Consider the following 70,075-nt stretch of genomic DNA (forward strand, 5'->3'; position numbering starts at 1 on the left):
TGGCTTTAGAGCCATGGTTGGTGAAGCCCTTGGTGAGCATGGAGCAGGGGAACATCAGTGCCCAGAGTGTGACTGACAGGTGGGCTCCTCCTGAGAACTCATCCCGGATTCAGTTTAGTGTCATGAGAAGGAATAAGGGGCACGTTGATGGCCCTGATTGAATTTACAGAGTTAGGGCTCCAGGGAGAAGAGTCACCCTCGACCCCTGATCGTTCCTTTGGGATCCAAATCTAGGGAGCACAAGGCAACTGGCGGTCGCCCAGGGCTCACTGGGTCACAGAGCTAGTCTATAAAATGCAGGCTTTGAAATTCCTCTCTGATCCTAACTAACCACTCTCCTCTGAGGGGCTACAGGTTCCCTTTTCAAGGGCTCAGGCTCGCTTTGCAAGACCTTATCACAGAAGCTGTGTCTGCCTTAAACTGCCTGTTGATGGAAACAAGACCAGGCCCCCTGCCATGGGATCTGCAAGATCATGATGGAGGGGGCACGGTCAGGCCAAATCAGAAGGCTTTGGAGGTATTTTTGCGCCTTTCTCCATGCCCAAATACTTTCGCTTAGAGCAGATTCAGTCTTTGCCCAAGGACTCTCCCGAGGCCGCCTCACTTCCTTTCAGCAACTGGCTCCCAGCACCTTAGCAAAGCCCATGCCTTCTTGCAGGAACTGCAGGGCAGGAGATGGGTGTCCCAGGATGAGAGCAGGGGAGCGTCTCCCACCAAGTTCATGTTCAGCAGACTGCCACTCACCGGGTAAGCAGACCGCACAGCACAGCTTATTGTCCAGTGCTTTCATGCTGGCGATGTCAAAGTTATTATTATTGTCACACTCCGTACCTAGAAATGCGAATGTCCTCTGGCCTGTAATGGAGTTAAGGCAGTTAGAGAGGACCAGGCTGTGTTTTCCTCTGCTTTGCTGTCCTTAAAATAAAAATCTTAAGGATGGAGACAAAAAACATCAAATCATATGTTAAAAAGAAGACAATAATTAAGTGGGTAGAGTGGACAATAAAGGAAACTGTGTGGGTACGTTTGTGTTCTCGCTCTGTTCTGCTCTGTTTCCTTAACTGGCCCCTTTCCAGCCTTCGTTCCTGGGAAATCAGACCCTGGGGAGGTCTGTGGGATTCGGACACGCAGACCCGGGCCCACAGCAGAGCTAAGCCAGGCTGGAAGAGCTAGGAGAGCCTCGGGGGAAGTGACCCCGGACTCCGGCCTGTGTCTGTCGGTGCACGTGGGGTGTGTTTATGACCACAAGGCTCTGCGAAATGACTAATACATAAAATGACAATTAAAGCTCTTTGGTCCCGTAATTTTGCACCTCAAATCAAAGAATCGCATTGTTCTCAAAATTATGATTTATTTTCTTTGAGACTTAATTTGCTATTCTGAGGATGTTTTAAGGGGCTGACCAGAAACCTACAGTCGTGTAAGATGGGAAGGGGACAGTTTTAGATGTTATTTTTTCAAGCTCCCCACTCGGTATTTTTTCCTTGGTGAAAGGGAGAGGAAGAAACATACATCTACTGCGTATGGCATGTCAGGTGGAAACCACATATGGAATGTCAGGCGGAAACCACGTACTGCCCTGTGCCTTTTAGAAGCAAATATTCTACTGGGGACGACAATCACAATGGAGACCTCGGAGCCTTGTGCCCTGAAGACATCAGCCGAGGGGAGGTAGTGCCCAACCCCGGCTTGGTTGGTGTCTGCGTGCGGCAGAGGCACAGCCTGGGCGACCACCCCTCCTCCGGCACTACTTTGCCAGAAGAGAGTGGTCATGTGCGCATGCGCACCCCTGCACACCACACCGCCCCCCAAGCGACTGCCATGGCCAAAGCAGAGGTGACTAGTGTGACATTTGCATCCAGGCTGGGATCCAGGTTTGCTCTAGAGGTTGCCCTTCTGTGGAGGCACCTCAGAGGAGCAGATGGAAGAGACACCGGTTCCTGGGACGCCTGGTCCTACACTCCCAGGTGGGATTTCCAGGTCACCTCCGCACCCCCACTTCCTTGCTCTATATGTAGGTCGTGCCTTCACTTCTCGGCTTACTAGAAACAAACTTCTTCCGATTGAAGATATGATTGACCTTATTTAAAAAACAGAAATAGAGTCACAGGTGTAGAAAACAAACTTATGGTTATGGCGTGGGGCAAGGGAGGGGAGGGATAAATTGGGAGATTGGGATTGACATATACACACTACTATATATAAAATAGATAACTAATAAGGACCTGCTGTAGAGCACAGGGGACTCTACTCAGTACCCTGTAATGGCCTATATGGGAAAAGAATCTAAAAAAAGAGTGGATATATGTATATGTATAATTGATTCACGTGGCGGTACAGCAGAAACTAACACAACATTGTAAACCAACTCTTGGAATTAAAAAAAAATATCTACTTGAGGCCTGAACGATGGTAAAGAGACTCGTTCCAATAGCCTACAAACACTAGTGCACGCTGAGCTGCTAACGTCTCTTCACCTCACCTTTGCTGTGCCGCCAGGGCTGTGATCCTTCTGCTACTGTAACACCAGGTGTTTTCTTCACTAAAGCAGGAAAACCTACTGCCTAACAGTCGGTTCCCCCAAGGGGAGGAAGCTGTTCTCCTGCTGCAGATGAACTTTGGGGCTGCTAGAGCAGTTCTGTGAGACTCAGCTGAGAAGCTGAAGCAGGAAGGAAGGTGATGGCAGTTGCCCAAGAAGCTTCAGGATCTACTCAACGTAGATGGAGAACTCCATGTATCTTCTGCAGCCTAGGCTCAGAGGCCCAGAAAGAGCCAGGAAGGCTGCTGAGGTCCTTAGATACCCAGCTTGGTTTGATATTCCATCAAGAAGACGACCTTTCCCCAAAGCCACACCCTTGAGCAGTGCCACCAAGTCACACCAGTGCCCCTTTCTCTACCCTTCAGAGAATACCCGGGAAAGAAATATAATAAAAGGGAGCAAAAGACCAGATCTTTTACCATCTTCTTGTGTGGGTGATCCGTCCTCTTCTTCTAGAACATCATTTCCCTCGGACAGAAGGAAGGCACTGTGAATCCATAAAGCAGTGAAATGAGTCTACTGATTGTCAGAAGACAGAACTAAACACCCTCATGGTATCCAGACATTTCCTGTCCGTGTGAGATGGCTGGGAGGCCCAGCAGAGGCAGATTTAGCTTGGCGAGGTAGGATCGGCCCATAGGGACCAGGTCTGAGGCACGTTCCAGAGGGACCAGGTCTGAGGCACCTAACAGAGGGACCGTGGGACTGTCAGGAATAGCCTTGGTAATAGTTCAGCTCACACTGTTTCTCTCAGGTGGAAATAAAAGTTGTCAAATGAAAAAGCAAACCGTGAGATCATAAAACTTTCAGGAACCCTTTAGGATCCCCAGTCCCATCCAGATACTCCTTTGAGAACATCTGGCTCAAGAGAAAGTTGTAGAGTCCCCACTGGGAGCTGGGCATTCCATATACTTCAGGCACACCTCCGTCAGAGCACTTCTCACGCTGAGTTATAACTCTGATTCCTCCATCAGATGGAGCTGCGGAATGGGTGGGATGGGTGGATTGGGGGTGTGGGCAGGCAAAAGCCATGTCACTCGGTCTTTGTGTCCCCCAGTGCCAGGAAGATGTGAGATGCCTGTGCCAGGTAAATACTAAGTGAATTGGAGGACAAACACCTCTCAAGGGTCTCGCCTGGAAGACTTCCCTCTGGAACTCACCCCACGCCTATTACGCTGAGACCAGCACCCTCTGCTAACCGGACAGTCCCTCTGCTCTGCACCCTGCCTCGAACAGATCCAAGAGCACCACCTTGGAAGGCTTCTTCCAGAACAGCCCCCATCCTATTTGCATCCTCTGCCAGCGCCGGCAGTCCCTCTGACTGTGGAGGGGCACCAGCGTCCACCTTGCTCTTACCTCTGCATCCTGCTCTTCAGCGGTGGCGACGAGGCCCGCAAAGTTGCAGTCTGGAGACGCCGCTGGCGTCACCTGCCAAGGAGCAACAAAAGTCAAGGTGCAGATGCCACCGGCTCTCCTACCCAGGTCGCCTGGCAGCAAACCCAAACCAAGTCCTCAGGACAGAAGTGGTGCCACATGGAAGATCACATCTGAGGGAGTCTGATTCAACAACCCGGTATCGTATTTTCCAGGGCTCCCCTCCCGAGCACTGGGGGGCTTTGCCGATCTCCCTGGCAGGCCCTGGACTGAGCTCCTTGGGACTCAAGTACACAGCAGAGCAGAGCGGGGAGGGCGATCCCATGCTCCTCTCTTACGTCTCCTTCTTCTGAGGGGGTCCTGCTGGCGGCCCGGGGGCATGGGACAGCCTCCCCGTCCTCTTCCGTGCCAGGGGCGATGTAGGAGCCGGACATGGAGGAGACGGTGTCGGTGCTGATCTGGGAGGACACCATGGACATGACCTTCCTTCTTCAAGTCTGGGTCCCCAGTATGTTGAGGGAGGCAGAGGCGGGGAGAAGACTGTTTCCTGCCCTCAGCTCAGCTCTTCAGGAGGCCTGGCGCATTTGCTTCAGGCCAGCATGGAATCCCATCGCGGGGGCCTTCCCGTCACTGGAGCTGGGGGTGGCCTGTCCCGTGGGCAGATGGCGAGGGTCCCCAAAGACTGAGTTCCTGAACATTGCCCCTCATCCCTTTCCTGGCTGGCGATACATGGGGGAGGGAGGATAGGGAAGAGGTGGAAAGTGAGGAGACAGAAAGCTGGCTTCGTGCTTTGGGAAGGGACTGTACCACACCTGAGGGTGAAGTGGCTGAAGGGCTTCTCACCTCAAAAGTGGAGATCAAAGGAAATGCGAAACCTGCGCAGAGAGCTTGAGTCATGGGCTCAAAGCCACACAGGGCAAAAGAGAAAGGACAGCTCAGTGCAACATGGGGTCCTGGATTGGGAGGCTGGAATGGAGAGGGGCATTACTGGGGTGATCTGCAAGAGGTGAAGGGGGTCTGCGGTTACATGGGATTACCAGGTCAGTGTTCATTTCCTGATTGTGATGGTGGTACTGGGATTATGGAGGCGTGTCCTTGTTCTAAGGAAACACACACTAAAGAATCTAGTGCTAATGGGGCAGCCTGTCTGCAACTTAGTGTTAAGGGCGCAAAGTATATATTGACTGGGATTTCATTGAATCTCTAAATAAATACGGAGTCACTGAACGTTTTTTGAAAAAGCCACCAAGCCAAGGGCCGGGGCAGGGATGAATAGGAGGGACAGGATCCACTCACGCTTCCCGCCCCCTCCACCGCCAACCCAGAAATGCTGCCTGCTGAAAGGGTGTGTGAATCCCTGTGTTCTGGCCGCTTCGGAGCCCCCTCTTAGCTTTGGCTGCTCGTTGGCAGCATCCATGGACCCTTAAAAGTGCCAGTGTTTGGGTCCCAGCCCCAGAGACGCTAGTCCCAAGCATAGGGATTTTCAGGAGCTCCTGGGGATTCTTCCTGGCAGCCAGAAGCTTCTTCAGCCTTTCCTTACCTGGCAGGCAGTTCTGCCAGCCCCTGACCTTGCCCCTCTTCCCCCAGCATGGGCCCCGGCAGAGGGTGAGGTGGGGGGACAGTGACCGGCCCCACCTGTCAATCCAGGGTGTACCCCTTTTGGCGGGGGCTGGAGGCAGAGCCTGGGGACCAGTGGAGGGGCTGGAGCCCCCATGTTCCCCCAGTGCTGGGGAGCGTGGGCAGGAAGGCCGGAGGGTGGTGGGGAGAGGGAGGGAGTCGTTGCTTAGGGGTTGAAGGGAGTCTCAGAGGGAGGTTGGGGCAGCCTCCTCAGCAAGTGGTGGGAAAGGGATGGGCTGCCTCCTGAGCTCTGTAAGGCCCCAACCCGGCTGGCCCTGCAGTGTGTGCACCCTTCTGAAATATTTGGAATAATTAGCAAGGGAAAGCAGGAAGTTGGTGGGGGAATGCCAGGTTGTCCTGGAGCCAGCCTCGAGCGCAAGGAAAGAAAGGGGCTTCAGGAGAAAGGGGCCCATGGAGGCTGGGCAGGATTGTGTGGGACAGTGCCCATTTGTGTGTGTGTGTGTGTGTGTGTGTGTGTGTGTCTGTGCGCACGTGCACGTGAGTGCTGGGGGAAGGGGCTGTGCACCACAAGGGTGTGCTGGCGGGGCCAGGTGCGGGCTCGGGGGAGAGATGGGTTCCAGGCAAAGCTGGGGTGAGGGTGTTGAAAGGTGCCTGCTGAGTGTCACATATTTGCTGTGCCTCAGTTTCCCCATCAGAACTCTAGTACGTTGATTCCTCACAGGCTGGAGCTGTAGGGTCTAGGCACCCCCTCTTCCGTCTGCCCTGATGGCCTCCCTCAGCCCCAACCTGCATTGGAGGGAAGGCCCTGGGCGGGGTGAATGAACCCCAGGGTGGCAAGTGGGGCCCCAGGGGCTGGGGCCCTCTGACGTCACACCCTGTCCCTTCAGGAAGGGACCAAGGGAGGGAGGAGCTGGAGACAGGCCCAGGCGAGGACCGCAGGTGAGTCTGGGCAGGCCCTCAACTTGGGCGAGGTGGGGAACGTGAGCCGAGCCCTGGGCAAGAACGGCCTTTGTGAGTGAGTCCCCAGGGCCAGGGAGGGGGCTGTGCCTCCTTTGCCGCCTGCTCCTCGGGGCTGTGGGTACAGTCTCCCCATTGCACATATAGAGGTGCCGAGGCCCTGGCTGCAGGGGACCCCCGAGGGCCGCCTCTCAGCCCCTTTCTCTCTGGGGACCCAGAGATCATGAGGAGTGCATCAGGGGACACTCTGCAGGCCATTGGTGCCCCCCATCTTCCCCCAGCCATTCCCCCTTGGGCCGTGGCCTCCCCAAAACTGGCCCATGCTTTTCCCCAGAGAAAGTTGCAAGCAGGTCCATTTTGAGACTTTTTAAAACTTTATTTTTAAAAATGATTTTATTGTAAATAACTTTCTATGAAAAAGGTTAAAATGCCCGATGGGTTAGGAGAGTGGATGTGGGATGCAGCCCAGGGCGTTTATGGTGGAGCAAGACACTCCCCTGCAGGAGTGCAAGCAAGGGCCGGGGCCATCCCCCCATTCCTGGTCCCAGTGGTTCTAGCAAGCACTGCGTCCCTCCCAGTTAAGCCTCAGCTATAGCTACACTCACTACATTAGTCTGTCTGTCCCCTTTCCCTCTGCAGCTTGGCTGCCCCAGCCCCTAACCCCCAGATCCCCATCTCCCCGCTGCTCTCAGCCTCAAGTTGGGCTCAAAGATTAGGGACACATGCCCTCTGCCCCACCTCTAGGGATGAAGCCAGAAGATCCCAGAGGCCTTAGAAAATCTCCTGGCTCCACCCAGCACCCCGGCCTCCTTTCTGTCTCCTCTCTCTTCCCCCCTCCGCCTTGCTCCTCCTCACAGACTGCCGGGAGAGGCCTCTTGGGTGTTAATTTGCAGTCACCTAATCAGCATTTGTTGTACCTGGGAACTTGCTCTGGATAGAGACCTGGGGAGGAGAGCAGGAGAGAGAGAAGCTTCGAAGCTAAGGTGTTCTGGGGCGGGCCCTGTACTGATGTTTCCAGCTTGGCCAGGGCCCCTCCAAGCTGCAGCTCTCATAGTGCAGGGACCTTAGCGTGTCTCTGGGGCAGGGAAGAAGTGGGTCAATGAAACACTGTGTGTATGGGGGGCTGGGGAGCGGAGGCAGCAATTTTGGTCCTGGGCCCCAATTCTCAGCCTGCTGGACTAGAATCTGAGGATGGCCTGGGCTGGGGGCCGTGTTGCCTTGTGGGTTGACCTGGCCCAGCCCCTGCCTGGGTGGTAGGATGTCCATGGGCCTGCACTGGCGGGGAGGGGGGCAGTCTGGGCCCAGACTTCGGTGCTGTCTGGAGGTGAGGCAGGGCCTGGCTTCTTACAAGAAGGCGGCCAGGCTGGCCCAGTCATACAGGTCAGAGGCCAGTGTGGCATCCCCGGCCTCAAAGAGGGGCTCGGTGGGCAGGGAGCTACGGGTGCTCTCGTCCCAGGGGTGCTCCAGGAAGGATGGGGCCAGGAAGGTCTCATCAAAGTCCAGGCTTTCGGTAGCCTGCTCCACTGGAGGCCCCAAGGTAACAGGGCAGTCGATGTGGTGGCCATGGATGGTGAGGTCCACGTCCCCATGTGAGGCAGGGCTCAGCGGCGGGATCAGCTCCGAGGTCTCCAGCGTGCCCAGCTCCCCGTCCAGCGTGCCAGCGTTCAAGATGGCCTCCCAGTCAAAGTTGCCCTTGAGGGGTTCCAGCTCAGCCTGCTCCTCCTGGGTCAGCAGCAGGGGGCTGGAGGGCCGCGGGACCTTGGCCTCCTGCTTGGGCAGCGGCTGTTGACGCTTACGCCCCAGCCTGCCCTCGCCTGCACCCCAGCCCGCCTCCCCAGTGGCCTCCTCGAACTCCCGCAGCAGCTGCTGGGCCTCGGCGCTCACGGTCAGTGGCCCGGCCCATGGGGCGGCGCTGGGCTCTGGCGTGGCCTGGCGGGCAAAGGCCGGGTGGATATGGACTGGGGGCAGCCGCCGCTTCTTCAAGGCCCCACTCAGCAGCCGCTCGGCGTACTGGGGGTCGATGCGCCAGAAGCCCCCCTTGCCTGGCTCGTCCTTCTCCCGAGGCACCTTGATGAAGCCCTTCTTCAGGGACAGGTTGTGGCGGATGGAGTTCTGGACACAGGGAGATAGGAGAGAAGGAAGACAGCTGGGAGAGTGGGTGGGGTCAGTGATGGGGGGCTCCTAGCGCCACTGCCAGTCCCACCACCACCTTCTCTCCGTTTGGGGCAGGGGAGACAGAAGAGCTGCTCTGAGCGGGAGGCTCTGGGACACCCGCCACGGGGCACCAGGAGCTGGGAGTGCTATCGGGGGCTTTTGTTCCCATTTGCCAGGACATCTGCCTGCTCAGTCACCCGAGCCCTGAGCCACAGGGTGGCTCTCAGTGCCAGCCTGTCCTGCCCTCCCTCCCTTACCCCGCTGCTTGCGGCCTCTGGTCAAAGGCCTTGGCTCCCCCAGGTCCTGGACGGCCATCTCCCTCTGCCTGGGCCTGGCTGGCCTTCTCTGTTTGTGAAATGAGTGAGTGGGTGTGAGGGTGTGTGTGTGTGGTGGGGGATGAAGTGTGGGAGGATCTGATGACTTTCCTTGTTTGTAGAGCCGCCTGCTGGCCTGGGCCCTCACCCACCATGTCCCCCTCCTCCCACCCCAGGCTCTGAGGCCTCAGTTGATTATTACCCAGCCAAGAGCATAGCGCTCATTCCTGGGGGCTCTCAGGCTTGGGGTAGGGTGGGGGGTGGTGGAGGGTCTCTGCTTTCTCACCAAGGTTACAAATGGTACCTGCCCCAGGGTCAGGGCCCAAGCAAACGTGGAATAGCTGTGATCACAGGAACTCTGATCCTGTGACCTGTGCCACAGGGAAGGATCTGTGCATCCTCAGGGTCTCTGTCCCCAAGGAGCCCCTGATCCTGATGGTCGAAGAGGCTGAGGGCAGTGTGTGCCCAGCCTGAATCACCATCCTGCCTTGTTCACGCCTGGGTGCACAGTCCAAACCACGCTGGGGCACAGGGGTCTGGGGCCTGGTGGGTGGGGCCGGCATGTGAGTAGTGCCCCCTGGCAAGACTGGGAGGTTTACATGGTGGTCTGGGCCCCTTGGCTGCTCTGTGCCAGGTTCCGGAGATTTGAACATGAAGCCAGTGTGGGAGGAAAGGAGGAAAGAGCCCCTGTGGAAAGCACGTGGCTGAGATAATTGTCCCCCCAGGGAGGTTGATGAGAAGAGGGGGAGGAGTGTAGGCAGGAATCTAGGGAGGGCTTGGGGTGGGGGCTGGCACAGCAGCTTTCGGAAGGCCCCGTAGCCCTTCCACTGGGACACAGATGGCCTTCACACTCTGCAGCACACCCCTCTCCCCTCCCAGAGCCCCTCCAGCCAACTGAAAGCAGGCGGGATGCAGAGCCTGGCATCAACGATGCTCTGCCTCCAGTCAGACCCTGACAAACTGACCTTGAGGAGGGTAGTGTGTAGGAATTCCAGGACTTGGGACACAAATGTGTCCCTCAGTCCATCAACCTACCCTGGGGGGCTGTGTCCATGCATAGTTCAGCCCTGGTCTTTGGGCTGAGCCTGCCGGATGAGGGACAAGTTCTTTCCACTTGAACCACTATGTCGGCACCCCTGCAGCCCTCTGAACATCCTCCCTCCTCCGTCTCTGAAGTCAAAGGGGCAGCAGTCCAAGCACTGGGCTCCCTTGAGGTCCTTCCTGGACGGCCTTCCTCTCTCGGGGCCCTGGCCGTACCGCGCCTACTTGGCCTGCGGATCTGGGATGTGAGTCCAGTCCACGCGGGCATGGGCAGGGAGGGAGGGAGTGCCTCCCTACCTGCCAGGTGGGATCAGAGTGGCGGAAGTAACAGAAGTTGTCCGTGATCCACTTGTAGATGGCCGACAGGGTGATCTTGGTGGCCTTGCTGGCCTGCATGGCCATGCAGATGAGCGTGGCATACGAGTAGGGCGGCTTCACGTGCGGGTTGGTGGCATAGTCCACGTCGTCGGGAGGCGAGGCCTGCAGCCCCGAGGGGGCGCTCCACGGCGTGCACAAGGACGTGGGCTTGCCGGGTGTGTGCGGCTGCCCCAGGCAGGCGGGGTCCGCCGCCAGGGGAGACCCCGGCTCGGCCGAGCCTGACAGCTCGTGGTACCCGTGAGGGTCGGTGTACCCCGAAGGCAGGGCGGGGACCTTGGCTTTGAGAATGGAGAATTCCTGCAGCCACTGCAGGCTGGTCAGGCTGTCATTCAGGGCGTTGGACTCCTCCAGGCCGCCTTCCGGTCCGGCCTCCTCCGCTGCCCCTGCTCCCGAGACGCGTAGCCAGCTCTCCGCCATATCTGCGGGCACTCTCCGAGGGGGCTGTCAACATCCACGAGCCGAGCCGAGGGTGGCCGCCGAGCTCTCCGGCCCGCTGACTCCCGCGGCTTCAGTTACGCAGCCTCCCGGAAGCGGGCTTCCATCCCGCGATCCGGGGGTAGCCTCCTCCAAACGGAATGTGGTGCCTGCGGGGACCAGAGCGGGAACTGAGCCCTCTTGCCCCACCCCCGAGCGGAGAGTGTGGGCGAGGGGGGAGGCTCTTACTAAAATCCTTCCTGCAGCTGGGGAGGATCTTTTACTGCCGAGGTCTGGGAAACAGAAGGTGTGCCCGGGGGTCCGACCCACACGGGGTTCGCCTCGCTCTTTTCCTCTTGGATCTTTTAGAGGAGACTTAATTAGCCAAACGAGGGAATAGTGTAGGGGCATGCGAGGCCACCCCTTTCTCCCTCAAAGCGGGGAATTAACCCCCCTCTCTCCGTCCACAACCAATGGAAATGGGGCGAGAGAGTCCAGGAGGGCAGTACGACGGGTCGGGGGGCGGGGGAGGTCGTCTGATCTTTGAAAAGGGATATTAGGATGGGGATCAAGGGGAAGGAAGGAAACAATACAGAGAGTTATAAGGGGGCGGGAAGTGAGTGTCCCCCAAACGCCTCTGATGTCAGTCCCCGGGCCCACCACTTCCGTCGGGGACCGATGGGAGAGCGGGCTGCTACTGACGCCCTCCCTTCCCACGGCCTGCAGCCCTCCCCGTCCCTTACCTGGCTCGGAGCGCATCCCGGGCCAAAGGAAGGTTCTCAAAGAAATTCCTCCCACCGCCCACCCTCACCGCGGCTCTCTGCTCCCAGCTCGAGGGCCCAGCCAGCAATCCTCGTCGCCACTCACGCCCGCCGGCGCCTCTCTGAAAGCCAGCGGCCAGGGACCGGCACTCAGTAGCCGCTCACAAGGCGTCTCCTGCTGCCGTGGCGACGCCCCGCCCATATAAACAGCTTCCGCTTCTGCCATTGGCCAGGGCATCTCCAAAGAGACCGCGGGCTCTTAACCGCTCTCTCACGCGGTAACTCTCTTCCAGCTCCCTCCTGCCGCCCTCTCCCGCGCGCGACCCAGTCCCCTACCCGCCATCGCGTCCCGGCTCCGCGCATTCCCGCCCGAGAGCCCCGCGCAGGGCTCGGAGAGGCGCGCGGCTCGGCGCTCCCGCAGAGGCCCCGGGGCCCTCGGCGAGCAGTTCGCCGCGGGAACCGTACTCCGCCCCACCCCCTTCCCATCTGGGCTGCTCAGAGGTGGCGACGGCTCCTGGGACGCAGCCCGTGGCGCAGGGGCCAGGGCTGGGTGCATGCTTGGGGCTTTCCTTTCCTCTCCTCTGGGCTGCGAGTGGCACTTCCTCACGTTTCTGCGGCCTGTCCCTGTCTCCCGACCGAGTGTCGTCTTGGTGCCCGCAAGCAGGTCTGACTCTCCGATGCCACCTGCCGCTCAGGTCCGCAGAAACCGCAGCCCCGGTCGCAGACACCCCAAGGCGGCTAGGGTAATCCAGTGTTTCCCGGTAAGCGCTCCCTCCCCGCCCCGTCCTCAGCAAGATTCCCAGAAGCTGACATTCCAGAGGCTTCTTCGCAAGTGCTCTCCCTCCTTTCCAGATAGCCGAGGAGACAGAGCCGGTGGGTGAAACCCAGGAAAGCCGTGGACTTGCCAAATTCTGTGACTGGGGTCATTTGCCCCATTAATTTCACCAGCCTTTAAGTGACGCACTAACGGTGGACTGTGGTCCTTCCTCCTCCCCTCCCCCAGCCTCCCTCTAGTCACCAGCTTTCCTGCTCTTCAATTATTGAGGAGCAGCAGTTGGAAGTTCTCTGGTTGAAGGGTGTGGGTGGAGGTGAGGGCTCCTTATCAGGCCTCTGCGCAGGAGCTGTGCCCAGGGGATGGTACACCAGCTCCCACCCAGAAACATGTCTTTCCCTCTACCCCTTGCCCTCTCTCACTCCTCCATGTCCAGCTTGTCTTGAGTCAAAGTTTTTTTTTCTTCCCAAGTATTTATTGTTTTAATTTTTATTTTATTTTTATTTTTTTATTAGTTTCTGCTTTATAACAAAGTGAATCAGTCATACATATACATCTGTTCCCACATCCCTTCCCTCATGCATCTCCCTCCCTCCCACCCTCCCCATCCCACCCCTCCAGGCGGTCACAAAGCACCAAGCTGATCTCCCTGTGCTCTGCGGCTGCTTCCCACTATCTATCTACCTTACGTTCCGTAGTATATATATGTCCATGCCTCTCTTTCGCTTTGTCATAGCTTACCCTTCCCCCTCCCCATATCCTCAAGTCCATTCTCAAGTAGGTCTGTGACTTTATTCCTGTTTTACCCCTAGGTTCTTCATGACATTTTTTTTAAATTCCATATATATGTGTTAGCATACGGTATTTGTCTTTCTCTTTCTGACTTACTTCACTCTGTATGACAGACTCTAGGTCTATCCACCTCATTACAAATAGCTCAGTTTCGTTTCTTTTTATGGCTGAGTAATATTCCATTGTATATATGTGCCACATCTTCTTTATCCATTCATCCGATGATGGACACTTAGGTTGTTTCCATCTCCAGGCTATTGTGAATAGAGCTACAATGACCATTTTGGTACATGCCTCTTTTTGAAGTATGGTTTTCTCAGGGTATATGCCTAGTAGTGGGATTGCTGGGTCATATGGTAGTTCTATGTTTAGTCTTTTAAGGAACCTCCATACTGTTCTCCATAGTGGCTGTACCAATTCACATTCCCACCAGCAGTGCAAGAGTGTTCCGTTTTCTCCACACCCTCTCCAGCATTTATTGTTTCTAGATTTCTTGATGATGGCCATTCTGACTGGTGTGAGATGATATCTCATTGTAGTTTTGATTTGCATTTCTCTAATGATTATTGATGTTGAGCATTCTTTCATGTGTTTGTTGGCAGTCTGTATATCTTCTTTGGAGAAATGCCTATTTAAGGCTTCTGCCCATTTTTGGATTGGGTTGTTTGTTTTTTTGGCTATTGAGCTGCATGAGCTGTTTTTAAATTTTGGAGATTAATCCTTTGTCAGTTGCTTCATTTGCAAATATTTTCTCCCATTCTGACGGTTGTCTTTTGGTCTTGTTTATGGTGTCCTTTGCTGTGCAAAAGCTTTGAAGTTTCATTAGGTCCAATTTGTTTATCTTTGTTTTTATTTCCATTTCTCTAGGAGGTGGGTCCAAAAGGATCTTGCTGGGATTTATGTCCTAGAGTGTTCTGCCTATGTTTTCCTCTAAGACTTTGATAGTTTCTGGCCTTACATTTAGGTCTTTAATCCATTTTGAGCTTATTTTTGTGTATGGTGTTAGGGAATGATCTAATCTCATACTTTTACAGGTCCCTGTCCAGTTTTCCCAGCACCACTTATTGAAGAAGCTGTCCTTTCTCCACGGTACATTCCTGCCTCCTTGATCAAAGATAAGTTGACCATATGTGCGTGGGTTTATCTCTGGGCTTTCTATCCTGTTCCATTGATCTATCTTTCTGTTTTTGTGCCCGTAAAACACTGTCTTGATTACTGTAGCTTTCTAGTGTAGTCTGAAGTCAGGGAGCCTGATTCCTCCAGCTCCGTTTTTCATTCTCAAGATTGCTTTGGCTATTCGGAGTCTTTTGTTTTTCCAAACAAAGTTTGAAATGTTTTGTTCCTGTTCTGTGAAAAATGCCAGTGGTAGTTTGATAGGGATTGCATTGAACCTGTAGATTGCTTTGGGTAGTAGAGTCATTTTCACAATATCGAGTCTTCCAATCCAGGAGCATGGTATATCTCTCCATCTATTTGTATCATCTTTCATTTCTTTCATCAGTGTCTTATAATTTTCTGCATACAGGTCTTTTGTCTCCTTAGGTAGGTTTATTCCTAGGTATTTTATTCTTTTTGTTGCAATGGTAAATGGGAGTGTTTTCTTGATTTCACTTTCAGATTCTTCATCATTAGTGTACAGGAATGCCAGAGATTTCTGTGCATTAATTTTGTATCCTGCTACTTTACCAAATTCAATGATTAGCTCTAGTAGTTTTCTGGTAGCATCTTTAGGATTCTCTATGTATAGTATCATGTCATCTGCAAACAGTGACAGCTTTACTTCTTCTTTCCCAATTTGGATTCCTTTTCTTCTCTGATTGCTGTTGGTAAAACTTCCAAAACTAAGTTGATTAAGTGTGGTGAGAGTGGGCCACCTTGTCTTGTTCCTGACCTTAGTGGAAATGGTCTCAGCTTTTCACCATTGAGGACAATGTTGGCTGTGGGTTTGTCATATATGGCCTTTATTATCTTGCGGAAAGTTCCCTGTATGCCTACTTTCCGCAGGGTTTTTATCATAAATGTGTGTTGAATTTTGTCGAAAGCTTTCTCTGCATCTGTTGAGATGATCATATGGTTTTTCTCCTTCAATTTGTTAATATGGTGTATCACATTGATTGATTTGCGTATATTGAAGAATCCTTGCATTCCTGGAATAAACCCCACTTGATCATGGTGTTTGATCCTTTTAATGTGCTGTTGGATTCTGTTTGCTAGTATTTTGTTGAGGATTTTTACATCTATGTTCATCAGTGACATTGGCCTGTAGTTTTCTTTCTTTGTGACATCCTTGCCTGGTTTTGGTATCAAGGTGATGGTGGCCTCGTAGAATGAGTTTGGGAGTGCTCTTCCCTCTGCTATATTTTGGAAGAATTTGAGAAGGATAGGTGTTAGCTCTTCTCTAAATGTCTGATAGAATTCGCCTGTGAAGCCATCTGGTCCTGGGCTTCTTCTGTTTGTTGGAAGATTTTTAATCACAGTTTCCATTTCAGTGCTTGTGATTGGTCTATTCATATTTTCTATTCCTTCCTGATTCAGTCTTGGCAGGTTGTGCATTTCTAAGAATTTGTCCATTTCTTCCAGGTTGTCCATTTTATTGGCATAGAGTTTCTTGTAGTAATCTCTCATGATCTTCTATATTTCTGCAGTGTGAGTTGTTATTGAGTCAAAGTATTAAAAGCGTGCTGGAGAAAGTCGGACAGAAACTTTCACAAATAAGCCAACTGCGCAATTAATAGCTCTCCTTCCCTTGTGAACAGTTTTATTCATTTTTAAGAATCATGCAGCAGTCCATAAATATTGCATCCTTGACGTCCCCACTGTAGTGTGCCCATGAGTGTACTCCAGGGAGTGAGGGGTACACAGCTGGCACAACAGTACACACATACTTACACACAGTAGGTGTGCAGATCCTAAAGCAAAGTGAGCAAGCAGCATGCCAAGGTCAGGTGAACAGGACACAAACTCTCCCCAGGTGAGATGGCTTAACGTGTGTGGATCCGTGCCCAGGAGATGCCCCAGCGTGGGCATGACCTCTGGTGGGATGGGACTGGGGAGGAGAAGGAAAAAGGGCTCTGTGAGAAGGCTGGGATCACCACACCACCCGGAAGTGAGCTCATAGGTGAGCTCCGACCTGAGTGTGGCAGGAAGGAGCCCCAGGCCTCTGGTTAGTCTGTGTCCTTGTGTGAGAAACCAGGCCCCGTCATATTCTCTGTGGGTCAACTGCTAACAACATGACCATCTCCAGGTGATGACTGGGGCGGCTGTCCTGTTCCCCGACCAGGCTCTGTGCCCTGTTCCCTGATCCCAGCCCTTTTGGATGGGATATTTCTGCTCGCCAAAGAGCTAAATGAGGGCAAAGAGGTGAGGGGATGGGGGAGAGAGCAGGAACTGTCTGAGAAACAGGAGTGAAGGGCCACTTCCAACCGGGTATGTCTTGGTTATGGAACCAAGGCCTTGAGGAATCTCTCTGAGCCTCTTCCTGGGAGAAGACAGACGCTCCAGAAAGGGTGAAGACAATGACTTCCTCTTAGGGTTCCTGGCCACTGTGGCAACTGTTTACCTGCATCTCCTTCATCTCAGGTAACACCACACTCTGAATACTACCTGCCGGGAGAGGAGGTGGATCTGTATACCACCACCCCAGGCTAAGGGAGCACCCCCTTCCCTAGTGCTTCTGGGACTCAGACTTCAAGGAGATCAGGAAGTGTGGTTGTTGCTGGAATCATCAATATGAAAGGGGCTGTAAGAATGTTTCAGGGAAAGGAAGGACATTAAATGGAGCCTGAAACAGTAGAGCCCACTGCAGGATTTCAGAGCGGGTGGACACGGGAACTCAAGGCAGAAGCTGAGATTCAGGCTTGGCTCATGTAGTGTCTGTCAGGACCACAGGCCTCCCCCTGCCCACACCCAGGTCAGGATGTGAACCACAACCACCAGGCAGGGAGGGTCACCAGGCACCTGGTGGCGCAAAGCAGCCACACAGGAGGTGCAAAACATGCCCTGGCACTGGGCTCTCTTTGAGGCCTTGGGAAGGACCCTGAAAAGCTCTTCTAGGGCAACAATTCCAACTACTAATTCAGGCCATCATGGTGGGCATAGCCTAGGGCTCTGTCATATCTCAGCCTCACAAAATGTTGGATCCCACTTTGCTTCTCAATCTCATGCTCCACTAAATAACCACCTCTTCCAAAAGCCAGCAGACAATGCATCTATCAGAGAGCTATGAGGAATCCATTGATAACACTAGTGTTGAGGGACGAACAGCCAACAGCTTACAGTCTTGCTGTTTCAGGCTGTTATTTCTATGCCCTACACCAGAGTGTGGTGGGGTGCACATGTGATTTGAACAATATCTCTAAATCTCTGATGAGCCTATGGAAGGCAGTACCTCCGGCTCCCCCCATCAGGCTCAGCTGATCTGGAGGACAGGGGAGGAAAACCGGTGGGGTGGGGAGCCTCCCAGACCACCACTGACCCCAGCTCAGCCCTTCCCCCAACCTCCTTTGGGGTTCCTGGGCACCAAATGAGAACCACCGGTCCACCCCTCTCTCAGCTTCTTTCTTCAACTCTTTCAGAAAAGCGGGGTGGAGACAGGGGCAGCAGGGATAAGAATGCCACCTGACAGGGCGCTAGTGATGAAACGTGATAATATACGACAGTCCCTAACAAGTGCCTAGTACATAGAGGGGGTCAAAAATGCCTTTGGGGCTTCCCTGGTGGCGCAGTGGTTTAGAGTCCGCCTGCCGATGCAGGGGACACGGGTTCGTGCCCCTATCCCGGAAGATCCCACATGCCGCGGAGCGGCTGGGCCCGCGAGCCATGGCCGCGGAGCCTGTGTGTCCGGAGCCTGTGCTCCGCAACGGGAGAGGCCACAGCAGTGAGAGGCCCGCGTACAGCAAAAAAAAAAAAAAAAAAAAAAAAAAAAAATAAATGCCTTTGCAGTGTCACCTTAGGATGGAGCCCCAGGCCTTCCTGAGTGCACCTGATCATAAAGAAGTCCCCGGTAGGTCATCATTTAACTGAGGGGTTCTCAGATTCAAGGCCTCCTTCCTAAGCAGACACACGAGGCATAGCCTCTGCTACCAGAAGCAAGAACTGTTTTCCCAACCAACCTTCTGGTGGTTGCCACTGCTTCTTGTCCTTGAGAGAGGAGCTCCTAATGCATTTTGAGGGAAACCCCACTTACAGTGCAATATGGCTTTCCCTTCTCACAGGAGTCATCCCCCAACGCCACCCCAAACTGCAGGTCTCAGATTGGTTATGATGTCCCAGAGACTAGAAAATGCCAGATGGGTGTTTGTAATGAAGTCACCCAAACTCTTGAGTCTTCTTGGTCTACCTCCTAAGGAGAAAATAAAGAAAAGATGCACAAGAAATAACCAGTCTGTAGGCCACAGCTCCACCTGAAGATCAAGATACAGTGGAAACATTCCCGAGACTCTCTGAAAAGGGTCTCATGAGCTGCAGTTCGAGTGGCTTTAGCCCACAAGGAGAAAAGAGGTTTCCAGTCCCTTCTGAGAGGGGAAGGATCACGGTTGCGGAAGAAGATGAGTCTGGGAGAAGGGTCAGGTGCCCTCAGCATCCAGCTTTCACGTGGGTCTAAAACGTCTCCGTGTGTCTTGCTGAGGATGCCCAGGAGGTCAGTGGTGCCATGAGGCCAGGATGGGATGTGAGAACGGGAGGAGAGCCCTGGTACAGGGGCTAAGGCTCTCAGATGGCCAAAGGATCCCACACGCAGAGCCTGTTCTCGGGGTCCTCCAGGCTGCCAGAAGATGAGCGTCTGCACTGCGTGTTCCGACGACTGACCACATTGTCGTCAGCCTGCCAGGCACCTGAGAAGAGGAAAGGAAGGTTACCGGACCTTTGGTTTGGTGCAGATGGTGTCTCTGGCAGGACAGTCCGGAGTTTGGCACGAAAACTGGCAAGATGCGCATTACCTGGAACTCCCACAGGGTGCAAACCACAGCACGTGAAACTTGGGAGCAGTGGCGTCCACTGGGCTAGGGACAGTCATGGCCACTGTGGCCCTCTGATGGAGGGACATGCAGGATGGTCCTTGTTTTGTGAGCTTGCCGTAGGCTCAACCTTTGTATCTTTATTTGGTCTTGAAGTTTGCCTAAGTGTTAGAGCGGACCAGGAAAAGAAACTGAGTCTGGCTGAGACTTTCACGAGAGCAGGAGGAGGTGAAGGGGAGGGAGAAGAGTGTGTTAATTTGGGCTCAGAGTTAGTGTTTGCTGTGGGGGCCAGGGTGGGGCAGGAAGGGACTGGCTGCCCAGCAGGGTGGCAGGGAACAAATGGCATGGCAGAGAATAGAGTGACAGCTGTTCCTCTCCTTCTGCACCTGAACAGCCCACCAAGAGTTGCTATCAGCTGGTGCCACCAACCCAAGGAGACATTAGCTCCAGAGCTTTGGGGTCCCCCGGGTACCATCCACGAAACTCATCATCTTCCCCCCTTGTAATGCAGTTCCTGCACGAGAAGCACCCGCTGCCCATGCTGGAAACCCACTCTTGGTGCTTTTCTCTCCTTCATGCTCTTTATCCAATCCACCATGACCTCCTGCTTGTTCAAGCTCTAGTAAGGTCTAAATCTGTAGTCAGAAAACCGGGATACAGCCCCAGCTTGTAACGTACTGACTGTGTGACCTTGGGCAGGTCACTGTACTTGGAGCCCAGGTTTTCCCATCCATCAGATGGGAGACAAGTACTTACTCCCCAGGGATGCTGTGAGACTAAGCGAGGTGACATGGAAGAGTGGTGAGCAGGGTGCCTGACTCACAGAATGTGCGCGAAAACCATCCGCCCCCCAGGCCTTGTTCAGGCTACACTCATCTCCCCCAAGTCATCCTCCCATCCCACAGACTGACTCCATCTGATTCAGTCCCCCCAGTGCAGCGAGATGCCCCTTCTGAAGGGAGAGGATGAAGCCCTAACCCCCTGAGTTTGGGGAAAGCCTTCCATTCTCTGGCCGAGGACTGCTGAGCTGCCTCTTCCAGCACCTGCCCCCAGAAGGCCCCCCCGAAGCCAGATGGGGTCCAGCATGCTCCGAAGTGTTCCCCCACTGGCCCGTACGACCACCCAATTTCTCATGCAGTGTGGAAATTGCTGGATCCTCCAGCACACGGTGATCTCTTCCAGGGCAGAGCCGAGAGCCATGCCCTTCAGAGGGCTCAGTTCGTGGACGGAGCCAGCTCACCCTGGAGGGTGGGCGTGAGGCTCACTGTGTCACATTTGAGGGAGGCCACTCACCAATGTCTGGGGTCAGCTTCAGGTTAGGCCAGCCCAAGACACAAAACCCTTTAATGGCAGAAGCACTGGGATTCAGCGGGTATAAATTGTGTATACCCATAAATGTCCTGGTGTGCTAATCCGCCCTAAGGCTCTAATAATAGTCTTGTGGAGGTGGACCCCAGGGGAAGGGGAGTGAGTGGGACAGGAAATGTTTAGGTATCTCTCACAGCCAGACGGAATGCGGTGATCTGTACTCCCTGGGTGTACCGGAGTCCGGCACATGGGTCCACAGTGCTTTACCGCTCTAAGGGTGACAGGATGAAGAGCAGGCAAGATTGCCCTTTTAAGTTAGGAACCCCCAGATGAAATAAGTTGTTCCTTCATTTTATATAATTTGGTAGATCTCATACTTATTCCTCTGTGTTTAATGGGCAGGACTCCGGAACTGTGGCTGTTTGGTATGAAAGACCAAAAGCAAATGGTAAAAAGAAGAGAAGACACACACACACACACACACACGCACACGCACACACACACACACACACAGAAAGTCAAATCAAAACACTGCCGCAGCCTCGCCGCCACCACCACTGGCTGCCAGGCTGCCTGGCTCTGAATTCTTGAGTCCTTGCTACAAACACCACCGGTCCAGATTCCGAGCCAGGGCTGAAAACTGGCTCCTTCTGAAACAACCTCAAGACTCAGACCTGAAGTCTCTGATCTCCCCAGCTTCTTAGTAGTCGTTGGTGCTCTTTCCTCTAAAAAGGCTTCTGCCAGACCCTCGGCGAAACCCTGCTGCTCCGTGCATCCTGGATGCAGAAGGTAAGCCTGGAAGGCGCAGGAGGACTTCCTGAGCGAGTGCTGCCATTCTGTCCAGCCCTCAGCTAGAAAAGGGAGCCTGGAGATTGAAAATCCTTCACGGGAGGTAGAGAAAGGTGGTTCCCTCTTAATTCCATCCTCAGGCTCAGAAACGGGGAAGTGAGGAGACCTCTAGAGGCAGATATGGGGAGCACATCTAGGGGGATTCCACACACCTCTTTCCTGCCTCTTCCCAGCCACTAATTAAATTTAAGGTCTGTAACAGTTCCACCATCTTGTAGAGTTTCTCTCCAAGAAAAGAGAAAGTTAATTCCGATTTTTCCTTAGTATCTGCGAAGCATAACCCTTCCTAGTGGCGTCTTAGTCTTGGGTTATTTCAGGTCTCCATAAGTACATTTCTTTGTTTTGTTTTTGGCTGTGCAGTGGCTTGGAGGATCTTAGTTCTCCGACCAGGGATTGAACCAGGTCACTGAAATGAAAGTGCTGAGTCCTAACCTCTGGACGGCCAGGGAATTCCCTCCATAAGTACTTTTAGATTTCATCGGTATGCCCACTCCTGTCCAATGCCATCATTTAAAAACATCTGTATCGGGCTTCCCTGGTGGCGCAGTGGTTGAGAGTCTGCCTGCCGATGCAGAGGACACGGGTTCATGCCCCGGTCCGGGAAAATCCCAGATGCCACGGAGCGTCTGGGCCCGTGAGCCATGGCCACTGAGCCTGCGCGTCTGGAGCCTGTGCTCCGCAATGGGAGAGGCCACAACAGTGAGAGGCACGCGTACCACAAAAAACAAAACAAAACAAAACAAAAACATTTGTATTTCCACTAATAAACTCAAATTATCTTTGCTTTTTCCTATCACACTCCCCAGAGCCCTTTCACAGAATTGTCACTGGTCCCCTGGCCACTATCCTGACGCCTGTGTGATACTCCATCAGGTTCCTTGGGGCCCCGTCTACCTAGCATGGCCTCACGCTTCTAATCGGCTCACCACCTACAATGGTCAACTCAGATTTCCTCCCTTTGAGAACCTTGCAGAACAATCTCAGAACATACCATCGCCACCCCCCCCACCTTGGTCTCAGGGCCAAAGAAGACCCAGAGGCTTCTTAGCGGAAGAGGTGCTGGAATGACACAGGTGCTTTCTCAACATCACTCCCACAAGGCTGATGAGATCAGCGAGGATGTGGACCTGAGCCATCCTTGCCGCGAGCTGTGGCTTCTGGCAGAGCACCTGTGGGCCTGGGGAGGGTGGACCATGGGATGCTCCCCGGGCTCCCTTCTTGTGGGCGCTCCGTGAAGGGAGTGGCATCCATGTGGGGAGGGAAACAGCATGGAGAGGGAGACCAAGTGCCTGAGAAGCTGTCCTGATGGCCAAGCCAGCCGGAGGCACCTCAGTCATAGGATGGAACTTTGAACTTACAGCTGAGCGTGGTGAGGTCTGTTGATTCCACGGGACCTACCACAGTGGATGCTCCTGTCATTAACCTGACATTAACCCGACAGATGCTTCCAGAGAGTCCCCCAGCTCTTTACTACCAGTGTGACGCTAACAGCAGAACCCGAGAAACATTTTACCAAGAGAGCAGATGCACTTTCCTTCTCCCGTAAGAGCCCTTGAGACCTCGGGGTGAGACTACGATGCGACCCTCAACTCCCTCTCCCGGCAGCCGCCACTGTCATTCGGTTTCATGTCTGGCCTGAACGGTGAAGCCAGTTTAATCTGAGAATGGCTGGCTCTCGAGATAAACATAAAGAAGCCCAGCATTGTTTTCCTTCCAGGTCTCGCTCCCCTGCCGCAATCCCAGAGTGGAATAAACATCCACCAGCAGGTTGGCCCGAAGGAGTTAGGGAGAGGAGGAAGCAAAAGGCCTGGGGTCAGTTTCCACCAGCATGGGTGGCTGAAACAATTCCCAGGAGCTCTCTCTGCCAAACACGGGGGTTGGTGGGGAGCCACTGCGGGGAGGCAGGAGCCTAGATTCCTCTCTTGAAACCCAGTGAGCGGCTGGCCGGCACAGCTGCCACAGACTCAGGGCGGAGTGAGGGCAGAGATGGCATCTTCCCCAACTAGTGACCAAAACAAATCCTGCCTGTAACCTTTGCCACAGAAGCATCCCCACTTTTGTGGAACAGGGATTAATCTAGTCTCACAAATATGTTTTTTCCTGGAAAATTTCAGCATATTAAATACAGGCTCTTGCCAGTTAGGAACGGAAGCCTCAGCGAGGGCCCCTCGGATGTGCGTGCGCCCAGCAAGCTTGGGGTTGGGTGTTGGTGAACATGAACTTTCACACGAAGTCTGGATAACCTAAATGAGTTTCAAAATAAACAAACTGGACAGACAGACGTACATTTGGCAAAAAGACATGAGAAACAAATGGACAGGCAGAAGCCAGGTAAAGAGTAGGAAGGCAGGAAGTGAAGTGTACCCTGGACCTCAGCCACTCTGGCCCAGGCCTGGCTGGGTCAACGCTAAGTGGGAAGGGACTGGAGAGCCCATGGGAAGGCCGTGGGAGTTGTCTCTGGGGATTATGGCTTCCTCCACCACAAGCCTTCATGGGGCCAGAGGCGTGAGGACCTGGGTCTTTTGCAATCTGATGGAGAGTGGCAACCACAGGAGTTTGTGTCCCTCCAGCACCTGTAACCACGTCGCCAAGAGAGTAAAGCACTGGACCCATGACGGGACGTGGCTGTCCTGAAGCTTAAGTATGTCCAGGGCATGTTTAAGAGATTACAAACCATGCAACCTGAAGGCAGTCTCTGCTGTGAACCCAGGAGGGTCAGTTTCGACCTAGTCCACCGGGCAAGATGTGGCTTTAGAGCCATGGTTGGTGAAGCCCTTGGTGAGCACGGAGCAGAGAGACATCAGTGTGCAGAGTGTGACTGACAGGTGGGCTCCTCCTGAGAGCTCATCCCGGATTCAGTTTAGTGTCATGAGAAGGAATAAGGGGCACGTTGATGGCCCTGATTGAATTTATAGAGTTAGGGCTCCAGGGAGAAGAGTCACCCTCGACCCCTGATCGTTCCTTTGGGATCCAAATCTAGGGAGCACAAGGCAACTGGTGGTCGCCCAGGGCTCACTGGGTCACAGAGCTAGTCTATAAAATGCAGGCTTTGAAATTCCTCTCTGATCCTAACTAACCACTCTCCTCTGAGGGGCTACAGGTTCCCTTTTCAAGGGCTCAGGCTCTCTTTCCAAGACCTTATCACAGAGGCCGTGTCTGCCTTAAACTGCCTGTTGATGGAAACAAGACCAGGCCCCCTGCCATGGGATCTGCAAGATCATGATGGAGGGGGCACGGTCAGGCCAAATCGGAAGGCATTGTGGGTATTTTTGCGCCTTTCTCCATGCCCAAATAGATTCGTTTAGAGCAGAGTCGCTCTTTGCCCAAGGACTCTCCCGAGGCCGCCTCACTTCCTTTCAGCAACTGGCTCCCAGCACCTTAGCAAAGCCCATGCCTTCTTGCAGGAACTGCAGGGCAGGAGATGGGTGTCCTAGGGTGAGAGCAGGGGTGCGAGCAGGGGAGCATCTCCCACCAAGTTCAGGTTCAGCAGACTGCCACTCACCGGGTAAGCAGACCGCAGAGCACAGCTTATTGTCCAGTGCTTTCATGCTGGCGATGTCAAAGTCATTGTTATTGTCACACACCATACCTAGAAATGCGAATGTCCTCTCGCCTGTAACGGAGTTAAGGCAGTTAGAGAGGGCCTGGCTGTGTTTTTCTCTGCTTTGCTGTCCTTAAAATAAAAATCTTAAGGATGGAGACAAAAAACATCAAATCATATGTTAAAAAAAAGACAATAATTAAGTGGGGAGAGTGGACAATAAAGGAAACTGTGTGGGTACGTGTGTGTTCTCGCTCTGTTCTGCACTGTTTCCTTAACTGGCCCCTTTCCAGCCTTTGTTCCTGGGAAATCAGGCGCTGGGGAGGTCTGTGGGATTCGGACACACAGACCCGGGCCCACAGCAGAGCTAAGCCAGGCTGGAAGAGCTAGGAGAGCCACGGGGGAAGTGACGCCAGGCTCCGGCCTGTGTCTGTCGGTGCAGGTGGGGTGTGTTTATGACCACAAGGCTCTGCGAAATGACTAATACATAAAATGGCAATTAAAGCTCTTTGGTCCCGTAATTTTGTACCTCAAATCAAAGAATCGCATCGCTTGCAAAATTATGATTTATTTTCTTTGAGGCTTAATTTGCTATTCTGAGGATGTTTTAAGGGGCTGACCAGAAACCTACAGTCGTGTAAGATGGGAAGGGGACAGATTTAGATGTTATTTTTTCAAGCCCCCCACCCGGTTTTTTTTTTTTCCTTGGTGAAAGGCAGAGGAAGAAACATACATCTACTGTGTACAGCATGTCAGGTGGAAACCACATATGGAATGTCAGGCGGAAAGCACGTACTGCCCTGTGCCTTTTAGAAGCAAATATTCTACTGGGGACGACAATCACAATGGAGAACTCGGAGCCTTGCGCCCTGAAGACATCAACCTAGGGGAGGTAGCGCCCAACCCCGGCTTGGTTGGCGTGTGCGGGCGACAGAGGCACAGCCTGGGCGACCACCCCTCCTCCGGCACTACTTGGCCAGGAGAGAGTGGTCATGTGCACATGTGCACCCCCTGCACACCACACCACCCACTAAGCAACCGCCATGGCCAAAGCAGAAGCGACTAGCATGACATCTGCATCCAGGCTGGGATCCAGGTTTGCTCTAGAGGTTGCCCTTCTGTGGAGGCACTTCAGAGGAGCAGACGGAAGAGACACCGGTTCCGGGGACACCTGGTCCTACAATTCCAGGTGGGATTCCCAGCTCGCCTAACGCCCCCCCACCCGCCATTTCCTTGCTCTATATGTAGGTCCTTCCTTCGCTTCTCGGCTTACTAGAAACAAAATTCTTCCGACTGAAGATAAGATTGACCTTATTTACAAAACAGAAATAGAGTCACAGGTGTAGAAAACAAACTTATGGTTATGGCGGGGGGCAAGGGAGGGGAGGGATAAATTGGGAGATTGGGATTGACATATACACACTACTATATATAAAATAGATAACTAATAAGGACCTGCTGTAGAGCACAGGGGACTCTACTCAGTACCCTGTAATGGCCTATATGGGAAAAGAATCTAAAAAAAGGGTGGATATATGTATATGTATAATTGATTCACGTGGCTGTACAGCAGAAACTCACACAACATTGTAAACCAACTCTTGCAATTAAAAAAAAAATATCTACTTGAGGCCTGAACGATGGTAAAGAGACTCGTTCCAATAGCCTACAAACACTAGTGCACGCTGAGCTGCTAACGTCTCTTCACCTCACCTTTGCTGTGCCACCAGGGCTGTGATCCTTTTGCTACTGTAACACCAGCCGTTTTCTTCACTAAAGCAGGAAAACCTACTGCCTAACAGTCGGTTCCCCCAAGGGGAGGAAGCTGTTCTCCTGCTGCAGATGAACTTTGGGGCTGCTACAGCAGTTCTGTGAGACTCAGCTGAGAAGCTGAAGCAGGAAGGAAGGTGATGGCAGTTGCCCAAGAAGCTTCAGGATCTACTCAACGTAGATGGAGAACTCCATGTATCTTCTGCAGCCTAGGCTCAGAGGCCCAGAAGAGCGAGGAAGGCTGCTGAGGTCCTCAGATACCCTGCTTGCTTTGATATTCCATCAAGGAGACAACCTTTCCCCAAAGCCACACCCTAGAGCAGTGCCACCAAGTCACACCAGTGCCCCTTTCTCTACCCTTCAGAGAATACCCGGGAAAGAAATATAATAAAAGGGAGCAAAAGACCAGGTCTTTTTCCATCTTCTTGTGTGGGTGATCCGTCCTCTTCTTCTAGAACATCATTTCCCTCGGACAGAAGGAAGGCACTGTGAGTCCATAAAGCAGTGAAATGAGTCTACTGATTGTCAGAAGACAGAACTAATCACCCTCATGGTATCCAGACATTTCCTGTCCGTGTGAGATGGCTGGGAGGCCCAGCAGAGGCAGATTTTGCTTGGCGAGGCAGGATCGGCCCGTAGGGACCAGGTCTGAGGCACGTTCCAGAGGGACCAGGTCTGAGGCTCCTTACAGAGGGACCCTGGGACTGCCAGGAATAGCCTTGGTAATAGTTTAGCTCACACTGATTCTCTCAGGTGGAAATAATAGTTGTCAAATGAAAAAGCAAACTGTGAGATCATAAAACTTTCAGGAACCCTTTAGGATCCCCAGTCCCATCCAGATACTCCTTTGAGAACATCTGGCTCAAGAGAAAGTTGTAGAGTCCCCACTGGGAGCTGGGCATTCCATATACTTCAGGCACACCTCCGTCAGAGCACTTCTCACGCTGAGTTATAACTCTGATTCCTCCATCAGTTGGAGCTCCGGGATGGGTGGGATGGGTGGATTGGGGGCGTGGGCAGGCAAAAGCCATGTCACTCGGTCTTTCTGTCCCCCAGTGCCAGGAAGATGTGAGATGCCTGTGCCAGGTAAATACTAAGTGAATTGGAGGACAAACACCCTCTCAAGGGTCTGGCCTGAAAGACTTCCCTCTGGAACTCACCCCACGCCTATTACGCTGAGACCAGCACCCTCTGCTAACCGGACAGTCCCTCTGCTCTGCACCCTGCCTCTAACAGATCCAAGCGCACCACCTTGGAAGGCTTCTTCCAGAACAGCCCCCATCCTATATGCATCCTCTGCCAGCGCCGGCAGTCCCTCTGACCGGGGAGGGACACCAGCGTCCTCCTTGCTCTTACCTCTGCATCCTGCACTTCAGCGGTGGCGACGAGGCCCGCAAAGTTGCAGTCTGGAGACGCCGCTGGCGTCACCTGCAAAGGAGCAACAAAAGTCAAGGTGCAGATGCCACCGGTTCTCCTACCCAGCTCGCCTGGCAGCAAACCCAAACCAAGTCCTCAGGACAGAAGTGGTGCCACATGGAAGATCACATCTGAGGGAGTCTTTGATTCAACAACCCGGTACCGTGTTTTCCAGGGCTCCCCTCCCGAGCACTGGGGGGCTTTGCCGCTCTCCCTGGCAGGCCCTGGACTGAGCTCCTTGGGACTCGAGTACACAGCAGAGCAGAGCGGCGAGGGCGATCCCATGCTCCTCTCTTACGTCTCCTTCTTCAGAGTGGGTCCTGCTGGCGGCCCGGGGGCAGGGGACAGCCTCCCCGTCCTCTTCCATGCCAGGGGCGATGTAAGAGCCGGACATGGAGGAGACGGTGTCGGTGCTGATCTGGGAGGACACCATGGACATGACCTTCCTTCTTCAAGTCTGGGTCCCCAGTATGTTGAGGGGGGCAGAGGCGGGGAGAAGACTGTTTCCTGGCCTCAGCTCAGCTCTTCAGGAGGCCTGGCACATTTGCTTCAGGCCAGCATGGAATCCCATCCCGGGGGCCTTCCCGTCACTGGAGCTGGGGGTGGCCTGTCCCGTGGGCCGACGGCGAGGGTCCCCAAAGACTGAGTTCCTGAACATTGCCCCTCATCCCTTTCCTGGCTGGCGATACTTGGGGGAGGGAGGATAGGGAAGAGGTGGAAAGGGAGGAGACAGAAAGCTGGCTTCTTGATTTGGGAAGGGACTGTACCACACCTGAGGGTGAAGTGGCTGAAGGGCTTCTCACCTCAAAAGTGGAGATCAAAGGAAATGCGAAACCTGCGCAGAGAGCTTGAGTCATGGGCTCAAAGCCACACAGGGCAAAAGAGAAAGGACAGCTCAGTGCAACATGGGGTCCTGGATTGGGAGGCTGGAATGGAGAGGAGAATTACTGGGGTGATCTGCAAGACGTGAAGGGGGTCTGCGGTTACATGGGATTACCAGGTCAGTGTTCATTTCCTGATTGTGATGGTGGTACTGGGATTATGGAGGCGTGTCCTTGTTCTAAGGAAACACACACTAAAGTATCTAGTGCTAATGGGGCAGCCTGTCTGCAACTTACTGTTAAGGGCGCAAACTATATATTGACTGGGATTACATTGAATCTCTAGATAAATACGGAGTCACTGAACGTTTTTTGAAAAAGCCACCCAGCCAAGGGCCGGGGCAGGGATGAATAGGAGGGACAGGATCCACTCATGCTTCCTGCCCCCTCCACCGCCAACCCCCAAACGCTGCCTGCTGAAAGGGTGTGTGAAGCCCTGTGTTCTGGCCGCTTCGGAGCCCCCTCTTAGCTTTGGCTGCTCGTTGGCAGCATCCATGGACCCTTAAAAGTGCCAGTGTTTGGGTCCCAGCCCCAGAGACGCTAGTCCCAAGCATAGGGATTTTCAGGAGCTCCTGGGGATTCTTCCTGGCAGCCAGTAGCTTCTTCAGCCTTTCCTTACCTGGCAGGCAATTCTGCCAGCCCCTGACCTTGCCCCTCTTCCCCCAGCATGGGCCCAGGCAGAGGGTGAGGAGGGGGGACAGTGACCGGCCCCACCTGTCAATCCAGGGTGTACCCCTTTGGGCGGGGGCTGGAGGCTGATCCTGGGGACCAGTGGAGAGGCTGGAGCCCCCATGTTCCCCCAGTGCTGGGGAGCATGGGCAGGAAGGCCGGAGGGTGGTGGGGAGAGGGAGGGAGTCGTTGCTTAGGGGGTGAAGGGAGTCTCAGAGGGAGGTTGGGGCAGCCTCCTCAGCAAGCGGTGGGAAGGGGATGGGCTGCCTCCTGAGCTCTGTAAGGCCCCAAACCGGCTGGCCCTGCAGTGTGTGCACCCTTCTGAAATATTTGGAATAATTAGCAAGGGAAAGCAGCAAGTTGGCGGGGGAATGCCAGGTTGTCCTGGAGCCAGCCTCGAGTGCAAGGAAAGAAAGGGGCTTCAGGAGAAAGGGGCCCGTGGAGGCTGGGCAGGATTGTGTAGGACAGTGCCCATTTGTGTGTGTGTGTGTGTGTGTGTGTGTGTCTGTGTCTGTGTGCACGTGCACGTGAGTGCTGGGGGAAGGGGCTGTGCACCACAAGGGTGTGCTGGCGGGGCCAGGTGCGGGCTCGGGGGAGAGATGGGTTCCAGGCAAAGCTGGGGTGAGGGGGTTGAAAGGTGCCTGCTGAGTGTCACATATTTGCTGTGCCTCAGTTTCCCCATCAGAACTCTAGTACGTTGATTCCTCACAGGCTGGAGCTGTAGGGTCTAGGCACCCCAACTTCCGTCAGCACTGATGGCCTCCCTCAGCCCCAACCTGCATCGGAAGGAAGGCCCTGGGCGGGGTGAATGAACCTCAGGGTGGCAAGTGGGGCCCCAGGGGCTGGGGCCCTCTGACGTCACACCCTGTCCCTTCAGGAAGGGACCAAGGGAGGGAGGAGCTGGAGACAGGCCCAGGCGAGGACCGCAGGTGAGTCTGGGCAGGCCCTCAACTTGGGCGAGGTGGGGAACGTGAGCCGAGCCCTGGGCAAGAACGGCCTTTGTGAGTGAGTCCCCAGGGCCAGGGAGGGGGCTGTGCCTCCTTTGCCGCCTGCTCCTCGGGGCTGTGGGTACAGTCTCCCCATTGCACATATAGAGGTGCCGAGGCCCTGGCTGCAGGGGACCCCCGAGGGCCGCTTCTCAGCCCCTTTATCTCTGGGCACCCAGAGATCATGAGGAGTGCATCAGGGGACACTCTGCAGGCCTTTCGTGCCCGCCATCTTGCTCCCAGCCATTCCCCCTTGGGCCGTGGCCTCCCCAAAACTGGCCCATGCTTTTCCCCAGAGAAAGTTGCAAGCAGGTCCATTTTGAGACTTTTTAAAACTTTATTTTTAAAAATGTTTTTATTGTAAATAACTTTCTATGAAAAAGGTTAGAATGCCCGATGGGTTAGGAGAGTGGATGTGGGATGCAGCCCAGGGCGTTTATGGTGGAGCAAGACACTCCCCTGCAGGAGTGCAAGCAAGGGCCGGGGCCATCCCCCCATTCCTGGTCCCAGTGGTTCTAGCAAGCACTGCGTCCCTCCCAGTTAAGCCTCAGCTATAGCTACACTCACTACATTAGTCTGTCTGTCCCCTTTCCCTCTGCAGCTTGGCTGCCCCAGCCCCTCACCCCCAGATCCCCATCTCCCCGCTGCTCTCAGCCTCAAGTTGGGCTCAAAGATTAGGGACACATGCCCTCTGCCCCACCTCTTAGGGATGAAGCCAGAAGATCCCAGAGGCCTTAGAAAATCTCCTGGCTCCACCCAGCACCCCGGCCTCCTTTCTGTCTCCTCTCTCTTCCCCCCTCCGCCTTGCTCCTCCTCACAGACTGCCGGGAGAGGCCTCTTGGGTGTTAATTTGCAGTCACCTAATCAGCATTTGTTGTACCTGGGAACTTGCTCTGGATAGAGACCTGGGGAGGAGAGCAGGAGAGAGAGAAGCTTCGAAGCTAAGGTGTTCTGGGGCGGGCCCTGTACTGATGTTTCCAGCTTGGCCAGGGCCCCTCCAAGCTGCAGCTCTCATAGTGCAGGGACCTTAGCGTGTCTCTGGGGCAGGGAAGAAGTGGGTCAATGAAACACTGTGTGTATGGGGGGCTGGGGAGCGGAGGCAGCAATTTTGGTCCTGGGCCCCAATTCTCAGCCTGCTGGACTAGAATCTGAGGATGGCCTGGGCTGGGGGCCGTGTGGCCTGGTGGGTTGACCTGGCCCAGCCCCTGCCTGGGTGGTAGGGTGTCCATGGGCCTGCACTGGGGGGAGGGGGGCAGCCTGGGCCCAGACTTCGGTGCTGTCTGGAGGTGGGGCAGGCCCTGGATTCTTACAAGAAGGCGGCCAGGCTGTCCCAGTCATGCAGGTCAGAGGCCAGTGTGGCATCCCCGGCCTCAAAGAGGGGCTCGGGGGGCAGGGAGCTACGGGTGCTCTCGTCCCAGGGGTGCTCCAGGAAGGATGTGGCCAGGAAGGTCTCATCAAAGTCCAGGCTTTCGGTAGCCTGCTCCACTGGAGGCCCCCAGGTAACAGGGCAGTCGATGTGGTGGCCATGGATGGTGAGGTCCACGTCCCCGTGTGAGGCAGGGCTCAGCGGCGGGATCAGCTCCGAGGTCTCCAGCGTGCCCAGCTCCCCGTCCAGCGTGCCAGAGTCCAAGAGGGCCTCCCAGTCAAAGTTGCCCTTGAGGGGTTCCAGCTCACCCTGCTCCTCCTGGGTCAGCAGCAGGGGGCTGGAGGGCCGCGGGACATTGGCCTCCTGCTTGGGCAGCGGCTGTTGACGCTTACGCCCCAGCCTGCCCTCGCCTGCACCCCAGCCCGCCTCCCCAGTGGCCTCCTCGAACTCCCGCAGCAGCTGCTGGGCCACGGCGCTCACGGTCAGTGGCCCGACCCATGGGGCGGCGCTGGGCTCTGGCGCGGCCTGGCGGGCTGAGGCCGGGTGGATGTGGACTGGGGGCAGCCGCCGCTTCTTCAAGGCCCCACTCAGCAGCCACTCGGCGTACTGGGGGTCGATGCGCCAGAAGCCCCCCTTGCCTGGCTCGTCCTTCTCCCGAGGCACCTTGATGAAGCCCTTCTTCAGGGACAGGTTGTGGCGGATGGAGTTCTGGACACAGGGAGATAGGAGAGAAGGAAGACAGCTGGGAGAGTGGGTGGGGTCAGTGATGGGGGGCTCCTAGCGCCACTGCCAGTCCCACCACCACCTTCTCTCCGATGGGGGCAGGGGAGACAGAAGCGCTGCTCCGAGCGAGAGGCTCTGGGACACCCGCCACGGGGCACCAGGAGCTGGGAGTGCTGTCGGGGGCTTTTGTTCCCATTTGCCAGGACATCTGCCTGCTCAGTCATCCGAGCCCTGAGCCGCAGGGTGGTTCTCAGTGCCGGCCTGTCCTGCCCTCCCTCCCTTACCCCGCTGCTTGCGGCCTCTGGTCAAAGGCCTTGGCTCCCCCAGGTCCTGGACGGCCATCTCCCTCTGCCTGGGCCTGGCTGGCCTTCTCTGTTTGTGAAATGAGTGAGTGGGTGTGAGGGTGTGTGTGTGTGGTGGGGGATGAAGTGTGGGAGGATCTGATGACTTTCCTTGTTTCTAGAGCCGGCTGCTGGCCTGGGCCCTCACCCACCATGTCCCCCTCCTCCCACCCCAGGCTCTGAGGCCTCAGTTGATTATTACCCAGCCAAGAGCATAGCGCTCATTCCTGGGGGCTCTCAGGCTTGGGGTAGGGTGGGGGGTGGTGGAGGGTCTCTGCTTTCTCACCAAGGTTACAAATGGTACCTGCCCCAGGGTCAGGGCCCAAGCAAACGTGGAATAGCTGTGATCACAGGAACTCTGATCCTGTGACCTGTGCCACAGGGAATGATCTGTGCATCCTCAGGGTCTCTGTCCCCAAGTAGCCCCTGATCCTGATGGTCGAAGAGGCTCAGGGCAGTGTGTGCCCAGCCTGAATCACCATCCTGCCTTGTTCACGCCTGGGTGCACAGTCCAAACCACGCTGGGGCACAGGGGTCTGGGGCCTGGTGGGTGGGGCCGGCATGTGAGTAGTGCCCCCTGGCAAGACTGGGAGGTTTACATGGTGGTCTGGGCCCCTTGGCTGCTCTGTGCCAGGTTCCGGAGATTTGAACATGAAGCCAGTGTGGGAGGAAAGGAGGAAAGAGCCCCTGTGGAAAGCACGTGGCTGAGATAATTGTCCCCCCAGGGAGGTTGATGAGAAGAGGGGGAGGAGTGTAGGCAGGAATCTAGGGAGGGCTTGGGGTGGGGGCTGGCACAGCAGCTTTCGGAAGGCCCCGTAGCCCTTCCACTGGGACACAGATGGCCTTCACACTCTGCAGCACACCCCTCTCCCCTCCCAGAGCCCCTCCAGCCAACTGAAAGCAGGCGGGATGCAGAGCCTGGCATCAACGATGCTCTGCCTCCAGTCAGACCCTGACAAACTGACCTTGAGGAGGGTAGTGTGTAGGAATTCCAGGACTTGGGACACAAATGTGTCCCTCAGTCCATCAACCTACCCTGGGGGGCTGTGTCCATGCATAGTTCAGCCCTGGTCTTTGGGCTGAGCCTGCCGGATGAGGGACAAGTTCTTTCCACTTGAACCACTATGTCGGCACCCCTGCAGCCCTCTGAACATCCTCCCTCCTCCGTCTCTGAAGTCAAAGGGGCAGCAGTCCAAGCACTGGGCTCCCTTGAGGTCCTTCCTGGACGGCCTTCCTCTCTCGGGGCCCTGGCCGTACCGCGCCTACTTGGCCTGCGGATCTGGGATGTGAGTCCAGTCCACGCGGGCATGGGCAGGGAGGGAGGGAGTGCCTCCCTACCTGCCAGGTGGGATCAGAGTGGCGGAAGTAACAGAAGTTGTCCGTGATCCACTTGTAGATGGCCGACAGGGTGATCTTGGTGGCCTTGCTGGCCTGCATGGCCATGCAGATGAGCGTGGCATACGAGTAGGGCGGCTTCACGTGCGGGTTGGTGGCATAGTCCACGTCGTCGGGAGGCGAGGCCTGCAGCCCCGAGGGGGCGCTCCACGGCGTGCACAAGGACGTGGGCTTGCCGGGTGTGTGCGGCTGCCCCAGGCAGGCGGGGTCCGCCGCCAGGGGAGACCCCGGCTCGGCCGAGCCTGACAGCTCGTGGTACCCGTGAGGGTCGGTGTACCCCGAAGGCAGGGCGGGGACCTTGGCTTTGAGAATGGAGAATTCCTGCAGCCACTGCAGGCTGGTCAGGCTGTCATTCAGGGCGTTGGACTCCTCCAGGCCGCCTTCCGGTCCGGCCTCCTCCGCTGCCCCTGCTCCCGAGACGCGTAGCCAGCTCTCCGCCATATCTGCGGGCACTCTCCGAGGGGGCTGTCAACATCCACGAGCCGAGCCGAGGGTGGCCGCCGAGCTCTCCGGCCCGCTGACTCCCACGGCTTCAGTTACGCAGCCTCCCGGAAGCGGGCTTCCATCCCGCGATCCTGGAGTAGCCTCCTCCAAAGGGAATGTGGTGCCTGCGGGAACCAGAGCGGGAACTGAGCCCTCTTTCCACACCCCCGAAGGGAGAGTGTGTGCGAGGGGGGAGGCTCTTACTAAAATCCTTCCTGCAGCTGGGGAGGATCTTTTACTGCCGAGGTCTGGGAAACAGAAGGTGTGCCCGGGGGTCCGACCCACACGGGGTTCGCCTCGCTCTTTTCCTCTTGGATCTTTTAGAGGAGACTTAATTAGCCAAACGAGGGAATAGTGTAGGGGCATGCGAGGCCACCCCTTTCTCCCTCAAAGCGGGGAATTAACCCCCCTCTCTCCGTCCACAACCAATGGAAATGGGGCGAGAGAGTCCAGGAGGGCAGTACGAGGGGTCGGGGGGCGGGGGAGGTCGTCTGATCTTTGAAAACGGATATTAGGATGGGGATCAAGGGGAAGGAAGGAAACAATACAGAGAGTTATAAGGGGGCGGGAAGTGAGTGTCCCCCAAACGCCTCTGATGTCAGTCCCCGGGCCCACCACTTCCGTCGGGGACCGATGGGAGAGCGGGCTGGTACCGACGCCTTCCCTTCCCACGGCCTGCAGCACTCCCCGTCCCTTTCCTGGCTCAGAGCGCAGCCCGGGCCAAAGGAAGGTTCTCAAAGAAATTCCTCCCACCGCCCACCCTCACCGCGGCTCTCTGCTCCCAGCTCGAGGGCCCAGCCAGCAATCCTCGTCGCCACTCACGCCCGCCGGCGCCTCTCTGAAAGCCAGCGGCCAGGGACCGGCACTCAGTCGCCGCTCACAAGGCGTCTCCTGCTGCCGTGGCGACGCCCCGCCCATATAAACAGCTTCCGCTTCTGCCATTGGCCAGGGCATCTCCAAAGAGACCGCGGGCTCTTAACCGCTCTCTCACGCGGTAACTCTCTTCCAGCTCCCTCCTGCCGCCCTCTCCCGCGCGCGACCCAGTCCTCTACCCGCCATCGCGTCCCGGCTCCGCGCATTCCCGCCCGAGGGCCCCGCGCAGGGCTCGGAGAGGCGCGCGGCTCGGCGCTCCCGCAGAGGCCCCGGGGCCCTCGGCGAGCAGTTCGCCGCGGGAACCATACTCCGCCCCACCCCCTTCCCATCTGGGCTGCTCAGAGGTGGCGACGGCTCCTGGGACGCAGCCCGTGGCGCGGGAGCCAGGGCTGGGTGCATGCTTGGGGCTTTCCTTTCCTCTCCTCTGGGCTGCGAGTGGCACTTCCTCACGTTTCTGCGGCCTGTCCCTGTCTCCCGACCGAGTGTCGTCTTGGTGCCCGCAAGCAGGTCTGACTCTCCGATGCCACCTGCCGCTCAGGTCCGCAGAAACCGCAGCCCCGGTCGCAGACACCCCAAGGCGGCTAGGGTAATCCAGTGTTTCCCGGTAAGCGCTCCCTCCCCGCCCCGTCCTCAGCAAGATTCCCAGAAGCTGACATTCCAGAGGCTTCTTCGCAAGTGCTCTCCCTCCTTTCCAGATAGCCGAGGAAACAGAGCCGGTGGGTGAAACCCAGGAAAGCCGTGGACTTGCCAAATTCTTTGACTGGGGTCATTTGCCCCATTAATTTCACCAGCCTTTAAGTGACGGACTAACGGTGGACTGTGGTCCTTCCTCCTCCCCTCCCCCAGCCTCCCTCTAGTCACCAGCTTTCCTGCTCTTCAATTATTGAGGAGCAGCAGTTGGAAGTTCTCTGGTTGAAGGGGGTGGGTGGAGGTGAGGGCTCCTTATCAGGCCTCTGCGCAGGAGCTGTGCCCAGGGGATGGTACACCAGCTCCCACCCAGAAACATGTCTTTCCCTCTACCCCTTGCCCACTCTCACTCCTCCATGTCCAGCTTGTCTTGAGTCAAAGTTTTTTTTTTTCTTCCCAAGTATTTATTGTTTTTATTTTTATTTTATTTTTATTTTTTATTAGTTTCTGCTTTATAACAAAGTGAATCAGTCATACATATACATCTGTTCCCACATCCCTTCCCTCATGCATCTCCCTCCCTCCCACCCTCCCCATCCCACCCCTCCAGGCGGTCACAAAGCACCGAGCTGATCTCCCTGTGCTCTGCGGCTGCTTCCCACTATCTATCTACCTTACGTTTGGTAGTGTATATATGTCCATGCCTCTCTTTCGCTTTGTCACAGCTTACCCTTGGTTGAGAGTCCGCCTGCCGATGCAGAGGACACGGGTTCGTGCCCCGGTCCGGGAAGATCCCACATGCCACGGAGCGGCTTGGCCCGTGAGCCATGGTGCTGAGCCGGTGCGTCCGGAGCCTGTGCTCTGCAACGGGAGAGGCCACAACAGTGAGAGGCCCACGTACCACAAAAAACAAAACAAAACAAAACAAAAACATTTGTATTTCCACTAATAAACTCAAATTATCTTTGCTTTTTCCCATCACACTCCCCAGAGCCTTTTCACAGAATTGTCACTGTTCCCCTGGCCACTATCCTGCCGCCTGTGTGATACTCCATCAGATTCCTTGGAGGCCCGTCTACCTAGCACGGCCTCGTGATTCTAATCAGCTCACCACCTACAATGGTCAACTCAGATTTCCTCCCTTTGAGAACCTTGCAGAACAATCTCAGAACATACCATCGCCCCCCCCACCTTGGTCTCAGGGCCAAAGAAGACCCAGAGGCTTCTTAGCGGAAGAGGTGCTGGAATGACACAGGTGCTTTCTCAGCATCACTCCCACAAGGCTGATGAGAGCAGCGAGGATGGGGACCTGAGCCATCCTTGCCGCCAGCTGGGGCTCCTGGCAGAGCACCTGTGGGCCTGGGGAGGGTGGACCAGGGGATGCTCCCCTGGCTCCCTCCTTGTGGGCGCTCCGTGAGGGGAGTGGCATCCGTGTGGGGAGGGTAACAGCGTGGAGAGGGAGACCAAGTGCCTGAGAAGCTGTCCTGACGGCCAAGCCAGCCTGAGGCACCTCAGTCATAGGATGGAACTTTGAACTTACAGCTGAGCGTGGTGAGGTCTGTTGATTCCACGGGAACTACCACAGTGGATGCTCCTGTCATTAACCTGACATTAACCCGACAGATGCTTCCAGAGAGTTCCCCAGCTCTTTATTACCAGTGTGACGCTAATAGCAGAATCCGAGAAACATTTTACCAAGAGAGCAGATGCACTTTCCTTCTCCCGTAAGAGCCCTTGAGACCTCGAGGTGAGGCTACGATGCGACCCTCAACTCCCTCTCCCGGCAGCCGCCACTGTCATTCGGTTTCATGTCTGGCCTGAACGGTGAAGCCAGGTTAATCTCAGAATGGCTGGCTCTCGAGATCACCGTAAGGAAGCCCAGGCATTGTTGTCCTTCCAGGTCTCGCTCCCCTGCCGCAATCCCAGAGTGGAATAAACATCCACCAGCAGGTTGGCCCGAAGGAGTTAGGGAGAGGAGGAAGCACAAGGCCTGTGGTCAGTTTCCACCAGCATGGGTGGCTGAAACAATTCCCAGGAGCTCTCTCTGCCAAACTCGGGGGTTGGTGGGCGGCCACTGCGGGGAGGCAGGAGCCTAGATTCCTCTCTTGAGGCCCAGTGAGCGGCTGGCCTGCACAGCTGCCACAGACTCAGGGCGGAGTGAGGGCAGAGATGGCATCTTCCCCAACTAGTGACCAAAACAAATCCTGCCTGTAACCTTTGCCACAGAAGCATCCCCGCTTTTGTGGATCAGGGATTAATCTAGTCTCACAAATATGTTTTTTCCTGGAAAATTTCAGCATATTAAATACAGGCTCTTCCCAGTTAGGAATGGAAGCCTCAGCGAGGGCCCCTCGGATGTGCACGTGCCCAGCAAGCTTGGGGTTGGGTGTCGGTGAACATGAACTTTCACATGAATTCTGGATAGCCTAAATGAGTTTCAAAATAAACAAACTGGACAGACAGACGTACATTTGGCAAAAAGACATGAGAAACAAATGGACAGACAGAAGCCAGGTAAAGAGTAGGAAGGCAGGAAGTGAAGTGTACCCTGGACCTCAGCCGCTCTGGTCCAGGCCTGGCTGGGTCAACACTAAGTGGATAGGCTGGCAAGCCCCTGGGAAGGCCGTGGGAGGTGTCTCTGGGGATTACGGCTTCCTCCACCACAAGCCTGCATGGGACCAGAGGGGTGAGGACCTGGGTCTTTTGCAATCTGATGGAGAGTGGCAACCACAGGAGTTTGTGTCCCTCCAGCACCTGTAGCCACGTTGCCAAGGGAGTAAAGCACTGGACCCACGATGGGACGTGGCTGTCCTGAAGCTTAAACATGTCCAGGGCATGTTTAAGAGATTACAAACCATGCAACATGAAGGCAGTCTCTGCCGTGAACCCAGAAGGGGCAATTTCGACCTAGTCCACCGGGCAAGATGTGGCTTTAGAGCCATGGTTGGTGAAGCCCTTGGTGAGCATGGAGCAGGGGAACATCAGTGCCCAGAGTGTGACTGACAGGTGGGCTCCTCCTGAGAACTCATCCCGGATTCAGTTTAGTGTCATGAGAAGGAATAAGGGGCACGTTGATGGCCCTGATTGAATTTACAGAGTTAGGGCTCCAGGGAGAAGAGTCACCCTCGACCCCTGATCGTTCCTTTGGGATCCAAATCTAGGGAGCACAAGGCAACTGGCGGTCGCCCAGGGCTCACTGGGTCACAGAGCTAGTCTATAAAATGCAGGCTTTGAAATTCCTCTCTGATCCTAACTAACCACTCTCCTCTGAGGGGCTACAGGTTCCCTTTTCAAGGGCTCAGGCTCGCTTTGCAAGACCTTATCACAGAAGCTGTGTCTGCCTTAAACTGCCTGTTGATGGAAACAAGACCAGGCCCCCTGCCATGGGATCTGCAAGATCATGATGGAGGGGGCACGGTCAGGCCAAATCAGAAGGCTTTGGAGGTATTTTTGCGCCTTTCTCCATGCCCAAATACTTTCGCTTAGAGCAGATTCAGTCTTTGCCCAAGGACTCTCCCGAGGCCGCCTCACTTCCTTTCAGCAACTGGCTCCCAGCACCTTAGCAAAGCCCATGCCTTCTTGCAGGAACTGCAGGGCAGGAGATGGGTGTCCCAGGATGAGAGCAGGGGAGCGTCTCCCACCAAGTTCATGTTCAGCAGACTGCCACTCACCGGGTAAGCAGACCGCACAGCACAGCTTATTGTCCAGTGCTTTCATGCTGGCGATGTCAAAGTTATTATTATTGTCACACTCCGTACCTAGAAATGCGAATGTCCTCTGGCCTGTAATGGAGTTAAGGCAGTTAGAGAGGACCAGGCTGTGTTTTCCTCTGCTTTGCTGTCCTTAAAATAAAAATCTTAAGGATGGAGACAAAAAACATCAAATCATATGTTAAAAAGAAGACAATAATTAAGTGGGTAGAGTGGACAATAAAGGAAACTGTGTGGGTACGTTTGTGTTCTCGCTCTGTTCTGCTCTGTTTCCTTAACTGGCCCCTTTCCAGCCTTCGTTCCTGGGAAATCAGACCCTGGGGAGGTCTGTGGGATTCGGACACGCAGACCCGGGCCCACAGCAGAGCTAAGCCAGGCTGGAAGAGCTAGGAGAGCCTCGGGGGAAGTGACCCCGGACTCCGGCCTGTGTCTGTCGGTGCACGTGGGGTGTGTTTATGACCACAAGGCTCTGCGAAATGACTAATACATAAAATGACAATTAAAGCTCTTTGGTCCCGTAATTTTGCACCTCAAATCAAAGAATCGCATTGTTCTCAAAATTATGATTTATTTTCTTTGAGACTTAATTTGCTATTCTGAGGATGTTTTAAGGGGCTGACCAGAAACCTACAGTCGTGTAAGATGGGAAGGGGACAGTTTTAGATGTTATTTTTTCAAGCTCCCCACTCGGTATTTTTTCCTTGGTGAAAGGGAGAGGAAGAAACATACATCTACTGCGTATGGCATGTCAGGTGGAAACCACATATGGAATGTCAGGCGGAAACCACGTACTGCCCTGTGCCTTTTAGAAGCAAATATTCTACTGGGGACGACAATCACAATGGAGACCTCGGAGCCTTGTGCCCTGAAGACATCAGCCGAGGGGAGGTAGTGCCCAACCCCGGCTTGGTTGGTGTCTGCGTGCGGCAGAGGCACAGCCTGGGCGACCACCCCTCCTCCGGCACTACTTTGCCAGAAGAGAGTGGTCATGTGCGCATGCGCACCCCTGCACACCACACCGCCCCCCAAGCAACTGCCATGGCCAAAGCAGAGGTGACTAGTGTGACATTTGCATCCAGGCTGGGATCCAGGTTTGCTCTAGAGGTTGCCCTTCTGTGGAGGCACCTCAGAGGAGCAGATGGAAGAGACACCGGTTCCTGGGACGCCTGGTCCTACACTCCCAGGTGGGATTTCCAGGTCACCTCCGCACCCCCACTTCCTTGCTCTATATGTAGGTCGTGCCTTCACTTCTCGGCTTACTAGAAACAAACTTCTTCCGATTGAAGATATGATTGACCTTATTTAAAAAACAGAAATAGAGTCACAGGTGTAGAAAACAAACTTATGGTTATGGCGTGGGGCAAGGGAGGGGAGGGATAAATTGGGAGATTGGGATTGACATATACACACTACTATATATAAAATAGATAACTAATAAGGACCTGCTGTAGAGCACAGGGGACTCTACTCAGTACCCTGTAATGGCCTATATGGGAAAAGAATCTAAAAAAAGAGTGGATATATGTATATGTATAATTGATTCACGTGGCGGTACAGCAGAAACTAACACAACATTGTAAACCAACTCTTGGAATTAAAAAAAAATATCTACTTGAGGCCTGAACGATGGTAAAGAGACTCGTTCCAATAGCCTACAAACACTAGTGCACGCTGAGCTGCTAACGTCTCTTCACCTCACCTTTGCTGTGCCGCCAGGGCTGTGATCCTTCTGCTACTGTAACACCAGGTGTTTTCTTCACTAAAGCAGGAAAACCTACTGCCTAACAGTCGGTTCCCCCAAGGGGAGGAAGCTGTTCTCCTGCTGCAGATGAACTTTGGGGCTGCTAGAGCAGTTCTGTGAGACTCAGCTGAGAAGCTGAAGCAGGAAGGAAGGTGATGGCAGTTGCCCAAGAAGCTTCAGGATCTACTCAACGTAGATGGAGAACTCCATGTATCTTCTGCAGCCTAGGCTCAGAGGCCCAGAAAGAGCCAGGAAGGCTGCTGAGGTCCTTAGATACCCAGCTTGGTTTGATATTCCATCAAGAAGACGACCTTTCCCCAAAGCCACACCCTTGAGCAGTGCCACCAAGTCACACCAGTGCCCCTTTCTCTACCCTTCAGAGAATACCCGGGAAAGAAATATAATAAAAGGGAGCAAAAGACCAGATCTTTTACCATCTTCTTGTGTGGGTGATCCGTCCTCTTCTTCTAGAACATCATTTCCCTCGGACAGAAGGAAGGCACTGTGAATCCATAAAGCAGTGAAATGAGTCTACTGATTGTCAGAAGACAGAACTAAACACCCTCATGGTATCCAGACATTTCCTGTCCGTGTGAGATGGCTGGGAGGCCCAGCAGAGGCAGATTTAGCTTGGCGAGGTAGGATCGGCCCATAGGGACCAGGTCTGAGGCACGTTCCAGAGGGACCAGGTCTGAGGCACCTAACAGAGGGACCGTGGGACTGTCAGGAATAGCCTTGGTAATAGTTCAGCTCACACTGTTTCTCTCAGGTGGAAATAAAAGTTGTCAAATGAAAAAGCAAACCGTGAGATCATAAAACTTTCAGGAACCCTTTAGGATCCCCAGTCCCATCCAGATACTCCTTTGAGAACATCTGGCTCAAGAGAAAGTTGTAGAGTCCCCACTGGGAGCTGGGCATTCCATATACTTCAGGCACACCTCCGTCAGAGCACTTCTCACGCTGAGTTATAACTCTGATTCCTCCATCAGATGGAGCTGCGGAATGGGTGGGATGGGTGGATTGGGGGTGTGGGCAGGCAAAAGCCATGTCACTCGGTCTTTGTGTCCCCCAGTGCCAGGAAGATGTGAGATGCCTGTGCCAGGTAAATACTAAGTGAATTGGAGGACAAACACCTCTCAAGGGTCTCGCCTGGAAGACTTCCCTCTGGAACTCACCCCACGCCTATTACGCTGAGACCAGCACCCTCTGCTAACCGGACAGTCCCTCTGCTCTGCACCCTGCCTCGAACAGATCCAAGAGCACCACCTTGGAAGGCTTCTTCCAGAACAGCCCCCATCCTATTTGCATCCTCTGCCAGCGCCGGCAGTCCCTCTGACTGTGGAGGGGCACCAGCGTCCACCTTGCTCTTACCTCTGCATCCTGCTCTTCAGCGGTGGCGACGAGGCCCGCAAAGTTGCAGTCTGGAGACGCCGCTGGCGTCACCTGCCAAGGAGCAACAAAAGTCAAGGTGCAGATGCCACCGGCTCTCCTACCCAGGTCGCCTGGCAGCAAACCCAAACCAAGTCCTCAGGACAGAAGTGGTGCCACATGGAAGATCACATCTGAGGGAGTCTGATTCAACAACCCGGTATCGTATTTTCCAGGGCTCCCCTCCCGAGCACTGGGGGGCTTTGCCGATCTCCCTGGCAGGCCCTGGACTGAGCTCCTTGGGACTCAAGTACACAGCAGAGCAGAGCGGGGAGGGCGATCCCATGCTCCTCTCTTACGTCTCCTTCTTCTGAGGGGGTCCTGCTGGCGGCCCGGGGGCATGGGACAGCCTCCCCGTCCTCTTCCGTGCCAGGGGCGATGTAGGAGCCGGACATGGAGGAGACGGTGTCGGTGCTGATCTGGGAGGACACCATGGACATGACCTTCCTTCTTCAAGTCTGGGTCCCCAGTATGTTGAGGGAGGCAGAGGCGGGGAGAAGACTGTTTCCTGCCCTCAGCTCAGCTCTTCAGGAGGCCTGGCGCATTTGCTTCAGGCCAGCATGGAATCCCATCGCGGGGGCCTTCCCGTCACTGGAGCTGGGGGTGGCCTGTCCCGTGGGCAGATGGCGAGGGTCCCCAAAGACTGAGTTCCTGAACATTGCCCCTCATCCCTTTCCTGGCTGGCGATACATGGGGGAGGGAGGATAGGGAAGAGGTGGAAAGTGAGGAGACAGAAAGCTGGCTTCGTGCTTTGGGAAGGGACTGTACCACACCTGAGGGTGAAGTGGCTGAAGGGCTTCTCACCTCAAAAGTGGAGATCAAAGGAAATGCGAAACCTGCGCAGAGAGCTTGAGTCATGGGCTCAAAGCCACACAGGGCAAAAGAGAAAGGACAGCTCAGTGCAACATGGGGTCCTGGATTGGGAGGCTGGAATGGAGAGGGGCATTACTGGGGTGATCTGCAAGAGGTGAAGGGGGTCTGCGGTTACATGGGATTACCAGGTCAGTGTTCATTTCCTGATTGTGATGGTGGTACTGGGATTATGGAGGCGTGTCCTTGTTCTAAGGAAACACACACTAAAGAATCTAGTGCTAATGGGGCAGCCTGTCTGCAACTTAGTGTTAAGGGCGCAAAGTATATATTGACTGGGATTTCATTGAATCTCTAAATAAATACGGAGTCACTGAACGTTTTTTGAAAAAGCCACCAAGCCAAGGGCCGGGGCAGGGATGAATAGGAGGGACAGGATCCACTCACGCTTCCCGCCCCCTCCACCGCCAACCCAGAAATGCTGCCTGCTGAAAGGGTGTGTGAATCCCTGTGTTCTGGCCGCTTCGGAGCCCCCTCTTAGCTTTGGCTGCTCGTTGGCAGCATCCATGGACCCTTAAAAGTGCCAGTGTTTGGGTCCCAGCCCCAGAGACGCTAGTCCCAAGCATAGGGATTTTCAGGAGCTCCTGGGGATTCTTCCTGGCAGCCAGAAGCTTCTTCAGCCTTTCCTTACCTGGCAGGCAGTTCTGCCAGCCCCTGACCTTGCCCCTCTTCCCCCAGCATGGGCCCCGGCAGAGGGTGAGGTGGGGGGACAGTGACCGGCCCCACCTGTCAATCCAGGGTGTACCCCTTTTGGCGGGGGCTGGAGGCAGAGCCTGGGGACCAGTGGAGGGGCTGGAGCCCCCATGTTCCCCCAGTGCTGGGGAGCGTGGGCAGGAAGGCCGGAGGGTGGTGGGGAGAGGGAGGGAGTCGTTGCTTAGGGGGTGAAGGGAGTCTCAGAGGGAGGTTGGGGCAGCCTCCTCAGCAAGTGGTGGGAAAGGGATGGGCTGCCTCCTGAGCTCTGTAAGGCCCCAACCCGGCTGGCCCTGCAGTGTGTGCACCCTTCTGAAATATTTGGAATAATTAGCAAGGGAAAGCAGGAAGTTGGTGGGGGAATGCCAGGTTGTCCTGGAGCCAGCCTCGAGCGCAAGGAAAGAAAGGGGCTTCAGGAGAAAGGGGCCCATGGAGGCTGGGCAGGATTGTGTGGGACAGTGCCCATTTGTGTGTGTGTGTGTGTGTGTGTGTGTGTGTGTCTGTGCGCACGTGCACGTGAGTGCTGGGGGAAGGGGCTGTGCACCACAAGGGTGTGCTGGCGGGGCCAGGTGCGGGCTCGGGGGAGAGATGGGTTCCAGGCAAAGCTGGGGTGAGGGTGTTGAAAGGTGCCTGCTGAGTGTCACATATTTGCTGTGCCTCAGTTTCCCCATCAGAACTCTAGTACGTTGATTCCTCACAGGCTGGAGCTGTAGGGTCTAGGCACCCCCTCTTCCGTCTGCCCTGATGGCCTCCCTCAGCCCCAACCTGCATTGGAGGGAAGGCCCTGGGCGGGGTGAATGAACCCCAGGGTGGCAAGTGGGGCCCCAGGGGCTGGGGCCCTCTGACGTCACACCCTGTCCCTTCAGGAAGGGACCAAGGGAGGGAGGAGCTGGAGACAGGCCCAGGCGAGGACCGCAGGTGAGTCTGGGCAGGCCCTCAACTTGGGCGAGGTGGGGAACGTGAGCCGAGCCCTGGGCAAGAACGGCCTTTGTGAGTGAGTCCCCAGGGCCAGGGAGGGGGCTGTGCCTCCTTTGCCGCCTGCTCCTCGGGGCTGTGGGTACAGTCTCCCCATTGCACATATAGAGGTGCCGAGGCCCTGGCTGCAGGGGACCCCCGAGGGCCGCCTCTCAGCCCCTTTCTCTCTGGGGACCCAGAGATCATGAGGAGTGCATCAGGGGACACTCTGCAGGCCATTGGTGCCCCCCATCTTCCCCCAGCCATTCCCCCTTGGGCCGTGGCCTCCCCAAAACTGGCCCATGCTTTTCCCCAGAGAAAGTTGCAAGCAGGTCCATTTTGAGACTTTTTAAAACTTTATTTTTAAAAATGATTTTATTGTAAATAACTTTCTATGAAAAAGGTTAAAATGCCCGATGGGTTAGGAGAGTGGATGTGGGATGCAGCCCAGGGCGTTTATGGTGGAGCAAGACACTCCCCTGCAGGAGTGCAAGCAAGGGCCGGGGCCATCCCCCCATTCCTGGTCCCAGTGGTTCTAGCAAGCACTGCGTCCCTCCCAGTTAAGCCTCAGCTATAGCTACACTCACTACATTAGTCTGTCTGTCCCCTTTCCCTCTGCAGCTTGGCTGCCCCAGCCCCTAACCCCCAGATCCCCATCTCCCCGCTGCTCTCAGCCTCAAGTTGGGCTCAAAGATTAGGGACACATGCCCTCTGCCCCACCTCTAGGGATGAAGCCAGAAGATCCCAGAGGCCTTAGAAAATCTCCTGGCTCCACCCAGCACCCCGGCCTCCTTTCTGTCTCCTCTCTCTTCCCCCCTCCGCCTTGCTCCTCCTCACAGACTGCCGGGAGAGGCCTCTTGGGTGTTAATTTGCAGTCACCTAATCAGCATTTGTTGTACCTGGGAACTTGCTCTGGATAGAGACCTGGGGAGGAGAGCAGGAGAGAGAGAAGCTTCGAAGCTAAGGTGTTCTGGGGCGGGCCCTGTACTGATGTTTCCAGCTTGGCCAGGGCCCCTCCAAGCTGCAGCTCTCATAGTGCAGGGACCTTAGCGTGTCTCTGGGGCAGGGAAGAAGTGGGTCAATGAAACACTGTGTGTATGGGGGGCTGGGGAGCGGAGGCAGCAATTTTGGTCCTGGGCCCCAATTCTCAGCCTGCTGGACTAGAATCTGAGGATGGCCTGGGCTGGGGGCCGTGTTGCCTGGTGGGTTGACCTGGCCCAGCCCCTGCCTGGGTGGTAGGATGTCCATGGGCCTGCACTGGCGGGGAGGGGGGCAGTCTGGGCCCAGACTTCGGTGCTGTCTGGAGGTGAGGCAGGGCCTGGCTTCTTACAAGAAGGCGGCCAGGCTGGCCCAGTCATACAGGTCAGAGGCCAGTGTGGCATCCCCGGCCTCAAAGAGGGGCTCGGTGGGCAGGGAGCTACGGGTGCTCTCGTCCCAGGGGTGCTCCAGGAAGGATGGGGCCAGGAAGGTCTCATCAAAGTCCAGGCTTTCGGTAGCCTGCTCCACTGGAGGCCCCAAGGTAACAGGGCAGTCGATGTGGTGGCCATGGATGGTGAGGTCCACGTCCCCATGTGAGGCAGGGCTCAGCGGCGGGATCAGCTCCGAGGTCTCCAGCGTGCCCAGCTCCCCGTCCAGCGTGCCAGCGTTCAAGATGGCCTCCCAGTCAAAGTTGCCCTTGAGGGGTTCCAGCTCAGCCTGCTCCTCCTGGGTCAGCAGCAGGGGGCTGGAGGGCCGCGGGACCTTGGCCTCCTGCTTGGGCAGCGGCTGTTGACGCTTACGCCCCAGCCTGCCCTCGCCTGCACCCCAGCCCGCCTCCCCAGTGGCCTCCTCGAACTCCCGCAGCAGCTGCTGGGCCTCGGCGCTCACGGTCAGTGGCCCGGCCCATGGGGCGGCGCTGGGCTCTGGCGTGGCCTGGCGGGCAAAGGCCGGGTGGATATGGACTGGGGGCAGCCGCCGCTTCTTCAAGGCCCCACTCAGCAGCCGCTCGGCGTACTGGGGGTCGATGCGCCAGAAGCCCCCCTTGCCTGGCTCGTCCTTCTCCCGAGGCACCTTGATGAAGCCCTTCTTCAGGGACAGGTTGTGGCGGATGGAGTTCTGGACACAGGGAGATAGGAGAGAAGGAAGACAGCTGGGAGAGTGGGTGGGGTCAGTGATGGGGGGCTCCTAGCGCCACTGCCAGTCCCACCACCACCTTCTCTCCGTTTGGGGCAGGGGAGACAGAAGAGCTGCTCTGAGCGGGAGGCTCTGGGACACCCGCCACGGGGCACCAGGAGCTGGGAGTGCTATCGGGGGCTTTTGTTCCCATTTGCCAGGACATCTGCCTGCTCAGTCACCCGAGCCCTGAGCCACAGGGTGGCTCTCAGTGCCAGCCTGTCCTGCCCTCCCTCCCTTACCCCGCTGCTTGCGGCCTCTGGTCAAAGGCCTTGGCTCCCCCAGGTCCTGGACGGCCATCTCCCTCTGCCTGGGCCTGGCTGGCCTTCTCTGTTTGTGAAATGAGTGAGTGGGTGTGAGGGTGTGTGTGTGTGGTGGGGGATGAAGTGTGGGAGGATCTGATGACTTTCCTTGTTTGTAGAGCCGCCTGCTGGCCTGGGCCCTCACCCACCATGTCCCCCTCCTCCCACCCCAGGCTCTGAGGCCTCAGTTGATTATTACCCAGCCAAGAGCATAGCGCTCATTCCTGGGGGCTCTCAGGCTTGGGGTAGGGTGGGGGGTGGTGGAGGGTCTCTGCTTTCTCACCAAGGTTACAAATGGTACCTGCCCCAGGGTCAGGGCCCAAGCAAACGTGGAATAGCTGTGATCACAGGAACTCTGATCCTGTGACCTGTGCCACAGGGAAGGATCTGTGCATCCTCAGGGTCTCTGTCCCCAAGGAGCCCCTGATCCTGATGGTCGAAGAGGCTGAGGGCAGTGTGTGCCCAGCCTGAATCACCATCCTGCCTTGTTCACGCCTGGGTGCACAGTCCAAACCACGCTGGGGCACAGGGGTCTGGGGCCTGGTGGGTGGGGCCGGCAGGTGAGTAGTGCGCCCTGGCAAGACTGGGAGGTTTACATGGTGGTCTGGGCCCCTTGGCTGCTCTGTGCCAGGTTCCGGAGACTTGGAACATGAAGCCAGTGTGGGAGGAAAGAGCCCCTGTGGAAAGCACGTGGCTGAGATAATTGTCCCCGCAGGGAGGTTGATGAGAAGAGGGGGAGGAGTGTAGGCAGGAAACTAGGGAGGGCTTGGGGTGGGGGCTGGCACAGCAGCTTTCGGAAGGCCCCGTAGCCCTTCCACTGGGACACAGATGGCCACCACACCCTGCAGCACACCCCTCTCCCCTCCCAGAGCCCCTCCAGCCAACTGAAAGCAGGCGGGATGCAGAGCCGGGCAGCAACCATGCTCTGCCTCCAGTCAGGCCCTGACAAACTGACCTTGAGGAGGGTAGTGTGTAGGAATTCCAGGACTTGGGACACAAATGTGTCCCTCAGTCCATCAACCTACCCTGGGGGGCTGTGTCCACGCATAGTTCAGCCCTGGTCTTTGGGCTGAGCCTGCCGGATGAGGGACAAGTTCTTTCCACTTGAACCTCTATGTCGGCACCCCTGCAGCCCTCTGAACATCCTCCCTCCTCCGTCTCTGAAGTCAAAGGGGCAGCAGTCCAAGCACTGGGCTCCCTTGAGGTCCTTCCTGGACGGCCTTCTTCTCTCGGGGCCCTGGCCGTACCGCGCCTACTTGGCCTGCGGATCTCGTATGTGAGTCCAGTCCGCGCGGGCATGGGCAGGGAGGGAGGGAGTGCCTCCCTACCTGCCAGGTGGGATCAGCGTGGCGGAAGTAACAGAAGTTGTCCGTGATCCACTTGTAGATGGCCGACAGGGTGATCTTGGTGGCCTTGCTGGCCTGCATGGCCATGCAGATGAGCGTGGCATATGAGTAGGGCGGCTTCACGTGCGGGTTGGTGGCGTAGTCCACGTCGTCGGGAGGCGAGGCCTGCAGCCCCGAGGGGGCTCTCCGCGGCGTGCACAAGGACGTGGGCTTGCCGGGTGTGTGCGGCTGCCCCAGGCAGGCGGGGTCCGCCGCCAGGGGAGACCCCGGCTCGGCCGAGCCTGACAGCTCGTGGTAGCCGTGAGGGTCGGTCTCCCCTGAAGGCAGGGCGGGGACCTTGGCTTTGAGAATGGAGAATTCCTGCAGCCACTGCAGGCTGGTCAGGCTGTCATTCAGGGCGTTGGACTCCTCCAGGCCGCCTTCCGGTCCGGCCTCCTCCGCTGCCCCTGCTCCCGAGACGCGTAGCCAGCTCTCCGCCATATCTGCGGGCACTCTCCGAGGGGGCTGTCAACATCCACGAGCCGAGCCGAGGGTGGCCGCCGAGCTCTCCGGCCCGCTGACTCCCGCGGCTTCAGTTACGCAGCCTCCCGGAAGCGGGCTTCCATCCCGCGATCCGGGGGTAGCCTCCTCCAAACGGAATGTGGTGCCTGCGGGGACCAGAGCGGGAACTGAGCCCTCTTGCCCCACCCCCGAGCGGAGAGTGTGGGCGAGGGGGGAGGCTCTTACTAAAATCCTTCCTGCAGCTGGGGAGGATCTTTTACTGCCGAGGTCTGGGAAACAGAAGGTGTGCCCGGGGGTCCGACCCACACGGGGTTCGCCTCGCTCTTTTCCTCTTGGATCTTTTAGAGGAGACTTAATTAGCCAAACGAGGGAATAGTGTAGGGGCATGCGAGGCCACCCCTTTCTCCCTCAAAGCGGGGAATTAACCCCCCTCTCTCCGTCCACAACCAATGGAAATGGGGCGAGAGAGTCCAGGAGGGCAGTACGACGGGTCGGGGGGCGGGGGAGGTCGTCTGATCTTTGAAAAGGGATATTAGGATGGGGATCAAGGGGAAGGAAGGAAACAATACAGAGAGTTATAAGGGGGCGGGAAGTGAGTGTCCCCCAAACGCCTCTGATGTCAGTCCCCGGGCCCACCACTTCCGTCGGGGACCGATGGGAGAGCGGGCTGCTACTGACGCCCTCCCTTCCCACGGCCTGCAGCCCTCCCCGTCCCTTACCTGGCTCGGAGCGCATCCCGGGCCAAAGGAAGGTTCTCAAAGAAATTCCTCCCACCGCCCACCCTCACCGCGGCTCTCTGCTCCCAGCTCGAGGGCCCAGCCAGCAATCCTCGTCGCCACTCACGCCCGCCGGCGCCTCTCTGAAAGCCAGCGGCCAGGGACCGGCACTCAGTAGCCGCTCACAAGGCGTCTCCTGCTGCCGTGGCGACGCCCCGCCCATATAAACAGCTTCCGCTTCTGCCATTGGCCAGGGCATCTCCAAAGAGACCGCGGGCTCTTAACCGCTCTCTCACGCGGTAACTCTCTTCCAGCTCCCTCCTGCCGCCCTCTCCCGCGCGCGACCCAGTCCCCTACCCGCCATCGCGTCCCGGCTCCGCGCATTCCCGCCCGAGGGCCCCGCGCAGGGCTCGGAGAGGCGCGCGGCTCGGCGCTCCCGCAGAGGCCCCGGGGCCCTCGGCGAGCAGTTCGCCGCGGGAACCGTACTCCGCCCCACCCCCTTCCCATCTGGGCTGCTCAGAGGTGGCGACGGCTCCTGGGACGCAGCCCGTGGCGCAGGGGCCAGGGCTGGGTGCATGCTTGGGGCTTTCCTTTCCTCTCCTCTGGGCTGCGAGTGGCACTTCCTCACGTTTCTGCGGCCTGTCCCTGTCTCCCGACCGAGTGTCGTCTTGGTGCCCGCAAGCAGGTCTGACTCTCCGATGCCACCTGCCGCTCAGGTCCGCAGAAACCGCAGCCCCGGTCGCAGACACCCCAAGGCGGCTAGGGTAATCCAGTGTTTCCCGGTAAGCGCTCCCTCCCCGCCCCGTCCTCAGCAAGATTCCCAGAAGCTGACATTCCAGAGGCTTCTTCGCAAGTGCTCTCCCTCCTTTCCAGATAGCCGAGGAGACAGAGCCGGTGGGTGAAACCCAGGAAAGCCGTGGACTTGCCAAATTCTGTGACTGGGGTCATTTGCCCCATTAATTTCACCAGCCTTTAAGTGACGCACTAACGGTGGACTGTGGTCCTTCCTCCTCCCCTCCCCCAGCCTCCCTCTAGTCACCAGCTTTCCTGCTCTTCAATTATTGAGGAGCAGCAGTTGGAAGTTCTCTGGTTGAAGGGTGTGGGTGGAGGTGAGGGCTCCTTATCAGGCCTCTGCGCAGGAGCTGTGCCCAGGGGATGGTACACCAGCTCCCACCCAGAAACATGTCTTTCCCTCTACCCCTTGCCCTCTCTCACTCCTCCATGTCCAGCTTGTCTTGAGTCAAAGTTTTTTTTTCTTCCCAAGTATTTATTGTTTTAATTTTTATTTTATTTTTATTTTTTTATTAGTTTCTGCTTTATAACAAAGTGAATCAGTCATACATATACATCTGTTCCCACATCCCTTCCCTCATGCATCTCCCTCCCTCCCACCCTCCCCATCCCACCCCTCCAGGCGGTCACAAAGCACCAAGCTGATCTCCCTGTGCTCTGCGGCTGCTTCCCACTATCTATCTACCTTACGTTCCGTAGTATATATATGTCCATGCCTCTCTTTCGCTTTGTCATAGCTTACCCTTCCCCCTCCCCATATCCTCAAGTCCATTCTCAAGTAGGTCTGTGACTTTATTCCTGTTTTACCCCTAGGTTCTTCATGACATTTTTTTTAAATTCCATATATATGTGTTAGCATACGGTATTTGTCTTTCTCTTTCTGACTTACTTCACTCTGTATGACAGACTCTAGGTCTATCCACCTCATTACAAATAGCTCAGTTTCGTTTCTTTTTATGGCTGAGTAATATTCCATTGTATATATGTGCCACATCTTCTTTATCCATTCATCCGATGATGGACACTTAGGTTGTTTCCATCTCCAGGCTATTGTGAATAGAGCTACAATGACCATTTTGGTACATGCCTCTTTTTGAAGTATGGTTTTCTCAGGGTATATGCCTAGTAGTGGGATTGCTGGGTCATATGGTAGTTCTATGTTTAGTCTTTTAAGGAACCTCCATACTGTTCTCCATAGTGGCTGTACCAATTCACATTCCCACCAGCAGTGCAAGAGTGTTCCGTTTTCTCCACACCCTCTCCAGCATTTATTGTTTCTAGATTTCTTGATGATGGCCATTCTGACTGGTGTGAGATGATATCTCATTGTAGTTTTGATTTGCATTTCTCTAATGATTATTGATGTTGAGCATTCTTTCATGTGTTTGTTGGCAGTCTGTATATCTTCTTTGGAGAAATGCCTATTTAAGGCTTCTGCCCATTTTTGGATTGGGTTGTTTGTTTTTTTGGCTATTGAGCTGCATGAGCTGTTTTTAAATTTTGGAGATTAATCCTTTGTCAGTTGCTTCATTTGCAAATATTTTCTCCCATTCTGACGGTTGTCTTTTGGTCTTGTTTATGGTGTCCTTTGCTGTGCAAAAGCTTTGAAGTTTCATTAGGTCCAATTTGTTTATCTTTGTTTTTATTTCCATTTCTCTAGGAGGTGGGTCCAAAAGGATCTTGCTGGGATTTATGTCCTAGAGTGTTCTGCCTATGTTTTCCTCTAAGACTTTGATAGTTTCTGGCCTTACATTTAGGTCTTTAATCCATTTTGAGCTTATTTTTGTGTATGGTGTTAGGGAATGATCTAATCTCATACTTTTACAGGTCCCTGTCCAGTTTTCCCAGCACCACTTATTGAAGAAGCTGTCCTTTCTCCACGGTACATTCCTGCCTCCTTGATCAAAGATAAGTTGACCATATGTGCGTGGGTTTATCTCTGGGCTTTCTATCCTGTTCCATTGATCTATCTTTCTGTTTTTGTGCCCGTAAAACACTGTCTTGATTACTGTAGCTTTCTAGTGTAGTCTGAAGTCAGGGAGCCTGATTCCTCCAGCTCCGTTTTTCATTCTCAAGATTGCTTTGGCTATTCGGAGTCTTTTGTTTTTCCAAACAAAGTTTGAAATGTTTTGTTCCTGTTCTGTGAAAAATGCCAGTGGTAGTTTGATAGGGATTGCATTGAACCTGTAGATTGCTTTGGGTAGTAGAGTCATTTTCACAATATCGAGTCTTCCAATCCAGGAGCATGGTATATCTCTCCATCTATTTGTATCATCTTTCATTTCTTTCATCAGTGTCTTATAATTTTCTGCATACAGGTCTTTTGTCTCCTTAGGTAGGTTTATTCCTAGGTATTTTATTCTTTTTGTTGCAATGGTAAATGGGAGTGTTTTCTTGATTTCACTTTCAGATTCTTCATCATTAGTGTACAGGAATGCCAGAGATTTCTGTGCATTAATTTTGTATCCTGCTACTTTACCAAATTCAATGATTAGCTCTAGTAGTTTTCTGGTAGCATCTTTAGGATTCTCTATGTATAGTATCATGTCATCTGCAAACAGTGACAGCTTTACTTCTTCTTTCCCAATTTGGATTCCTTTTCTTCTCTGATTGCTGTTGGTAAAACTTCCAAAACTAAGTTGATTAAGTGTGGTGAGAGTGGGCCACCTTGTCTTGTTCCTGACCTTAGTGGAAATGGTCTCAGCTTTTCACCATTGAGGACAATGTTGGCTGTGGGTTTGTCATATATGGCCTTTATTATCTTGCGGAAAGTTCCCTGTATGCCTACTTTCCGCAGGGTTTTTATCATAAATGTGTGTTGAATTTTGTCGAAAGCTTTCTCTGCATCTGTTGAGATGATCATATGGTTTTTCTCCTTCAATTTGTTAATATGGTGTATCACATTGATTGATTTGCGTATATTGAAGAATCCTTGCATTCCTGGAATAAACCCCACTTGATCATGGTGTTTGATCCTTTTAATGTGCTGTTGGATTCTGTTTGCTAGTATTTTGTTGAGGATTTTTACATCTATGTTCATCAGTGACATTGGCCTGTAGTTTTCTTTCTTTGTGACATCCTTGCCTGGTTTTGGTATCAAGGTGATGGTGGCCTCGTAGAATGAGTTTGGGAGTGCTCTTCCCTCTGCTATATTTTGGAAGAATTTGAGAAGGATAGGTGTTAGCTCTTCTCTAAATGTCTGATAGAATTCGCCTGTGAAGCCATCTGGTCCTGGGCTTCTTCTGTTTGTTGGAAGATTTTTAATCACAGTTTCCATTTCAGTGCTTGTGATTGGTCTATTCATATTTTCTATTCCTTCCTGATTCAGTCTTGGCAGGTTGTGCATTTCTAAGAATTTGTCCATTTCTTCCAGGTTGTCCATTTTATTGGCATAGAGTTTCTTGTAGTAATCTCTCATGATCTTCTATATTTCTGCAGTGTGAGTTGTTATTGAGTCAAAGTATTAAAAGCGTGCTGGAGAAAGTCGGACAGAAACTTTCACAAATAAGCCAACTGCGCAATTAATAGCTCTCCTTCCCTTGTGAACAGTTTTATTCATTTTTAAGAATCATGCAGCAGTCCATAAATATTGCATCCTTGACGTCCCCACTGTAGTGTGCCCATGAGTGTACTCCAGGGAGTGAGGGGTACACAGCTGGCACAACAGTACACACATACTTACACACACTAGGTGTGCAGATCCTAAAGCAAAGTGAGCAACCAGCATGCCAAGGTCAGGCGAACAGGACACAAACTCTCCCCAGGTGAGATGGCTTAACGTGTGTGGATCCGTGCCCAGGAGATGCCCCAGCGTGGGCATGACCTCTGGTGGGATGGGACTGGGGAGGAGAAGGAAAAAGGGCTCTGTGAGAAGGCTGGGATCACCACACCACCCGGAAGTGAGCTCATAGGTGAGCTCCGACCTGAGTGTGGCAGGAAGGAGCCCCAGGCCTCTGGTTAGTCTGTGTCCTTGTGTGAGAAACCAGGCCCCGTCATATTCTCTGTGGGTCAACTGCTAACAACATGACCATCTCCAGGTGATGACTGGGGCGGCTGTCCTGTTCCCCGACCAGGCTCTGTGCCCTGTTCCCTGATCCCAGCCCTTTTGGATGGGATATTTCTGCTCGCCAAAGAGCTAAATGAGGGCAAAGAGGTGAGGGGATGGGGGAGAGAGCAGGAACTGTCTGAGAAACAGGAGTGAAGGGCCACTTCCAACCGGGTATGTCTTGGTTATGGAACCAAGGCCTTGAGGAATCTCTCTGAGCCTCTTCCTGGGAGAAGACAGACGCTCCAGAAAGGGTGAAGACAATGACTTCCTCTTAGGGTTCCTGGCCACTGTGGCAACTGTTTACCTGCATCTCCTTCATCTCAGGTAACACCACACTCTGAATACTACCTGCCGGGAGAGGAGGTGGATCTGTATACCACCACCCCAGGCTAAGGGAGCACCCCCTTCCCTAGTGCTTCTGGGACTCAGACTTCAAGGAGATCAGGAAGTGTGGTTGTTGCTGGAATCATCAATATGAAAGGGGCTGTAAGAATGTTTCAGGGAAAGGAAGGACATTAAATGGAGCCTGAAACAGTAGAGCCCACTGCAGGATTTCAGAGCGGGTGGACACGGGAACTCAAGGCAGAAGCTGAGATTCAGGCTTGGCTCATGTAGTGTCTGTCAGGACCACAGGCCTCCCCCTGCCCACACCCAGGTCAGGATGTGAACCACAACCACCAGGCAGGGAGGGTCACCAGGCACCTGGTGGCGCAAAGCAGCCACACAGGAGGTGCAAAACATGCCCTGGCACTGGGCTCTCTTTGAGGCCTTGGGAAGGACCCTGAAAAGCTCTTGTAGGGCAACAATTCCAACTACTAATTCAGGCCATCATGGTGGGCATAGCCTAGGGCTCTGTCATATCTCAGCCTCACAAAATGTTGGATCCCACTTTGCTTCTCAATCTCATGCTCCACTAAATAACCACCTCTTCCAAAAGCCAGCAGACAATGCATCTATCAGAGAGCTATGAGGAATCCATTGATAACACTAGTGTTGAGGGACGAACAGCCAACAGCTTACAGTCTTGCTGTTTCAGGCTGTTATTTCTATGCCCTACACCAGAGTGTGGTGGGGTGCACATGTGATTTGAACAATATCTCTAAATCTCTGATGAGCCTATGGAAGGCAGTACCTCCGGCTCCCCCCATCAGGCTCAGCTGATCTGGAGGACAGGGGAGGAAAACCGGTGGGGTGGGGAGCCTCCCAGACCACCACTGACCCCAGCTCAGCCCTTCCCCCAACCTCCTTTGGGGTTCCTGGGCACCAAATGAGAACCACCGGTCCACCCCTCTCTCAGCTTCTTTCTTCAACTCTTTCAGAAAAGCGGGGTGGAGACAGGGGCAGCAGGGATAAGAATGCCACCTGACAGGGCGCTAGTGATGAAACGTGATAATATACGACAGTCCCTAACAAGTGCCTAGTACATAGAGGGGGTCAAAAATGCCTTTGGGGCTTCCCTGGTGGCGCAGTGGTTTAGAGTCCGCCTGCCGATGCAGGGGACACGGGTTCGTGCCCCTATCCCGGAAGATCCCACATGCCGCGGAGCGGCTGGGCCCGCGAGCCATGGCCGCGGAGCCTGTGTGTCCGGAGCCTGTGCTCCGCAACGGGAGAGGCCACAGCAGTGAGAGGCCCGCGTACAGCAAAAAAAAAAAAAAAAAAAAAAAAAAAAAATAAATGCCTTTGCAGTGTCACCTTAGGATGGAGCCCCAGGCCTTCCTGAGTGCACCTGATCATAAAGAAGTCCCCGGTAGGTCATCATTTAACTGAGGGGTTCTCAGATTCAAGGCCTCCTTCCTAAGCAGACACACGAGGCATAGCCTCTGCTACCAGAAGCAAGAACTGTTTTCCCAACCAACCTTCTGGTGGTTGCCACTGCTTCTTGTCCTTGAGAGAGGAGCTCCTAATGCATTTTGAGGGAAACCCCACTTACAGTGCAATATGGCTTTCCCTTCTCACAGGAGTCATCCCCCAACGCCACCCCAAACTGCAGGTCTCAGATTGGTTATGATGTCCCAGAGACTAGAAAATGCCAGATGGGTGTTTGTAATGAAGTCACCCAAACTCTTGAGTCTTCTTGGTCTACCTCCTAAGGAGAAAATAAAGAAAAGATGCACAAGAAATAACCAGTCTGTAGGCCACAGCTCCACCTGAAGATCAAGATACAGTGGAAACATTCCCGAGACTCTCTGAAAAGGGTCTCATGAGCTGCAGTTCGAGTGGCTTTAGCCCACAAGGAGAAAAGAGGTTTCCAGTCCCTTCTGAGAGGGGAAGGATCACGGTTGCGGAAGAAGATGAGTCTGGGAGAAGGGTCAGGTGCCCTCAGCATCCAGCTTTCACGTGGGTCTAAAACGTCTCCGTGTGTCTTGCTGAGGATGCCCAGGAGGTCAGTGGTGCCATGAGGCCAGGATGGGATGTGAGAACGGGAGGAGAGCCCTGGTACAGGGGCTAAGGCTCTCAGATGGCCAAAGGATCCCACACGCAGAGCCTGTTCTCGGGGTCCTCCAGGCTGCCAGAAGATGAGCGTCTGCACTGCGTGTTCCGACGACTGACCACATTGTCGTCAGCCTGCCAGGCACCTGAGAAGAGGAAAGGAAGGTTACCGGACCTTTGGTTTGGTGCAGATGGTGTCTCTGGCAGGACAGTCCGGAGTTTGGCACGAAAACTGGCAAGATGCGCATTACCTGGAACTCCCACAGGGTGCAAACCACAGCACGTGAAACTTGGGAGCAGTGGCGTCCACTGGGCTAGGGACAGTCATGGCCACTGTGGCCCTCTGATGGAGGGACATGCAGGATGGTCCTTGTTTTGTGAGCTTGCCGTAGGCTCAACCTTTGTATCTTTATTTGGTCTTGAAGTTTGCCTAAGTGTTAGAGCGGACCAGGAAAAGAAACTGAGTCTGGCTGAGACTTTCACGAGAGCAGGAGGAGGTGAAGGGGAGGGAGAAGAGTGTGTTAATTTGGGCTCAGAGTTAGTGTTTGCTGTGGGGGCCAGGGTGGGGCAGGAAGGGACTGGCTGCCCAGCAGGGTGGCAGGGAACAAATGGCATGGCAGAGAATAGAGTGACAGCTGTTCCTCTCCTTCTGCACCTGAACAGCCCACCAAGAGTTGCTATCAGCTGGTGCCACCAACCCAAGGAGACATTAGCTCCAGAGCTTTGGGGTCCCCCGGGTACCATCCACGAAACTCATCATCTTCCCCCCTTGTAATGCAGTTCCTGCACGAGAAGCACCCGCTGCCCATGCTGGAAACCCACTCTTGGTGCTTTTCTCTCCTTCATGCTCTTTATCCAATCCACCATGACCTCCTGCTTGTTCAAGCTCTAGTAAGGTCTAAATCTGTAGTCAGAAAACCGGGATACAGCCCCAGCTTGTAACGTACTGACTGTGTGACCTTGGGCAGGTCACTGTACTTGGAGCCCAGGTTTTCCCATCCATCAGATGGGAGACAAGTACTTACTCCCCAGGGATGCTGTGAGACTAAGCGAGGTGACATGGAAGAGTGGTGAGCAGGGTGCCTGACTCACAGAATGTGCGCGAAAACCATCCGCCCCCCAGGCCTTGTTCAGGCTACACTCATCTCCCCCAAGTCATCCTCCCATCCCACAGACTGACTCCATCTGATTCAGTCCCCCCAGTGCAGCGAGATGCCCCTTCTGAAGGGAGAGGATGAAGCCCTAACCCCCTGAGTTTGGGGAAAGCCTTCCATTCTCTGGCCGAGGACTGCTGAGCTGCCTCTTCCAGCACCTGCCCCCAGAAGGCCCCCCTGAAGCCAGATGGGGTCCAGCATGCTCCGAAGTGTTCCCCCACTGGCCCGTACGACCACCCAATTTCTCATGCAGTGTGGAAATTGCTGGATCCTCCAGCACACGGTGATCTCTTCCAGGGCAGAGCCGAGAGCCATGCCCTTCAGAGGGCTCAGTTCGTGGACGGAGCCAGCTCACCCTGGAGGGTGGGCGTGAGGCTCACTGTGTCACATTTGAGGGAGGCCACTCACCAATGTCTGGGGTCAGCTTCAGGTTAGGCCAGCCCAAGACACAAAACCCTTTAATGGCAGAAGCACTGGGATTCAGCGGGTATAAATTGTGTATACCCATAAATGTCCTGGTGTGCTAATCCGCCCTAAGGCTCTAATAATAGTCTTGTGGAGGTGGACCCCAGGGGAAGGGGAGTGAGTGGGACAGGAAATGTTTAGGTATCTCTCACAGCCAGACGGAATGCGGTGATCTGTACTCCCTGGGTGTACCGGAGTCCGGCACATGGGTCCACAGTGCTTTACCGCTCTAAGGGTGACAGGATGAAGAGCAGGCAAGATTGCCCTTTTAAGTTAGGAACCCCCAGATGAAATAAGTTGTTCCTTCATTTTATATAATTTGGTAGATCTCATACTTATTCCTCTGTGTTTAATGGGCAGGACTCCGGAACTGTGGCTGTTTGGTATGAAAGACCAAAAGCAAATGGTAAAAAGAAGAGAAGACACACACACACACACACACACGCACACGCACACACACACACACACACAGAAAGTCAAATCAAAACACTGCCGCAGCCTCGCCGCCACCACCACTGGCTGCCAGGCTGCCTGGCTCTGAATTCTTGAGTCCTTGCTACAAACACCACCGGTCCAGATTCCGAGCCAGGGCTGAAAACTGGCTCCTTCTGAAACAACCTCAAGACTCAGACCTGAAGTCTCTGATCTCCCCAGCTTCTTAGTAGTCGTTGGTGCTCTTTCCTCTAAAAAGGCTTCTGCCAGACCCTCGGCGAAACCCTGCTGCTCCGTGCATCCTGGATGCAGAAGGTAAGCCTGGAAGGCGCAGGAGGACTTCCTGAGCGAGTGCTGCCATTCTGTCCAGCCCTCAGCTAGAAAAGGGAGCCTGGAGATTGAAAATCCTTCACGGGAGGTAGAGAAAGGTGGTTCCCTCTTAATTCCATCCTCAGGCTCAGAAACGGGGAAGTGAGGAGACCTCTAGAGGCAGATATGGGGAGCACATCTAGGGGGATTCCACACACCTCTTTCCTGCCTCTTCCCAGCCACTAATTAAATTTAAGGTCTGTAACAGTTCCACCATCTTGTAGAGTTTCTCTCCAAGAAAAGAGAAAGTTAATTCCGATTTTTCCTTAGTATCTGCGAAGCATAACCCTTCCTAGTGGCGTCTTAGTCTTGGGTTATTTCAGGTCTCCATAAGTACATTTCTTTGTTTTGTTTTTGGCTGTGCAGTGGCTTGGAGGATCTTAGTTCTCCGACCAGGGATTGAACCAGGTCACTGAAATGAAAGTGCTGAGTCCTAACCTCTGGACGGCCAGGGAATTCCCTCCATAAGTACTTTTAGATTTCATCGGTATGCCCACTCCTGTCCAATGCCATCATTTAAAAACATCTGTATCGGGCTTCCCTGGTGGCGCAGTGGTTGAGAGTCTGCCTGCCGATGCAGAGGACACGGGTTCATGCCCCGGTCCGGGAAAATCCCAGATGCCACGGAGCGTCTGGGCCCGTGAGCCATGGCCACTGAGCCTGCGCGTCTGGAGCCTGTGCTCCGCAATGGGAGAGGCCACAACAGTGAGAGGCACGCGTACCACAAAAAACAAAACAAAACAAAACAAAAACATTTGTATTTCCACTAATAAACTCAAATTATCTTTGCTTTTTCCTATCACACTCCCCAGAGCCCTTTCACAGAATTGTCACTGGTCCCCTGGCCACTATCCTGACGCCTGTGTGATACTCCATCAGGTTCCTTGGGGCCCCGTCTACCTAGCATGGCCTCACGCTTCTAATCGGCTCACCACCTACAATGGTCAACTCAGATTTCCTCCCTTTGAGAACCTTGCAGAACAATCTCAGAACATACCATCGCCACCCCCCCCACCTTGGTCTCAGGGCCAAAGAAGACCCAGAGGCTTCTTAGCGGAAGAGGTGCTGGAATGACACAGGTGCTTTCTCAACATCACTCCCACAAGGCTGATGAGATCAGCGAGGATGTGGACCTGAGCCATCCTTGCCGCGAGCTGTGGCTTCTGGCAGAGCACCTGTGGGCCTGGGGAGGGTGGACCATGGGATGCTCCCCGGGCTCCCTTCTTGTGGGCGCTCCGTGAAGGGAGTGGCATCCATGTGGGGAGGGAAACAGCATGGAGAGGGAGACCAAGTGCCTGAGAAGCTGTCCTGATGGCCAAGCCAGCCGGAGGCACCTCAGTCATAGGATGGAACTTTGAACTTACAGCTGAGCGTGGTGAGGTCTGTTGATTCCACGGGACCTACCACAGTGGATGCTCCTGTCATTAACCTGACATTAACCCGACAGATGCTTCCAGAGAGTCCCCCAGCTCTTTACTACCAGTGTGACGCTAACAGCAGAACCCGAGAAACATTTTACCAAGAGAGCAGATGCACTTTCCTTCTCCCGTAAGAGCCCTTGAGACCTCGGGGTGAGACTACGATGCGACCCTCAACTCCCTCTCCCGGCAGCCGCCACTGTCATTCGGTTTCATGTCTGGCCTGAACGGTGAAGCCAGTTTAATCTGAGAATGGCTGGCTCTCGAGATAAACATAAAGAAGCCCAGCATTGTTTTCCTTCCAGGTCTCGCTCCCCTGCCGCAATCCCAGAGTGGAATAAACATCCACCAGCAGGTTGGCCCGAAGGAGTTAGGGAGAGGAGGAAGCAAAAGGCCTGGGGTCAGTTTCCACCAGCATGGGTGGCTGAAACAATTCCCAGGAGCTCTCTCTGCCAAACACGGGGGTTGGTGGGGAGCCACTGCGGGGAGGCAGGAGCCTAGATTCCTCTCTTGAAACCCAGTGAGCGGCTGGCCGGCACAGCTGCCACAGACTCAGGGCGGAGTGAGGGCAGAGATGGCATCTTCCCCAACTAGTGACCAAAACAAATCCTGCCTGTAACCTTTGCCACAGAAGCATCCCCACTTTTGTGGAACAGGGATTAATCTAGTCTCACAAATATGTTTTTTCCTGGAAAATTTCAGCATATTAAATACAGGCTCTTGCCAGTTAGGAACGGAAGCCTCAGCGAGGGCCCCTCGGATGTGCGTGCGCCCAGCAAGCTTGGGGTTGGGTGTTGGTGAACATGAACTTTCACACGAAGTCTGGATAACCTAAATGAGTTTCAAAATAAACAAACTGGACAGACAGACGTACATTTGGCAAAAAGACATGAGAAACAAATGGACAGGCAGAAGCCAGGTAAAGAGTAGGAAGGCAGGAAGTGAAGTGTACCCTGGACCTCAGCCACTCTGGCCCAGGCCTGGCTGGGTCAACGCTAAGTGGGAAGGGACTGGAGAGCCCATGGGAAGGCCGTGGGAGTTGTCTCTGGGGATTATGGCTTCCTCCACCACAAGCCTTCATGGGGCCAGAGGCGTGAGGACCTGGGTCTTTTGCAATCTGATGGAGAGTGGCAACCACAGGAGTTTGTGTCCCTCCAGCACCTGTAACCACGTCGCCAAGAGAGTAAAGCACTGGACCCATGACGGGACGTGGCTGTCCTGAAGCTTAAGTATGTCCAGGGCATGTTTAAGAGATTACAAACCATGCAACCTGAAGGCAGTCTCTGCTGTGAACCCAGGAGGGTCAGTTTCGACCTAGTCCACCGGGCAAGATGTGGCTTTAGAGCCATGGTTGGTGAAGCCCTTGGTGAGCACGGAGCAGAGAGACATCAGTGTGCAGAGTGTGACTGACAGGTGGGCTCCTCCTGAGAGCTCATCCCGGATTCAGTTTAGTGTCATGAGAAGGAATAAGGGGCACGTTGATGGCCCTGATTGAATTTATAGAGTTAGGGCTCCAGGGAGAAGAGTCACCCTCGACCCCTGATCGTTCCTTTGGGATCCAAATCTAGGGAGCACAAGGCAACTGGTGGTCGCCCAGGGCTCACTGGGTCACAGAGCTAGTCTATAAAATGCAGGCTTTGAAATTCCTCTCTGATCCTACCTAACCACTCTCCTCTGAGGGGCTACAGGTTCCCTTTTCAAGGGCTCAGGCTCTCTTTCCAAGACCTTATCACAGAGGCCGTGTCTGCCTTAAACTGCCTGTTGATGGAAACAAGACCAGGCCCCCTGCCATGGGATCTGCAAGATCATGATGGAGGGGGCACGGTCAGGCCAAATCGGAAGGCATTGTGGGTATTTTTGCGCCTTTCTCCATGCCCAAATAGATTCGTTTAGAGCAGAGTCGCTCTTTGCCCAAGGACTCTCCCGAGGCCGCCTCACTTCCTTTCAGCAACTGGCTCCCAGCACCTTAGCAAAGCCCATGCCTTCTTGCAGGAACTGCAGGGCAGGAGATGGGTGTCCTAGGGTGAGAGCAGGGGTGCGAGCAGGGGAGCATCTCCCACCAAGTTCAGGTTCAGCAGACTGCCACTCACCGGGTAAGCAGACCGCAGAGCACAGCTTATTGTCCAGTGCTTTCATGCTGGCGATGTCAAAGTCATTGTTATTGTCACACACCATACCTAGAAATGCGAATGTCCTCTCGCCTGTAACGGAGTTAAGGCAGTTAGAGAGGGCCTGGCTGTGTTTTTCTCTGCTTTGCTGTCCTTAAAATAAAAATCTTAAGGATGGAGACAAAAAACATCAAATCATATGTTAAAAAAAAGACAATAATTAAGTGGGGAGAGTGGACAATAAAGGAAACTGTGTGGGTACGTGTGTGTTCTCGCTCTGTTCTGCACTGTTTCCTTAACTGGCCCCTTTCCAGCCTTTGTTCCTGGGAAATCAGGCGCTGGGGAGGTCTGTGGGATTCGGACACACAGACCCGGGCCCACAGCAGAGCTAAGCCAGGCTGGAAGAGCTAGGAGAGCCACGGGGGAAGTGACGCCAGGCTCCGGCCTGTGTCTGTCGGTGCAGGTGGGGTGTGTTTATGACCACAAGGCTCTGCGAAATGACTAATACATAAAATGGCAATTAAAGCTCTTTGGTCCCGTAATTTTGTACCTCAAATCAAAGAATCGCATCGCTTGCAAAATTATGATTTATTTTCTTTGAGGCTTAATTTGCTATTCTGAGGATGTTTTAAGGGGCTGACCAGAAACCTACAGTCGTGTAAGATGGGAAGGGGACAGATTTAGATGTTATTTTTTCAAGCCCCCCACCCGGTTTTTTTTTTTTCCTTGGTGAAAGGCAGAGGAAGAAACATACATCTACTGTGTACAGCATGTCAGGTGGAAACCACATATGGAATGTCAGGCGGAAAGCACGTACTGCCCTGTGCCTTTTAGAAGCAAATATTCTACTGGGGACGACAATCACAATGGAGAACTCGGAGCCTTGCGCCCTGAAGACATCAACCTAGGGGAGGTAGCGCCCAACCCCGGCTTGGTTGGCGTGTGCGGGCGACAGAGGCACAGCCTGGGCGACCACCCCTCCTCCGGCACTACTTGGCCAGGAGAGAGTGGTCATGTGCACATGTGCACCCCCTGCACACCACACCACCCACTAAGCAACCGCCATGGCCAAAGCAGAAGCGACTAGCATGACATCTGCATCCAGGCTGGGATCCAGGTTTGCTCTAGAGGTTGCCCTTCTGTGGAGGCACTTCAGAGGAGCAGACGGAAGAGACACCGGTTCCGGGGACACCTGGTCCTACAATTCCAGGTGGGATTCCCAGCTCGCCTAACGCCCCCCCACCCGCCATTTCCTTGCTCTATATGTAGGTCCTTCCTTCGCTTCTCGGCTTACTAGAAACAAAATTCTTCCGACTGAAGATAAGATTGACCTTATTTACAAAACAGAAATAGAGTCACAGGTGTAGAAAACAAACTTATGGTTATGGCGGGGGGCAAGGGAGGGGAGGGATAAATTGGGAGATTGGGATTGACATATACACACTACTATATATAAAATAGATAACTAATAAGGACCTGCTGTAGAGCACAGGGGACTCTACTCAGTACCCTGTAATGGCCTATATGGGAAAAGAATCTAAAAAAAGGGTGGATATATGTATATGTATAATTGATTCACGTGGCTGTACAGCAGAAACTCACACAACATTGTAAACCAACTCTTGCAATTAAAAAAAAAATATCTACTTGAGGCCTGAACGATGGTAAAGAGACTCGTTCCAATAGCCTACAAACACTAGTGCACGCTGAGCTGCTAACGTCTCTTCACCTCACCTTTGCTGTGCCACCAGGGCTGTGATCCTTTTGCTACTGTAACACCAGCCGTTTTCTTCACTAAAGCAGGAAAACCTACTGCCTAACAGTCGGTTCCCCCAAGGGGAGGAAGCTGTTCTCCTGCTGCAGATGAACTTTGGGGCTGCTACAGCAGTTCTGTGAGACTCAGCTGAGAAGCTGAAGCAGGAAGGAAGGTGATGGCAGTTGCCCAAGAAGCTTCAGGATCTACTCAACGTAGATGGAGAACTCCATGTATCTTCTGCAGCCTAGGCTCAGAGGCCCAGAAGAGCGAGGAAGGCTGCTGAGGTCCTCAGATACCCTGCTTGCTTTGATATTCCATCAAGGAGACAACCTTTCCCCAAAGCCACACCCTAGAGCAGTGCCACCAAGTCACACCAGTGCCCCTTTCTCTACCCTTCAGAGAATACCCGGGAAAGAAATATAATAAAAGGGAGCAAAAGACCAGGTCTTTTTCCATCTTCTTGTGTGGGTGATCCGTCCTCTTCTTCTAGAACATCATTTCCCTCGGACAGAAGGAAGGCACTGTGAGTCCATAAAGCAGTGAAATGAGTCTACTGATTGTCAGAAGACAGAACTAATCACCCTCATGGTATCCAGACATTTCCTGTCCGTGTGAGATGGCTGGGAGGCCCAGCAGAGGCAGATTTTGCTTGGCGAGGCAGGATCGGCCCGTAGGGACCAGGTCTGAGGCACGTTCCAGAGGGACCAGGTCTGAGGCTCCTTACAGAGGGACCCTGGGACTGCCAGGAATAGCCTTGGTAATAGTTTAGCTCACACTGATTCTCTCAGGTGGAAATAATAGTTGTCAAATGAAAAAGCAAACTGTGAGATCATAAAACTTTCAGGAACCCTTTAGGATCCCCAGTCCCATCCAGATACTCCTTTGAGAACATCTGGCTCAAGAGAAAGTTGTAGAGTCCCCACTGGGAGCTGGGCATTCCATATACTTCAGGCACACCTCCGTCAGAGCACTTCTCACGCTGAGTTATAACTCTGATTCCTCCATCAGTTGGAGCTCCGGGATGGGTGGGATGGGTGGATTGGGGGCGTGGGCAGGCAAAAGCCATGTCACTCGGTCTTTCTGTCCCCCAGTGCCAGGAAGATGTGAGATGCCTGTGCCAGGTAAATACTAAGTGAATTGGAGGACAAACACCCTCTCAAGGGTCTGGCCTGAAAGACTTCCCTCTGGAACTCACCCCACGCCTATTACGCTGAGACCAGCACCCTCTGCTAACCGGACAGTCCCTCTGCTCTGCACCCTGCCTCTAACAGATCCAAGCGCACCACCTTGGAAGGCTTCTTCCAGAACAGCCCCCATCCTATATGCATCCTCTGCCAGCGCCGGCAGTCCCTCTGACCGGGGAGGGACACCAGCGTCCTCCTTGCTCTTACCTCTGCATCCTGCACTTCAGCGGTGGCGACGAGGCCCGCAAAGTTGCAGTCTGGAGACGCCGCTGGCGTCACCTGCAAAGGAGCAACAAAAGTCAAGGTGCAGATGCCACCGGTTCTCCTACCCAGCTCGCCTGGCAGCAAACCCAAACCAAGTCCTCAGGACAGAAGTGGTGCCACATGGAAGATCACATCTGAGGGAGTCTTTGATTCAACAACCCGGTACCGTGTTTTCCAGGGCTCCCCTCCCGAGCACTGGGGGGCTTTGCCGCTCTCCCTGGCAGGCCCTGGACTGAGCTCCTTGGGACTCGAGTACACAGCAGAGCAGAGCGGCGAGGGCGATCCCATGCTCCTCTCTTACGTCTCCTTCTTCAGAGTGGGTCCTGCTGGCGGCCCGGGGGCAGGGGACAGCCTCCCCGTCCTCTTCCATGCCAGGGGCGATGTAAGAGCCGGACATGGAGGAGACGGTGTCGGTGCTGATCTGGGAGGACACCATGGACATGACCTTCCTTCTTCAAGTCTGGGTCCCCAGTATGTTGAGGGGGGCAGAGGCGGGGAGAAGACTGTTTCCTGGCCTCAGCTCAGCTCTTCAGGAGGCCTGGCACATTTGCTTCAGGCCAGCATGGAATCCCATCCCGGGGGCCTTCCCGTCACTGGAGCTGGGGGTGGCCTGTCCCGTGGGCCGACGGCGAGGGTCCCCAAAGACTGAGTTCCTGAACATTGCCCCTCATCCCTTTCCTGGCTGGCGATACTTGGGGGAGGGAGGATAGGGAAGAGGTGGAAAGGGAGGAGACAGAAAGCTGGCTTCTTGATTTGGGAAGGGACTGTACCACACCTGAGGGTGAAGTGGCTGAAGGGCTTCTCACCTCAAAAGTGGAGATCAAAGGAAATGCGAAACCTGTGCAGAGAGCTTGAGTCATGGGCTCAAAGCCACACAGGGCAAAAGAGAAAGGACAGCTCAGTGCAACATGGGGTCCTGGATTGGGAGGCTGGAATGGAGAGGAGAATTACTGGGGTGATCTGCAAGACGTGAAGGGGGTCTGCGGTTACATGGGATTACCAGGTCAGTGTTCATTTCCTGATTGTGATGGTGGTACTGGGATTATGGAGGCGTGTCCTTGTTCTAAGGAAACACACACTAAAGTATCTAGTGCTAATGGGGCAGCCTGTCTGCAACTTACTGTTAAGGGCGCAAACTATATATTGACTGGGATTACATTGAATCTCTAGATAAATACGGAGTCACTGAACGTTTTTTGAAAAAGCCACCCAGCCAAGGGCCGGGGCAGGGATGAATAGGAGGGACAGGATCCACTCATGCTTCCTGCCCCCTCCACCGCCAACCCCCAAACGCTGCCTGCTGAAAGGGTGTGTGAAGCCCTGTGTTCTGGCCGCTTCGGAGCCCCCTCTTAGCTTTGGCTGCTCGTTGGCAGCATCCATGGACCCTTAAAAGTGCCAGTGTTTGGGTCCCAGCCCCAGAGACGCTAGTCCCAAGCATAGGGATTTTCAGGAGCTCCTGGGGATTCTTCCTGGCAGCCAGTAGCTTCTTCAGCCTTTCCTTACCTGGCAGGCAATTCTGCCAGCCCCTGACCTTGCCCCTCTTCCCCCAGCATGGGCCCAGGCAGAGGGTGAGGAGGGGGGACAGTGACCGGCCCCACCTGTCAATCCAGGGTGTACCCCTTTGGGCGGGGGCTGGAGGCTGATCCTGGGGACCAGTGGAGAGGCTGGAGCCCCCATGTTCCCCCAGTGCTGGGGAGCATGGGCAGGAAGGCCGGAGGGTGGTGGGGAGAGGGAGGGAGTCGTTGCTTAGGGGGTGAAGGGAGTCTCAGAGGGAGGTTGGGGCAGCCTCCTCAGCAAGCGGTGGGAAGGGGATGGGCTGCCTCCTGAGCTCTGTAAGGCCCCAAACCGGCTGGCCCTGCAGTGTGTGCACCCTTCTGAAATATTTGGAATAATTAGCAAGGGAAAGCAGCAAGTTGGCGGGGGAATGCCAGGTTGTCCTGGAGCCAGCCTCGAGTGCAAGGAAAGAAAGGGGCTTCAGGAGAAAGGGGCCCGTGGAGGCTGGGCAGGATTGTGTAGGACAGTGCCCATTTGTGTGTGTGTGTGTGTGTGTGTGTGTGTCTGTGTCTGTGTGCACGTGCACGTGAGTGCTGGGGGAAGGGGCTGTGCACCACAAGGGTGTGCTGGCGGGGCCAGGTGCGGGCTCGGGGGAGAGATGGGTTCCAGGCAAAGCTGGGGTGAGGGGGTTGAAAGGTGCCTGCTGAGTGTCACATATTTGCTGTGCCTCAGTTTCCCCATCAGAACTCTAGTACGTTGATTCCTCACAGGCTGGAGCTGTAGGGTCTAGGCACCCCAACTTCCGTCAGCACTGATGGCCTCCCTCAGCCCCAACCTGCATCGGAAGGAAGGCCCTGGGCGGGGTGAATGAACCTCAGGGTGGCAAGTGGGGCCCCAGGGGCTGGGGCCCTCTGACGTCACACCCTGTCCCTTCAGGAAGGGACCAAGGGAGGGAGGAGCTGGAGACAGGCCCAGGCGAGGACCGCAGGTGAGTCTGGGCAGGCCCTCAACTTGGGCGAGGTGGGGAACGTGAGCCGAGCCCTGGGCAAGAACGGCCTTTGTGAGTGAGTCCCCAGGGCCAGGGAGGGGGCTGTGCCTCCTTTGCCGCCTGCTCCTCGGGGCTGTGGGTACAGTCTCCCCATTGCACATATAGAGGTGCCGAGGCCCTGGCTGCAGGGGACCCCCGAGGGCCGCTTCTCAGCCCCTTTATCTCTGGGCACCCAGAGATCATGAGGAGTGCATCAGGGGACACTCTGCAGGCCTTTGGTGCCCGCCATCTTGCTCCCAGCCATTCCCCCTTGGGCCGTGGCCTCCCCAAAACTGGCCCATGCTTTTCCCCAGAGAAAGTTGCAAGCAGGTCCATTTAGAGACTTTTTAAAACTTTATTTTTAAAAATGTTTTTATTGTAAATAACTTTCTATGAAAAAGGTTAGAATGCCCGATGGGTTAGGAGAGTGGATGTGGGATGCAGCCCAGGGCGTTTATGGTGGAGCAAG

General features: G+C 54.7%; 2 protein-coding genes across 2 annotated transcripts; both read right to left on the reverse strand.

Annotated features, from left to right (window-relative positions):
- Window positions 1-31,754: 31,754 nt before the first annotated feature.
- Window positions 31,755-34,714, reverse strand: LOC308609997 (forkhead box protein J1-like; the record flags this gene model as incomplete). Its single annotated transcript, XM_081259266.1, has 2 exons — window positions 31,755-32,522; window positions 34,217-34,714. 2 exons carry the CDS (start codon window positions 34,712-34,714, stop codon window positions 31,755-31,757), a joined length of 1,266 nt encoding a protein of 421 aa, XP_081115392.1.
- Window positions 34,715-46,975: 12,261 nt separating this feature from the next.
- Window positions 46,976-49,928, reverse strand: LOC308609995 (forkhead box protein J1-like; the record flags this gene model as incomplete). The annotated part of the gene is made up of 2 exons (XM_081259264.1): window positions 46,976-47,743; window positions 49,431-49,928. The coding sequence occupies 2 exons, from the start codon at window positions 49,926-49,928 to the stop codon at window positions 46,976-46,978; spliced, it is 1,266 nt and encodes a 421-aa protein (XP_081115390.1).
- Window positions 49,929-70,075: the final 20,147 nt, after the last annotated feature.

Source organism: Mesoplodon bidens (assembly GCF_964165515.1).
Source record: "Mesoplodon bidens genome assembly, contig: HAP1_SCAFFOLD_152, whole genome shotgun sequence".
Taxonomy (NCBI): domain Eukaryota; kingdom Metazoa; phylum Chordata; class Mammalia; order Artiodactyla; family Ziphiidae; genus Mesoplodon; species Mesoplodon bidens.